The sequence below is a fragment of the Triticum urartu genome, chromosome 5A (assembly GCF_056163025.1).
Source record: "Triticum urartu cultivar PI428250 chromosome 5A, HENAU_Tu73, whole genome shotgun sequence".
In the NCBI taxonomy this organism is placed as follows: domain Eukaryota; kingdom Viridiplantae; phylum Streptophyta; class Magnoliopsida; order Poales; family Poaceae; genus Triticum; species Triticum urartu.
In genome coordinates this window covers 93,351,624-93,423,352 of record NC_141877.1, presented here as the reverse complement: position 1 = coordinate 93,423,352, position 71,729 = coordinate 93,351,624, and the positions used below count along the sequence as shown (strand labels likewise).

The 71,729-nt window shown below is 47.8% G+C and overlaps 3 protein-coding genes across 4 annotated transcripts; 2 read left to right on the top strand and 1 right to left on the bottom strand.

Annotated features, from left to right (window-relative positions):
- Positions 1-28,322: 28,322 nt before the first annotated feature.
- LOC125508019 (dirigent protein 1) lies at positions 28,323-29,191 on the top strand. Its single transcript, XM_048672564.2, has one exon. It carries the CDS (start codon positions 28,341-28,343, stop codon positions 28,941-28,943), a length of 603 nt encoding a protein of 200 aa, XP_048528521.2. The 5' UTR covers positions 28,323-28,340; the 3' UTR covers positions 28,944-29,191.
- A 28,166-nt stretch (positions 29,192-57,357) lies between these two features.
- On the top strand, positions 57,358-60,290 carry LOC125529809 (uncharacterized). Of its 2 annotated transcripts, none has more exons than XM_048694226.2 (5): positions 57,358-57,639; positions 57,854-57,928; positions 58,019-58,108; positions 58,227-58,298; positions 58,993-60,290. In XM_048694226.2, the coding sequence occupies exon 5, from the start codon at positions 58,995-58,997 to the stop codon at positions 59,928-59,930; it is 936 nt and encodes a 311-aa protein (XP_048550183.1). In that variant the 5' UTR covers positions 57,358-57,639; positions 57,854-57,928; positions 58,019-58,108; positions 58,227-58,298; positions 58,993-58,994; the 3' UTR covers positions 59,931-60,290. The 2 variants fall into 2 exon arrangements, with proteins under 2 accessions (XP_048550183.1, XP_048550182.1); XM_048694225.2 differs by having other exon boundaries at positions 57,358-57,692.
- Positions 60,291-62,005: 1,715 nt separating this feature from the next.
- Positions 62,006-64,832, bottom strand: LOC125508020 (polyubiquitin). Its single transcript, XM_048672565.2, has 2 exons — positions 64,660-64,832; positions 62,006-63,828 (listed from the first exon to the last, which is right to left on the bottom strand). The coding sequence occupies exon 2, from the start codon at positions 63,826-63,828 to the stop codon at positions 62,227-62,229; it is 1,602 nt and encodes a 533-aa protein (XP_048528522.2). The 5' UTR covers positions 64,660-64,832; the 3' UTR covers positions 62,006-62,226.
- Positions 64,833-71,729: the final 6,897 nt, after the last annotated feature.

Genomic DNA, 71,729 nt, shown 5'->3' with positions numbered 1-71,729 from the left:
GCAGAAGCGCCGGGCCGCTCCAAGCCTCTTCGGCAGTCGGCCGAAGAAGCCCAAGCCCTCCACCGCGGCGACAAAACGAGACGAGGCGGCCGCGAAGGCGGCCGCAAAGGCGGCCCGCTTCCGCAAGGCGGTGAAGCAGCCTCAGGCGGTTTCAGCGTAAGTCGCCGATTGCCTGGTCGCATGCCCTTCATCATTCTCTTCGAATATTCTTCTTAACCTTTTCTCGCTTGCTGGACAGGGCGCCGCTTTCCCTTGAGCGGGGTCCGGGCGGCTCCGTCGTGGGGACGGCTGGAGGGTCTTCGAGCTCCCGCCGCGTGGACCCCCGCGCCGATCTCAGGGAGGCCACAGAACGGAACGCCCGCGAAGCGCGGGAGGAGCGCGAGGCGGTGGGGAAGGCGGCCGCCTAGGCGGCGAGGGAGCAGGCTGATGCGGTAGCCAAGGCCCAGACGGAGGCGGCTACCGCGGAGACGGAGGCAGAAAGCTCGCGCAACCAGCCTCCGCTGCTCGCCATTCCTCTCCGAGCCGTAGCCCCCAACACCCTATTGCCCTTGGTGGAAGAGATCGTCCAAGACCCGCCGCTGATGGAGAGGGGGGAGGACCCCGTGGCCTTCGCGAGGAGAGCGCCGCCAGCAGCGCCAACCGGAGCGGGCCAAGGCGGCCAATCGTCAGTGGCGCCAGAGGGGCCGACCGGAGATGAGCCGGAGAACAGAGCCGGCCTCGAGGTGCAGCCGGCGACGAGCCGGCGCGCAGGGGGAGGCGCCGCTCCGCCGGAGCTGCGCCGAGCCGCGGGCGCAGGCCAGTCGGCAGAAGATCTGGAGGCGGCCAGCACTGCCACATCCGAGTGGACTCCTAGCGGGGGGACTGGCGAGCTGAATGTGGCGGCTCAAGGGGTCCGGAGCCGGCTGCAAGCTCAGGCCGCCCTGCTGCAACAGTTCGCCCAGGAGTTCTTGTCGACGCGAGCCTCCATCCGGGTGAGTCATTCGTTCTTGGCTGCTTTGCTTTCTTAATTTCTTCCGTGGGGGCGCGTCAGCGCACCCACTGGGTGTAGTCCCCGAGATTCGGGCCGACTGCTGCGCAGTCGGGTCGGATCTTTCCCGACGGCTACCTTACTTTGCTTTTTTCTGAACTTTCAGGAATATCACAACCTCCATGCTGCCGCCTTCAACTCCCAGGCTCGGGAGTTGAGCCGGAGGACCGACGACCTGGCCGACAGCCGAAGTAAGTACTCGATCTTGTCTGTCTCCTGTGGGGGCGCGTCAGCGCACCCACTGGGTGTAGTCCCCGAGATTCGGGCCGACTGCTGCGCAGTCGGGTTGGATCTTTCTTGACGACTCTTTCTTTATTGATTTTTCTTTTTCTTTGTCTTCAGGGGCCAATGCCGACTTGAGGAAGGAGCTCGGCGAAGCGAAGGCCTCCCTTCATACCAAGGACGCCGAGTGCGCTGCCTTGGTCCAGGAGCGTGATCGCCTGGCCAAGAAGCTGGCCGACTAGGAGAAGAGCCACAGGGCGGCCCTGCAGGCGGCGCAGGATAGCGAAGCCGCCCTGAAGGCAGAGTATGAGACCGAGGCGGCGAGCTGGGCTGAGACCCGGCGGGCCCTGGACGAAGGCTTCGGCCGGATCGAGGATTTGATTGACGGTAAGCTGCCTTCCTCGCCCCTCTCCTGCCTCTTTCTGCCTGGGTCTTTGACTTAACTTGAGCTGCTGCTTGTTTTTGGTACAGACTACTTCCCCGGCTATTCCGCCTTCGCCGCCCAAAGCATTGAGGCCCATCGCGAGGCGCGCCGTCAGGCGGGGGCCAACATCGCGCCGGATGCGAACCGGACGCTTGAGGAGCAGCTCTTGGCTGTCCAGGCGCGGTTGCAGCCGGCTCATCGGATGCTTCGCCGGCTCCAACGCGTCGGGGCGCAAGTGTTGGCCGCCCTCTGGCCCGGTGAGACGATCCCCCGCACTCCAAGCCGAACTGCCGACTGGCTAGAGGTCGCAGTCGGTCGCTTTGAGGCTTGGAAGGCGTCGGCGGCCCGCCTCGGAGCCGGGCGGGCGTTGGAGTTCGTTCGGGCTTGGTACCCAGGGCTGAGCCTGGACCAACTACGCACTTGGCGGATGGAGGCCGATGCAGAGCTGGAGGAGGTGAGGCCGGCTATCGCCCAGCGAACTTCGACGATCGCCGAGTGCACCGACATCAGCGTTTTTGCACCCGAAATCGATGATGACGGCATTGCTCAGCCGGAGGAGTGTTCGGGCTGAACCCGGCGGTGGGCGAGGACTCGGCGGAGGAGATTGCCTCCAGTGACGAGGGCGAGGATGACGAAGAGGAGGACGGCGAAGACGTCGAGCCAGCTGGTGGAACAACCGGCCGACCTCAGGCCGACCGTGCCTCCAGCAACGAGGCGCGTGGAAGCGCGCCCTCTGCGGGAGGCGGCGACCAAACCGAAGTTCACCAGCCGGCCGCTCCTTCAGCCGGCACGACCGTCTCCGCCAACCAGTCCGGCTCGTCGGCCGCTCCGCCAGCTTGACCTGCCGTCTTTATCTTTCCTGCTTGTTGTCTTTTGAACAATCTTTGTTAAGTTTTCGCGGATCCACCCACTGGGGGTGTATCCATACTATGTTGAATGCTGGCCTCTCGGAGGTCTTTTTATGTAAATATTATTATGTGCATGTTTGGTTTCCATTCGCGTATGCTTTTTATCCTTAGGCTTTTTCCTTTGCCGCCTTCTCTCTTTGGGGAGGCAAGTACTTGAGCTTTCTTGGATTGAAGTGAAGTGAATGGAAACCGGCCGGCCGGCTACTCTGGTAGCCATTCGGCAGTAGGAGAAAAACCGGCTTTTGTTATATTAGTCCGTTAGTCCCTAGCCGTTTTTTGTGTGGGCGCCCGTTCCTGCCTTTAACTCTTGCCAGCCGGACAGCCGGTTCTTCGGACTGCGACTTTTGGCAAGAGAAGGCTTGGGAGCCGGCACACTACTTGTCTGACTGCAGGTAGGACTTCTAACATAACTCCAGTCGGCCAGTCCCCGAGCCGACTAGTCGAACTCGGTGCCGGACGGAATAAGTAAATGACACGACAAGGTCATAAGCATGATACTTTTCATTCATAAATAAGGGATGGCAGTCCCCGAGCCCTCCTCCGGGGGCCTATTGTCTTGTACTTAATACAAAAGTTAGCGTGATACATACTGCATTTCATCAACTGTAAAATCTTCGAAGGAGATTGGCGTTCCATGGTCGTTCCGACTCCTTGCCGGAGTCGTCTCTCTTGCGTGCCTTCGGCTTCTGTGCATCGATCAGGTAGTAGGAGTCGTTGCCTAGGGCTCGGCTGATGACGAAGGGGCCTTCCCAAGGGGCTGAGAGCTTGTGCTGGCCGGTTGTTCGCTGGATCAGCCGGAGCACAAGATCGCCCTCTTGGAAAGATCTTGGCCTGACCTTCCGGCTGTGGTAGCGGCGCAAACCCTGCTGGTAGATGGCAGACCGGCTGAGGGCTAACAGCCGGCTTTCTTCCAGCAGGTCGACGCCGTCTTATCGTGCTTCCTTGGCCTCCGCTTCCGTGTACATGGTTACTCGAGGCGAGTCGAACTCGATGTCAGTTGGAATGACCGCCTCGGCACCATATACAAGGAAGAAAGGGGTGAAGTCGGTTGACTTGTTTGGTGTAGTGCGCAGGCTCCAGAGGACAGCCGGCAGCTCATCGAGCCAATAGCCGGCTGAGCGCTCCAGAGGTACGACTAGTCGAGGCTTGATGCCGGAGAGGATGAGGCCGTTGGCTTGCTCGACCTGGCCGTTTAACTGCGGGTGGGCGACGGATGCTAAGTCCAGTCGGATACCTTGGGCTGCGCAGAAACGTGCCAAGGCTCCTTTGGAAAAATTCGTGCCATTGTCGGTGATGATGCTGTGCGGCACGCCGTACCGAGTTGTTATGTCTGCGATGAACGTCACGGCAGTCGGCCCATTCAGCTTCTTGATCGGCTTTGCCTCAATCCACTTGGTGAATTTGTCCACGGCGACGAGCAAATGCGTCATGCCGCCACGCGCCGTCTTGAATGGGCCCACCATGTCCAGTCCCCAAACGGCGAAGGGCCGAGTGAGGGGAATGGTTTTGAGTGCCGAAGCCGGCATGTGTTGCTTGGAGCTGAAGAGTTGGCATCCCTTGCAATGTTTGACTAATTCTTTGGCGTCATCCAAAGCAGTCGGCCAGAAGAAACCATGGCGGAAGGCTTTGGCGACAAGTGATCTTGAGGCCGCATGGTGGCCCCATTCTCCTTGGTGAATGTCTCTGAGGATTGCAATGCCTTTCTCTTGCTCGATGCACCATTGGAGGACTCCAGTGACACTGCGCTTGACGAGCTCTCTGTTGACGATTGTGTATGCTCCGGCTCGACGTTGGACTTGTCTTGCTTCTATTTCGTCAGCCGGCAGGTCTTGGTTTACTAGGAAGTTGAGGATGGACTGAGCCCATGATGGGGCCGCGACTTCTTCTACTGCCAATGTGGCTACTGCCATCAGGGTGGGCGGGCTGGGTGGTGAAATGCTGGAGTCGGCCGTCGGCTGCTGTGCTGGTGCAGTCCCCGGGCCGGCTACCGCAGTCCCCGAGCCGGGTGTGGCAGTCCCCGAGCCGGGTGTGGCAGTCCCGGAACCGGTTGCCGAAGTCCCCGAGCTGGCTGCGGGAGTCTTGGGGTCGCCTGCTTGGTTCTTCGAGCCGGACCCGGCCGCATCGGGGTCAGGCGGCACAAAGATGGAGTCGGACTCTGGAGACGGCTTGATGGACGGCTTGAGGAGGCGTTGTAGAGCGACGCCGGTTGGAATTGCTTGCCGAGTAGAGCCTATTCGAGCCAGGGCATCGGCTGGCTCGTTGTCGGCTCGCGGTACGTGGAGGAACTCGCATCCTTCAAAGTATCCGCTGAGTTGTTGGACCAGGAAGCGGTAGCTCGCCATATTTGCGTCCTTGGCATCCCAGTCACCGGATGATTGCTGGACCACTAGGTCCAAGTCGCCATAACATAGGATCCGGCGAATGCCCAGTTCTTTGGCAAGCCGGAGCCCATGTATGAGCGCCTCGTACTCGGCCACGTTGTTGGAGGCGGCAAAGTGGATCTGTAGCGTGTATCTGAGCTTGTCGCCTTTGGGAGAGGTAAGGACGACGCCAGCTCCCAAGCCAGTGCGCATCTTGGACCCGTCGAAGTGCATGCGCCAATGGGTGGAGTCGGGAGCCGGCGGCAGGTACTGGGTCTCGGCCCAGTCGACGAGGAAGTCGGCCAGTGCTTGGGACTTGATGGCGGTGTGGGGCTGGTAGAAGATCATGTAAGGGGCCAGCTCGATGGCCCATTTCGCCACCCGGCCGGATGCGTCCCAGCTGCCTATGATCTCGGCCAGCGGGGCGGTGCATACGACCGTGACGGGATGCTCTTGAAAGTAGGGCTTCAACTTCTTGGCGGTGAAGTACACGCCGTAACACATCTTCTGGTAGTGCGGGTAGTTCTGCTTTGAGGCGGACATCACCTCGCTCAAATAATACACCGGCCTCTGGACCATCTGGGCTCGGCCTTCTTCTGGGCGTTGGACTACGATGACGGTGCTGACCACCCGGCTGGTTGCGGCGATGTAGAGGAGCATGGGCTCTTTCTCAGTCGGCGCCGCCAGAACGGGCGGCGTGGCCAGCATCTTCTTCAGCTCGTGAAAAGCTTGGTCGGCTTGGTTGTTCCACTCGAAGTGAGTGCTCTTCTTCATGAGGCGGTAGAGGGGGAGAGCTTTCTCTCCGAGCCGGCTGATGAAGCGGTTCAAGGAGGCCAAGCACCCGGTGAATTTCTGAATGTCTCAAAGCTTGGTGGGGATCGCCATTCTCTCGATGGCCTTGATCTTCATCGGGTTGCATTCGATGCCGCGTTCGGAAACCAGGAAGCCTAGGAGCTGGCCGGCTGGCACTCCGAACACGCATTTCTCGGGGTTGAGCTTGATTTGGAATCGGCGCAAGTTCTCAAACGTTTCCTTGAGGTCTCCCAGCAAGGTGCCGCGCTTCTCCGTCTTCACCACGATGTCGTCCACGTAAACATGAGCGTTTCTGCCGAGTTGCTTGAGGAGGCATTTCTGCATGCAAGGCTGAAAAGTGGCACCGGCATTTCTCAAGCCGAATGTCATAGTCAGGTAGCAGAAGGCTCCAAATGGCGTGATGAAGGCGGTCTTCAGGCGGTCGTCCGGATCCAGCTTTATCTGGTGATATCCGGAGTAAGCATCCAAGAAACTCAACAGCTCGCATCCGGCTGTGGAGTCTATCACTTGGTCTATCCTTGGCAGGGCAAAGGGATCTTTGGGGCAGGCCTTGTTGAGGCTTGTGTAGTCTATGCACATGCGCCACTTGTTGTTCTTCTTTAGCACGAGGACCGGGTTGGCGAGCCACTTTGGAAAGAAAACTTCCATAATGAAGCCGGCTGCCAAAAGCCGGGCTATCTCCTCCCCTACAATCCTGCGTTTCTCCTCCGACAGTCGGCGAAGGGGTTGTCTGACTGGCTTTGTGTCTTCTTGAACGTGTAGTTTGTGCTCGGTGAATTTCCTCGGAACACCCGGCATGTCCTTGGGAGACCATGCAAAGATGTCCCGATTCTCACAGAGGAAATCAGCGAGCTCGCCTTCCTATTTGCTGTTCAGGTTTGCCCCGATGACGGCAAACCTCTCTGGGTGCTCGGGGTCAAGAGGTATCTTCTTCGTCTCCTTGGCCGGCTGGAAAGATCCTTGAGCATCATGCTCCTTGGGGTCGGGGGGCACGGCCGACTGCTTGCCGGCTATGGCCACGACTCGGTCCAGCATCTTCTTTTCTTCGGCAATCACAAGGGACTCGGCCAGCCGGCTGCTGGCTGCTGCGCACTCGGAGGACTTTTTGTAATCGCCGGCTATGGTGATGACGCCTTTGGTGCTTGGTATCTTCATCTTGAGGTATGCATAGTGGGGAACTGCCATGAATTTGGCCAAGGCGGGTCGGCCAAGCAATGCATGGTAAGGGCTCTCCAGGTCCACCACTTCAAACCAGATCGCTTCCCGGCGGAAGTGCTCCTTGTCCCCAAAAAGTACATCGATCTTGATCTTGCCAATGGGGGCGCAGGACAGGCCAGGTACGATGCCATGAAACACTGTCCGAGTAGGCACGAGCTGCTTCGTCTTGACGTTTAGCTTCTCCAGGGTGTCACGGTACAGGATGTTGATGCTGCTCCCGCCGTCTATCAACACACGGGAGAAGCGGGCGGCGCGTCTGTCCGTTGCAAGGGTGGCTTCCAGGACCAAAGCATAAGAGCCGGGAGACGGCATCACCTCTGGATGGTCGGCCCGGCTCCAGCTGATGGGCTTTTCTGACCAATGCATGTGTCCGGCGGGGTTGGCAGCGACCACGCTGACTTCCTGGTGCTCTCGGTGCTTGCTGCGCCAGTCTTCGGGCTGGCTTGTAAAGACGATGTAGGTTGCTCGTCAGGGAATTCGTCGTGCACGGCACCGACCGCGGGCCGAGCGGCCGGAGGCGGCGGGGCCGGAGGCAGCGGGCTAGCAGGCGGAGGCGGCACGAGCCCCTCGCCTTTAGAGATTCGGGTCAGCCAATGGCACTTCCGGGTTGTGTGGTTGGACGGCTTTGCGCCGCTGTGGAACTTGCACGGGGCGTCGAGAGTTTGCTCATAGGAGAAAGCCGGCTGCCAAGCCGGCCTGCCGCCCTTGGGTTTCTTGGGCGCCGGTCGCTCTTCAGGCGGCGCGTCTTTGACTGTGGCCACCTGCCGACTGGCGGGAGGCGGCGCAGGGCCCTTGCGCTTGTGGTCGTTTGAGTTGTGGTGTCGGCCGGAATCCCCAGCCGGCGTCTTGGGCGTCGGGTTGAGCACCTTTCCGGACGCGTCTACCCGAAGCTCTGTCTTCATCGAGGAGTCGGCGGTGGCGTACTTGTCCGCTATGTCCAGAAGCTCGTCGAGGGTAGCCGGCTCGTCGCAGAGGAGCTTGTGCTTGAGGAGGGTGCCTTCTCGGCATCCGGCTGTGAAGTATTCTATGGCTTGTACCTCATGCACCCCTTCGCAAGAGTTGCGGAGCTCGGCCCAACGCGTGAGGTAATCGCGAGTGGACTCGGCGGGGCCTTGTACGCACAAGGAGAGCTGTCTGGGCTTGGGAGCCCGCTTGTAGGTGCTGGTGAAGTTGCGGATGAAGGCTTCGGTGAAGTCTAGCCAGCTATTGATGCTGAGAGGCTTGAGGCTGTTGAGCTAGGTTCGCACCGTGCCTTGCAGCATGAGGGGCACGTACTTCACGGCAACGCGCCGGTTGCCGTTGGCTATGCTGACCGCCGTGGAGTAGTCGATCAGCCAATCTTCCGGCTTCACGGAGCCGTTGTACTTGGGCGTGTCTCTTGGGAGCGAGAACCCTTTGGGAAAGGGCTCGTCGCGGATGCGGGGGCCGAAACAAGGCGGGCCGACATCGTCTTCTTCTTCCAACGCCAGGGATCGCGCCAGGCGGTCGATCCGATGGCGGGCGTCGTTCTCGCCGATTTCTTCGCGGCGGCCTAGCCGGCCGCTGAGAGTCAGGTGCGCCACTGGCGGCGGGGCGGGATATCTCTCTCCACGGGGCGGAGGCGGAGGCAGGTCGCCCCGCCATTCCATGGCTCGGGGATGACCGTCCGCGTCTCGCTCGATGGAGATCCGGGTCCGGCTGCGGCTGGCAGCCGGCTCCTTCTCGCGTCGCGCGTAGGTGTTGCTCGTAGTCGGCGTCCGGGACGTCGCGCCGTGTTCTCGGCGTGGGGGAGGGCTTTCCGCGCGGGCGTTGGCTTCGTGTCGTTGCGCGGCTGCGTCAATCAATTGCTGGATGCGCCGGGTCATGTGGGGGATGTCTTCGGCCTCCAAGCCGTCCAACTCGTCTACGGCCGCCTGGGCGGCACGAAAGTTCTCGAGCGGAGTGGCATAGACCGGGCGGTCGACTCCCAGCGTGTCGGCAATGACGGCGCCGCATTGCTTGACAAGGCCGGCCCGGCTTGGCCCGCCCAGGGCCGGCGTGCCGAAGGCGGCGCGGTCAGCTTCGTGCTGATAGGCCTCAGTGAGGCGTCTTACGGAAGCCAGCCTCCGGCCCTCTGCGAGGAGGGCGAGGCGGCGTGCCTCTAGTGCTTCGTCGTCGGCATTAGCCGGGAGGGGAGCGGACAAGTCGTGGGCCGCCGTGGGCGCTCTCGTCGGCCGAGCCGCCGTGGCCGACAACCATCACTTCGGTGGTGGCAGCGTCGCTGCCGTCGGCTCAAGGAAGCGGGTCGTTGTAGATCGTGACGTTGGTGGGGAAGGTGTCGAACGAGGCCGTGTCGGAGTCGACAGGCATCGGGTCGATGGAGCCAACCGACTCCAGGTCCACAGCGGGCTCGCTGGAGACATGGAGCTGGCCGAGGAGGTTGGCGAGGTGGTCGGTGCCCGCATCGGAGGCGAGCTCGTCGGAGATGAGGGTTTCGTCGAGGAGATCGGCGAGGCTGCTCGCCGCGCAGATGCTGGTGACGCCTTGCAGCGCGTCGTGGCAAGCGCCATCGGGCGTGCCGGGCTGGCTACGCTCGCGGGGGAGGAAGAGGGTTCCCGTCCAGAACAGGTCTCCGGACGACGGTGCACCTGGCCCCACGGTGGGCGCCAAATGTCGGGTGGTAGGTGCGACATATGCCAACGGGTGGCTTATCATTGTGGGAGCCAGTAAGACATCGCCAGTGCCTGGAAACGGGATAAGGCAAAGACATGCACGCCGGCGGATCTTACCCAGCTTCGGGGCTCTCCGTGGAGATAACACCCCTACTGCTGCTCTGCGGGGTCTCCTCATGTTCACTAGATGAATCAAGTAGCTACACAACGCTCCTTGAGCCGTTTGGTGGGAGGAGGAAGAAGGGCACGGCTAGCCTGCTTCTTCTCCTTGTGTGGTGTCTAGAACTAGCAAGGGGTCCCACCCTTTGCATGGGTGCTCCGGGGGGTTTATATAGGCCCACCCCCCGGGGTACAATGGTAATCCGACTGGGCGCGGGGCCCAGCCGTCTTTGACTGCGCTCGCCGGCTTCTGCGCCGGCTGGTGGGGCCCGCCGACTGGTGGGTCCCGCCGGCTGCCGGCCCCTCGGTCGACAGGCAGGCCCCACTGTCCAGGGCCTGGGTGGCGGCTGGTTACTGTGGCTCCATCTTGTTGACGTGGGCTTCGTCGTGGTAAGCGCGGCTACAGTACCGCCGCCTGTCAAGCGATCGCTGTAGCCTCACCGCGTCTTGTCTCCTTAATGGGGCGTCTTCTTCGAGGGAGGCGGCAAGCCGGCTGCGGGGAGCCGGCTCTGTCTTGGGCCGACTGGTTGGAGGCGTGGCCGCCTTCGGGCGTCTCTCTGCTCAAAGGGGGCCCACCGTCTGTGGGCCACGCTGGCGGCCCGTCGTGGGTGATGCCAGGGTCAACATGGCAACAGTGCCGCGCCGGACGGGTCATGCCTACCCCGTACGGCGCACTGTGCCAGGCGTGCTCCGAGATTCGGGGGTGGCAGGCTTCACTGTAGCCACGCCCCGTCGCTCCGCCGTTAGGTGGGTGCAAACTTTGAGGGTACGGTCTCGACCGCTTTATGGGGCCGGCTTCTTGGAGTCGGCCTTCTCATGGCTGGCTTCTTGGAGTCAGCCTTCTCATGGCCGGCTTCTTGGAGTCGGTCTTCTCATGAGGGCTAAAGTCGGACCGCCTTCCGAAAGCCGGCCTGGGTGGCAGCCAGCAAAGGGAAGGCGGCCCCATATCTTGGATTCTTGAGAGCCGGGCGGGCTCGTAATTTTTTCAGAAGGGCCAGGGGAAGCCGGCTAAGCTACCCATGGCTATTCACTCCGACAATTTGTGACACTTATAGGAATAGCCCAACGAATTGATTGGAAAGAATAACTTTGAGGTGGTTTCGTACCCTACCATAATCTCTTCGTTTGCTCTCCGCTATTAGTGACTTTGGAGTGACTCTTTATTGCATGTTGAGGGATAGTTATATGATCCAATTATGTTATTATTGTTGAGAGGACTTGCACTAGTTAAAGTATGAACCCTAGGCCTTGTTTCCTAGCATTGCAATACCGTTTGTGCTCACTTTTATCATTAGTTACCTTTCTGTTTTTATATTTTCAGATTACAAATACCTTTATCTACCATCCATATACCATTTGTATCACCATCTCTTCGCCGAACTAGTGCACCTATACAATTTACCATTGTATTGGGTGTGTTGGGGACACAAGAGACTCTTTGTTATTTGGTTGCAGGGTTGCTTGAGAGAGACCATCTTCATCATACGCCTCCTACGGATTGATAAACCTTAGGTCATCCACTTGAGGGAAATTTGCTACTGTCCTACAAACCTCTGCACTTGGAGGCCCAACAACATCTACAAGAAGAAGGTTGTGTAGTAGACATCATGTGGTACTACGATCTTCAATAAGAAAATTTGAATCACAATGCTATATTTTCTTTATGAATTACCAAACATTGTTGTATGGGTAATGTCATGAAGTTTCTCTCCCCTTACCTAAATGGTTTTCTACTTTATATCCTGTCATGGATATCATGCCCTACTTTTCCGTGGGAAGGATATACCCCTGGAATATGTGTTTTAACACATTTTCCTTTCCATTGTTCTATTTAATCTGATAATCATATTTTCCTTTCCATTGGTTGGTTTAACGTTTCTTGTGATCTATATGATCTAAGATGTAATATTCTCCTACTTATGTAAACACCTCGCTATACAATTCTGTCAGCAAGACCCTGTTACTATTTTTGATGACATTCTGGTAGCCACCGATGGACGAGAACTTTGCCTATTGGTCTGCTTCGTTCAACAAGCAGGAAAATGGTTCTCTTCGTCCCTCGCCCTTGGTACCGATGTTGTTGCCGACATAACTGACAGGCTATCCTATGACATGCCTTTCTTACATGATCATGCAAGACGCCACCGTCCTTCCTACTCTTAACCCACATGCATGGTGGGCCCATAACCCACAGCTCCGCAGGATCGAAACCTGACCCTCCTGTACACCCCCCATTTCCAAAGTTATTCATCACACGTGGCCTCGTATGTAATTCACGGGCCACCTTCCTAGTGATCTACTCTGGTAACAAATGCAATACTTAATCTTGTTGCTCTGGACCCCTTTTTGCACCTTATTTCAGACATCCAGCGATTGCCTATCCGCTTGGAACTTCTTATTGTACCTTCTTACTTGCTCTCATTGTGTTTCATTTATTCAACTCAAGAGATACTTGTGTTCATTCATGGGATAACCCTAGATGATTACCCCTTATAACATTCTAGCGTTGTCGAGCTGCCCCTTACCTATTTGTAAGTATGATGGAATTCCGAAGAAAGGATGATGACTTCACCATGATGACCTGAAGCAGTGAAATGAAGACATCAATGTAATGGATCGACCTCTTCGAGAAGACCAACCAAGAACGAGAAGATTTGTTAGAATTTCGTAACCAGACCTTTCCCCCTTATTTCACCTCTTAAATCTCGGGACAAGATTTCTTGTAGTGGAGGAGAACTGTGATGCCCAGGTAATTAAGCTACAGTAATCCCCTCCTAATGTTGCCATGACATCGCAGTTAATTTACTAAACCTCACTTTGATCCAAACCCGATTCAAATTCAAAGTTAAAATGAAGTCAAATTATTATTTCTTCAATCGGTAAAACAAAAATGTTCGGTCGGTTGCAAATATTCACTAGATAATTAACATGTAGGAACCAACATTAAATGGATTTTTAAATCTCCCTTGGAAATAATTAAATTGGTCATGCAACACCTACTATGCCTTTTAAAATATGAACTTATTTTCAAACAGTTCCAAATAACCCCCCCAAACTTTTTGGACAACATCCAAAATATCAGTAGGTAATTATGTGAGGAGTTTCAACTTTAACTAAAGTTGTTTAGTACCTAAACTAAGTACATAACAGTAGCTAAATAAATAAATAAATAGGAAATAGAAAGAATAAAAAGAAAATGAAGACGACACTATGCACTTGCGGCCTGGTCGCTACAGGCGCAGGCCCAGCCCACCAGCGCCTTTGTCTCCCTCTCCTGTTCATCCATGGCGCTGGCAGTGCACGCACGCCGTCCACGCCACTGATCGTCGCCGTGTTAAGCATCCACTCCCTCCCCGTGATGGATAAGTACCCCCGCGATGCCTAGGATGAACCCTAGCGCCATTCATTCCCTCCCCCGTGCCGCTTCTCTTATCTCCCACGCAAATCCGAGCATAGCCATCGCCATGGATTTGTTGGCGGCGTAGCCACCGTGCTCCCCTCGCCACTCCACCTTGTCCAGAAGACGTAGCCAATCGTCCTCGACCTCAACATGGACTGCCTCGAGCCAGAACACCAAGACGACGCCGCATCTATCGATCCCCTTCGTTGGCAAACGCCACTGCATGTCTTCGATTCACCCATCTCTGAGAAGCTCTGGCGTCCTCGAGCCCTCCACGAGGTTCTACGTGAGCTCCAATTCCTCCCCTACATCTTCTTAAGCACGAGCCCGAGCTCTAACATGCCCCTGCCGCCTCCAGTAGCTTGCTTTCGTCGGCAACGGTACAGCCGCAGCCACAACACCCGCTGCTCGCATCCGAACTCGTGGTCGTGGTCAACGCAACCGCAGGGACCCAACGCCCAAACTCTTTGCCTTGCCGTGCCCTGCATCACCATTTGCCATCACACCAGGCTCCGGTCGTCGCCTTTGCTCAACGCTATCATCGTTGCAGACCACCTCCGACCATGCCCGTGGACGTCCACGGCGGTGACCACCTACTGCTGCACGCGCGCACACCCTCCTTCTCGGGCCGCGCCCGCTGCCGCCAGCTTGAAGCCACTATCGCCTGCCCGCCCCCTCCTGCAACGCCTCGCCTCGCCCCTGATACGTCTCCAACGTATCTATAATTTTTTATTGTTCCATGCTATTATATTATCTATTTTGGATGATAACGGGCTTTATTTTACACTTTTATATTATTTTTGGGACTAACCTATTAACCGGAGGCCCAGCCCAAATTGCTATTTTTTTGCCTATTTCGGTGTTTCGTAGAAAAGGAATATCAAACGGAGTCCAAACGGAATCAAACCTTCGGAAGCGTGATTTTTGGAACAAACGTGATCCAGAGGACTTGGAGTGGACGTCAAGAAACAATCGAGGAGGCCACAGGGCAGGGGGCGCGCCTACCCCCTGGGCGCGCCCTCCACCCTCGTGGGACCCTCGTTGCTCCACCGACCTACTTCTTCCTCCTATATATATCCATATACGCCGCAAACATCCAGGAGCACCACGAAACCCTATTTCCACCACCGCAACCTTCTGTACCCAAGAGATCCCATCTTGGGGCCTTTTCCGGAGCTCCGCCGGAGGGGGCATTGATCACGGAGGGCCTCTACATCAACTCCATGGGCCCTCCGATGATGTGTGAGTAGTTTACCTCAGACCTTCGGGTCCATAGCTAGTAGCTAGATGGCTTCTTCTCTCTCTTTGGATCTCAATACAAAGTTCTCCTCGATTATCTTGGAGATCTATTCGATTTAATCTTCTTTTGCGGTGTGTTTGTCGAGATCCGATGAATTGTGGGTTTATGATCAAGTCTATCTATGAACAATATTTGAATCTTCTCTGAATTCTTTTATGTATGATTGGTTTATCTTTGCAAGTCTCTTCGAATTATCAGTCTGGTTTGGCCTGCTAGATTAATCTTTCTTGCAATGGGAGAAGTGCTTAGCCTTGGGTTCAATCTTGCGGTGCTCGATCCCAGTGACAGAAAGGGAAACGACACATATTGTATTTTTGCCATCGAGGATAAAAGGCTGGGATTTATATCATATTGCATGAGTTTATCCCTCTACATCATGTCATCTTGCTTAAGGCGTTACTCTGTTCTTATGAACTTAATACTCTAGATGCATGTTGGATAGCGGTCGATCTGTGGAGTAATAGTAGTAGATGCAGGAAGGAGTCGGTCTACTTGTCACGGACGTGACGCCTATATACATGATCATACCTAGATATTCTCATAATTATTCACTTTTCTACCAATTGCTCGACAATAATTTGTTCACCCACCGTAATACTTATGCTATCTTGAGAGAAGCCACTAGTGAAACCTATGGCCCCCGGGTCTATTCTCCATCATACAAGTTTCCAATCTATTTTATTTTGCAATCTTTGCTTTCAATCTATATCATAAAAATAGCAAAAATATTTATCTTATTATTATTATGTCTATCAAATCTTACACTTGCAAGTGGCCGTGAAGGGATTGACAACCCCTTTATCGCGTTGCTTGCGAGGTTCTTATTTGTTTGTGTAGGTACGAGGTGACTCGCGCATGGTCTCCTACTGGATTGATACCTTGGTTCTCAAAAACTGAGGGAAATACTTACGCTGCTTTGCTGCATCACCCTTTCCTCTTCAAGGGAAAACCAACGCAGTGCTCAAGAGGTAGCAAGAAGGATTTCTGACGCCGTTGCTGGGGAGATCTACGCCAAGTCAAGACATACCAAGTACCCATCACAACTATTATCCTTCGCATTACATTATTTGCCATTTGCCTCTCGTTTTACTCTCCCCCACTTCACCCTTGCCGTTTTATTCGCCCTCTTTTCCTTTCGCCCCTCTTTCCGTTCGCTTTTTCTTCGCTTGTTTGCTTGTGTGTTGGATTGCTTGCTTGTCACGAAGGCTCAAGATAATACTAAATTATGTGACTTTGCCAATACCAACAATAATGATTTTATTAGCACTCTGATTACTCCTCTTACCGATGCTGAATCTTGTGAAATTAATACTGCTTTGCTGAATCTTGTAATGAAAGATCCGTTTTCTGGCCTTCCTAGTGAAGATGCCGCTACCCATCTAAACAACTTTGTTGATTTGTGTGATATTCAAAAGAAGAAAGATGTGGATATTTTTAAACTTAAGCTATTTCCGTTTTTGCTTAGAGATCGTGCTAAAGCTTGGTTTTCATCTTTGCCTTAAAATAGTATTGATTCATGGAATAAGTGCAAAGATGCTTTTATCTCTAAGTATTTTCCTCCCGCTAAGATCATCTCTCTTAGAAACGATATTATGAATTTTAAGCAACTTGATCATGAGCATGTTGCACAATCTTGGGAGAGGATGAAATTGATGATACGTAATTGCCCTACACATGGATTGAATTTATGGATGATTATACAAAAAAATTATGTCGGATTGAATTTTGCTTCTAGAAATCTTTTAGATTCAGCCGCGGGAGGCACTTTTATGGATATCAATTTAGGATAAGCTACCAAACTCCTAGATAATATTATGGTTAATTATTCTCAATGGCACACGGAAATATCTACTAGTAAAAAGGTGCATGCAATTGAAGAAATTAATGTTTTGAGTGGAAAGATGGATGAACTTATGAAATTGTTTGCTAATAAGAGTGCTGCTACTGATTCCAATGATATGCCTTTGTCTACTTTGATTGATAATAATAATGAATCTATGGATGTGAATTTTGTTGGTAGGAACAATTTTGGTAATAACACGTATAGAGGTAATTTTAATCCTAGGCCATTTCCTAGTAATTCCTCTAATAATTATGGTAATTGCTACAACAATTTTTATGGAAATTATAATAAGATTCCCTCTGATTTTGAATCTAGTATTAAAGAATTTATTGGTTCGCAAAAGAGTTTCAATGCTTTGATTGAAGAAAAATTGCTTAAGATTGATGAGTTGGCTAGGAACGTGGATAGAATTTCTCTTGATGTTGATTCTTTGAAACTTAGATCTATTCCACCTAAGCATGATATCAATGAGTCTCTCAAAGCCATGATAATTTCCATTGATGAGTGCAAAGAAACAACCGCTAGGATGCGTGCTAAAAAAGATTGCTTCATAAAAGCGTGTTCTTCTAGTTTTCATGATAATAAAGATGAAGATCTAAAAGTGATTGATGTGTCCCCTATTAAATCCTTGTTTTGCAATATGAATCTTGATAATGATGGGACTGGAGATGAGTCAACTTTAGTTAGAAGGCGTCCCAAAAATTCGGAGTTTTTAGATCTTGATGCAAAAATTGTTAAAAGTGGGATTGAAGAGGTTAAAACTTTAAATAGAAATGAACCCACTATCTTGGATTTCAAGGAATTTAATTATGATAATTGCTCTTTGATAGATTGTATTTCCTTGTTGCAATCCGTGCTAAATTCTCCTCATGCTTATAGTCAAAATAAAGCTTTTACTGAACATATCGTTGATGCTTTGATGCAATCTTATGAAGAAAAACTTGAGTTGGAAGTTTCTGTCCCTAGAAAACTTTATGATGAGTGGGAACCTACAATTAAAACTAAAATTAAAGATCATGAATGCTATGCATTGTGTGATTTGGGTGCTAGTGTTTCCACGATCCCAAAAACTTTATGTGATTTGCTAGGTTTCCGTGAATTTGATGATTGTTCTTTAAACTTGCACCTAGCGGATTCCACTATTAAGAAACCTATGGGAAAGATTAATGATGTTCTTATTGTTGCAAATAGGAATTATGTGCCCGTAGATTTCATTGTTCTTGATATAGATTGCAATCCTTCATGTCCTATTATTCTTGGTAGACCTTTCCTTAGAACGATTGGTGCAATTATTGATATGATGGAAGGAAATATTAGATTCCAATTTCCATTAAGGAAAGGCATGGAACACTTCCCTATAAATAAAATAAAATTACCATATGAATCTATTATGAGATCCACTTATGGATTGCCTACCAAAGATGGCAATACCTAGATCTATCTTCGCTTTTATGCCTAGCTAGGGGCGTTAAACGATAGCGCTTGTTGGGAGGCAACCCAATTTTATTTTTATTCCTTGCTTTTTGCTCCTGTTTAGTAAGAAATAATTTATCTAGCCTCTGTTTTGGTTGTGTTTTTTGTGTTTAATTAGTGTTTGTGCCAAGTAGAACCGTTGGGAAGACTTGGGGAAAGTCTTTTTGATCTTGCTGTAAAAAACAGAAACTTTAGCGCTCACGAGAATTGCTGCCAGTTTTTATTGCAGAGTGCTATTTAGTTAATTCTTTTTGCAGATGATTAATAGATAAATTCCTCACGTCCAGAAATTTATTTTAGAATTTTGGTGGTTCCAGAAGTTTGCGTTAGTTACAGATTACTACAGACTGTTCTGTTTTTGACAGATTCTATTTTTTTCGTGTGTTGTTTGCTTATTTTGATGAATCTATGGCTAGTAATAGAGTTTATAAACCATAAAGAAGTTGTAATGCAGTAGGTTTAACACCAATATAAATAAATAATGAGTTCATTACAGTACCTTGAAGTGGTGTTTTATTTTCTTTCACTAACGGAGCTCACGAGATTTTCTTGTTAAGTTTTGTGTTGTGAACTTTTCAAGTTTTGGGTAAAGATTTGATGGATTATGGAACAAGGAGTGGCAAGAGCCTAAAATTGGGGATGCCCAAGGCACCCCAAGGTAAATCCAAGGACACCAAAAAGCCTGAGCTTGGGGATGCCCCGGAAGGCATCCCCTCTTTTGTCTTCGTTCATCGGTAACTTTACTTGGAGATATATTTTTATTCGCCACATGATATGTGTTTTGCTTGGAGCGTCTTGTATGATTTGAGTCTTTGATTTTTATTTTACCACAATCATCCTTGCTGTACACACCTTTTGAGATTGACACACATGAATTGGAATTTATTAGAATACTCTATGTGCTTCACTTATATCTTTTGAGCTATATAGTTTTTGCTCTAGTGCTTCACTTATATCTTTTAGAGCACGGTGGTGGTTTTATTTTATAGAAATAATTGATCTCTCATGCTTCACTTATATTATTTTGAGAGTCCTTTAGAACAACATGGGAATTTTCTTTTAGGCATAATAAAAACTTTGATATAAGTGCATTGAATACTAAGAGAAGTTTGATACTTGATGATTGTTTTGAGATATGGAGATAGTGATATTAAAGTTGTGCTAGTTGAGTAGTTATGAATATGAGAAATACTTGTGTTGAAGTTTCAAGTCCCGTAGCATGCACGCATGGTAAACGTTGTGTAACAAATTTGAAACATGAGATGTTATTTGATTGTCTTCCTTATGAGTGGCGGTCGGGGACGAGCGATGGTCTTTTCCTACCAATCTATCCCCCTAGGAGCATGCGCGTAATAGGTTTTTGATGACTTGTAGATTTTTGCAATAAGTATGTGAGTTCTTTATGACTAATGTTGAGTCCATGGATTATACGCACTCTCACCCTTCATGATTGCTAGCCTCTTCGGTACCGTGCATTGCCCTTTCTCACCTTGAGAGTTGGTGCAAACTTCGCCGGTGCATCCAAACACCGTGATACGATACACTCTATCACACATAAACCTCCTTATATCTTCCTCAAAACAGCCACCATACCTACCTATTATGGCATTTTCATAGCCATTCCGAGATATATTGCCATGCAACTTTCCACCGTCCCGTTTATTATGACACACATCATCATTGTCATATTGCCTTGCATGATCATGTAGTTGACATCGTATTTGTGCCAAAGCCACCCTTCATAATTCTTTCATACATGTCACTCATGAGTCATTGCACATCTCGGTACACCGCCAGAGGCATTCATATAGAGTCATATCTTGTTCTAGTATCGAGTTGTAACCATTGAGCTGTAAATAAATAGAAGTGTGATGATCATCATTAATAGAGCATTGTCCCAAAAAAATAGAAAGACCAAATAAAAAAAGAAGGCCAAAAAAAGGGGCAATGCTACTATCCTTTTTCCACACTTGTGCTTCAAAGTAGCACCATGATCTTTATAATAGAGAGTCTCTTGTTTTGTCATTTTAATATACTAGTGGGAATTTTTCATTATAGAACTTGGCTTGTATATTCAAACAATGGGCCTCCTCAAGTGCCCTAGGTCTTCGTGAGCAAGCAAGTTGGATGCACACCCACTTAGTTTCTTTTGTTGAGCTTTCATACGTTTATAGCTCTAGTGCATCCGTTGCATGGCAATCCCTACTCCTTGCATTGACATCAATTTATGGGCATCTCCCTAGCCCATTGATTAGCCGCGTCGATGTGAGACTTTCTCCTTTTTGTATTCTCCACATAACCCCCTTCATTATATTCTATTCCACCCATAGTGCTATATCCATGGCTGACGCTCATGTATTGCGTGAAAGTTGAAAAAAAGTTTGAGATTACTAAAGTATGAAACAATTGCTTGGCTTGTCATCGGGGTTGTGCATGATGAGAGCATTCTTGTGTGACAAAAATGGAGCATGACCAAACTATATGATTTTGTAGGGATGAACTTTCTTTGGCCATGTTATTTTGAGAAGACCTGATTGTTTAGTTAGTATGCTTGAAGTATTATTATTTTTATGTCAATATTAAACTTTTATCTTGAATCTTTCAGATCTGAACATTCATGCCACAATAAAGAAAATTACATGGAGAAATATGTTAGGAAGCATTCCACATCAAAAATTCTGTTTTTATCATTTACCTACTCGAGGACGAGCAGGAATTAAGCTTGGGGATGCTTGATACGTCTCCAACGTATCTATAATTTTTTATTGTTCCATGCTATTATATTATCTGTTTTGGATGGTAACGGGCTTTATTTTACACTTTTATATTATTTTTGGGACTAACCTATTAACCGGAGGCCCAGCCCAAATTGCTATTTTTTGCCTATTTCAGTGTTTCGCAGAAAAGGAATATCAAATGGAGTCCAAACGGAATGAAACCTTCGGAAGCGTGATTTTTGAAACAAATGTGATCCAGGGGACTTGGAGTGGACGTCAAGAAACAATCATGGAGGCCACGAGGCAGGGGGCGCGCCTACCCCCCTGGGCACGCCCTCCACCCTCGTGGGCCCCTCGTTGCTCCACCGACCTACTTCTTCCTCCAAATATATCCATATACCCCACAAACATCCAGGAGCACCACGAAACCCTATTTCCATGGCCGCAACCTTCTGTACCCAAGAGATCCCATCTTGGGGCCTTTTCCGGAGCTCCGCCGGAGGGGGCATTGATCACGGAGGACCTCTACATCAACTCCATGGCCCCTCCGATGATGTGTGAGTAGTTTACCTCAAACCTTCGGGTCCATAGCTAGTAGCTAGATGGCTTCTTCTCTCTCTTTGGATCTCAATACAAAGTTCTCCTCGATTCTCTTGGAGATCTATTCGATGTAATCTTCTTTTGCGGTGTGTTTGTCGAGATCCGATGAATTGTGGGTTTATGATCAAGTCTATCTATGAACAATATTTGAATCTTCTCTGAATTCTTTTATGTATGATTGGTTTATCTTTGCAAGTCTCTTCGAATTATCAGTTTGGTTTGGCCTACTAGATTGATCTTTCTTGCAATGGGAGAAGTGTAGCTTTGGGTGCAATCTTGCGGTGCTCGACAGAAAGGGAAACGACACGTATTGTATTGTTGCCATCGAGGATAAAAAGATGGGGTTTATATCATATCGCATGAGTTTATCCCTCTACATCATGTCATCTTGCTTAAGGCTTTACTCTGTTCTTATGAACTTAATACTCTAGATGCATGCTGGATAGCGGTCGATGTGTGGAGTAATAGTAGTATATGCAGGAAGGAGTCGGTCTACTTGTCACGGACGTGATGCCTATATACATGATCATACCTAGATATTCTCATAATTATTCGCTTTTCTATCAATTGCTCAACAGTAATTTGTTCACCCACCGTAATACTTATGCTATCTTGAGAGAAGCCACTAGTGAAACCTATGGCCCCCGGGTCTATTCTCCATCATACAAGTTTCCAATCTATTTTATTTTGCAACCTTTGCTTTCTATCTATATCATAAAAATACCAAAAATATTTATATTATTATTATTATCTCTATCAGATCTCACTCTTGCAAGTGGCCGTGAAGGGATTGCCGACCGCTTTATCGCGTTGGTTGCGAGGTTCTTATTTGTTTGTGTAGGTATGAGGTGACTCGCGCGTGGTCTCCTGCTGGATTGATACCTTGGTTCTCAAAAACTGAGGGAAATACTTACGCTGCTTTGCTGCATCACCCTTTCCTCTTCAAGGGAAAACCAACGCCGTGCTCAAGAGGTAGCAGCCCCGCTGTAGCTTCTGCCTCCGCCGCCGTCCGCAGCTTTCCCCGTCGTACGCTCCGCCTGCGCCCCTGATACGTCTCCAACGTATCTATAATTTTTGATTGTTGCATGCTATTACATTATCTATCTAGGATGTTTTATATGCATTTATATGCTATTTTATATGATTCTTGGGACTAACCTATTAACCTAGAGCCCAGTGCCAGTTTCTGTTTTTTCCTTGTTTTTGAGTATTGCAGAAAAGGAAAGCCAAACGGAGTCCAATTGACCTGAAAAACCGCGGAGATAATTTTTGGACCAGAAGAAGCCCACGGAGTACCGGAGATCGGCCAGAAGAGTTTCGAGGCATCCAGGAGGGTGGGGGCGCGCCCCCTACCTCGTGGTCGCCTCAGGGACCCCCTTGACTTGTTCCTGACTCCAACACCTCTTATATATACCCAAACTTCCAGAAAGAAATCTAGATCAGGAGTTCCGCCGCCGCAAGCCTCCGTAGCCACCAAAAACCAATCTAGACCCCGTTCCGGCACCCTGCCGGAGGGGGAAATCCCTCTCCAGTGGCCATCTTCATCATCCCGGCGCTCTCCATGACAAGGAGGGAGTAGTTCACCCTCGGGGCTGTGGGTAAGCTATGTGTTTGATCTCTCTCTCTCTCTCTCGTGTTCTTGATTCGGCATGATCTTGATGTATCGCGAGCTTTGCTATTATAGTTGGATCTTATGATGTTTCTCCCCCTTTATCTCCTTGTGATGAATTGAGTTTTTTTCCTTTGAAGTTATCTTATCGGATTGAGTCTTTAAGGATTTTAGAACACTTGATGTATGTCTTGCATGTGCTTATCTGTGGTGACAATGGGATATTCATGTGATCCACTTAATGTATGTTTTGGTGATCAACTTGCAAGTTCCGTGACCTCGTGAACTTATGCATAGGGGTTGGCACACGTTTTTGTCTTGACTCTCCGGTAGAAACTTTGGGGCACTCTTTGAAATTCTTTGTGTTGGCTGAATAGATGAATCCGAGATTGTGTGATGCATATCGTATAATCATACCCACGGATACTTAAGGTGACATTGGAGTATCTAGGTGACATTAGGGTTTTGGTTGATTTGTGTCTTAAGGTGTTATTCTAGTAAGAAATCTAGGATAGATCGAACGGAAAGAATAGCTTCGTGTTATTTTACTACGGACTCCTGAATAGATCGATCAGAAAGGATAACTTTGAGGTGGTTTTGTACCCTACAATAATCTCTTCATTTGTTCTCCGCTATTAGTGACTTTGGAGTGACTCTTTGTTGCATGTTGAGGGATAGTTATATGATCCAATTATGTTATTATTGTTGAGAGAACTTGCAGTAGTGAAAGTATGAACCCTAGGCCTTGTTTCAACGCATTGCAATACCGTTTTCGCTCACTTTTATCCTTAGTTACCTTGCTGTTTTTATATTTTCAGATTACAAAAACCTATATCTACCATCCATATTGCACTTCTATCACCATCTCTTCGCCGAACTAGTGCACCTATACAATTTACCATTGTATTGGGTGTGTTGGGGACACAAGAGACTCTATGTTATTTGGTTGCAGGGTTGTTTGAGAGAGACCATCTTCATCCTACGCCTTCCACGAATTGATAAACCTTAGGTCATCCACTTGAGGAAAATTTGCTACTGTCCTACAAACCTCTGCACTTGGAGGCCCAACAACGTCTACAAGAAGAAGGTTGTGTAGTAGACATCAGCCCCCTGTTCGCCCCGCTCGCCGCAGCCCACAACCGCCGCGCCCGGCGCCCGCTGTCCGGCACGCTGACCCGCGCCGGCTCCGCCCAACCACGCCCGCCGTCCGTCCCGCCCCGTCTCTGCCCGCTGGCCGCGCCCCATCCCTGCGCCTCGCCCAGCCTCCCCGCGGCCGCCGCCCTGCGTCCGCCTTTGCCTGCTGCGGCCAGCCAGCGAGCCCCGCTGAGGCCATGGCCTCGCCCCGGCGACCTCCACCTGGGCCCCGGGTTCACCCACTCGGGCGCTCGCACCCAGCGCCCGGTGCCCGCTAACCGCCCCTGTGGCTTGGCCTTTGGGCCACTGCCCAATGGGGCCCCCAGCCCCCTTTTTCAAAAAAAGAAAAGGATTTAAAAAATAATAATTAATTAATTGGGTAATTGATTAACTTAATTAACCTTGCTTAATTAGCCCAATAAACTAGATTAGTCTAATTAAACCAGCTTAATTAGTTCAATCCATGACAAATGGGCCCCACTGCCCTCTTTGACTGGTCAGCGGTCAGAGTTGACCACTGATGTCATGACGGCGCCATGCCGTCGCAATAAGTCCATTTTTGAATTAAAGATAATTGCAGAAATCATTTAAAACTTTGGAAAACCATAGAAAAATATCTGTAACTCGGATGAAAATACTTCATACATGAAAGTTGCTCAGAACGACGAGACAAATCCGGATACGTAGCCCATTCGTCCTCCACACATCCCTAGCATAGTGAACACGCAACTTTTCCCCTCCGGTTCATCTGCCCGAAAACGCGAAACTCCGGGGATACTTTCCCGGATGTCCCCCCCCCCTTCGCCGGTATCACCTCCTACTGCGTTAGGACACACCTGGCACCGTTACTTGTTATGTCATGCATCGATATGCATCTGTTTGTATTGTTTTCATTGTTTCTTCCCCCTCTTCTCTCTGGTAGACTACGAGACTGACGCCGCTGCCGGTGCCCCGATCGACTACTGTGTTGACGACCCCTCCTTCTTGCCAGAGCAACCAGGCAAGCCCCCCCCCCTTGATCACCAGATATCACCTATTCTTCTCTCTACTGCTTGCATTTGAGTAGTGTAGCATGTTACTACTTTCCGTTAATCCTATCCTGATGCATAGCCTGTCTTTGCTACTACTGTTGTTACCTTTACCTGCAATCCTAAATGCTTAGTATAGGATGCTAGTATTCCATAAGTGGCCCTACATTCTTGTCCGTCTGCCATGCTATACTTCGGGCTGTGATCACTTAGGAGGTGATCACGGGTATATACTTATTACATAATAGATGATATATGTGGTGACTAAAGTTGGGTCGGCTCGTAGAGTACCCGCGAGTGATTCACGGATTGGGACCGAAAGGACGTTTGTCCCGATAGCCCTCTGAGTGGATCTTTGTGGCGGAGCGACAGGGCAGGTTGAGACCACCTAGGAGAGAGGTGGGCCTGGCCCTAGTCGGTGTATGTGGTTACTTCAATTAACACGCTTAACGAGATCTTGGTATTTGATCTGAGTCTGGTCAATGGATATACGCACTAACCAACTACGCGGGAACAGTTATGGGCACTCGACTTCGTGGTATCAGCCGAAGCCTTCTTGACGTCAGTGACTAAGCGGCGCCCGCCGGATTGAACTGGAATGTCTGCTCTTGTATTAGGGAGGCTAGGTCTGCTTCCGGTCGCCCACGCAACATGCAGGTGTGCAATGGGTGATGGGCCCAGACCCCTGCGCCATAGGATTTAGACCGACGTGCTGACCTCTCTGTTGTGCCTAGGTGGGGCTGCGATGTGTTGATCTTTCGAGGCCGGGCATGACCCAGGAAACTGTGTCCGGCCAAAGGGGATCGAGCGTGTTGGGAAATGTGGTGCACCCCTGCAGGGAAATTTATCTATTCAAATAGCCGTGTCCCTCGGTAAAAGGACGAACCGGAGTTGTACCTTGACCTTATGACAACTAGAACCGGATACTTAATAAAATACACCCTTCCAAGTGCCAGATACAACCCGGTGATCGCTCTATCACAGGCGGGCGAGGGGAGGATCGCCGGGTAGGATTATGTTATGCGATGATACTTGGTTAACTTACCATCTACTCTCTTCTACTACTTCAAGATGGAGGCTGCCAGAAGCGTAGTCCTCGATAGGACTAGCTATCCCCCTCTTATTCTGGCATTCTGCAGTTCAGTCCACAGATACTACCCATTTCATTGATACAAATGCATATGTAGTGTAGATCATTACTTGCGAGTACTTTGGATGAGTACTCGCGGTTGCTTTGCTACTTCTTTTTCCCCCTTTCCCGGTTATTGCGGTCATATGATGGAGTCCAGGAGCTAGAGGATCTCGAGGATGATTCTACATGGAGTTCGGCTTCAAGGAGTAGTTAGGAGGTCCCAGGCAGGAGGCCTTGCCTTTTCGATCGTTGATATTTTTGTGCTAGCCTTCTTAAGGCAGACTTGTTTAACTTGTGTTTGTACTCAGATATTGTTGTTTCCACTGACTCTTGTGTATTCAAGCTTATGTATTCGAGCCCACGAGGCCCCTGGCTTGTAATATAAAGCTTGTATTATTTTAATTTGTGTCTAGAGTTGTGTTGTGATATCTTCCCGTGGGTCCTTGATCTTGACCGTACACATTTGCGTGTATGATTAGTGTACGATTGAATCGGGGGCGTCACACACCTCCTGCCATGTTAAACAACATTTAAAATTGTTGAGTACCTAAACGAGATTGAACTAAATGATCAATGTGGAGTTTCGTCAATATGCAACTCGTTGCATATTGAGCTTCACTTAATGTGTAGTATTTGGTTGTTGCATCTTGCCATGACTCATTAAACCAGGCATGCCTCATACTTGGTTGTGCATCATGCCATGATTATGCTATGTTTGTTTACCATGTCATTTGCTTCTTTCCGTTTGTGCTTCTTCTCGATAGTTCCCGGTAACATTGCGAGTGTGCAGATTCGTTCGACCACGCTTGTTTGACTGCTTCATTGATTCGATCTTCTTCCAAGCGGGATTTCAAGCAAGATGATCATTATCTTGGATATCACTACTATCTTTGCTTGCTAGTTGTCTCATTGCTATCGTTTGGTCTTGATACCCACCACTTGTTTGTCAACCTTCAAACTGCATGATAAGCCTCTAACTTTCACCATCCTAGCAAATCATTGTTTGGCTATGTTACCGTTTTGCTCAGCCTTTCTTATAGCGTTGCTAGTTGCAGGTGCAGTGCAGGTTGTTCCATATTGGGACATGGATATCATGAGATATCACAATATCTCTTATTTAATTAATGCATCAATATATTTGGTAAAGGGTGGAAGGCTCGATGTTTTGCTTGGTGCTTTGTTCTACCCTTGCTGTCCTAATTTCCGTAATACAAGTGTTATGTTCCTTAGTGAGCACTCCTAACACATTTGGGGTTTTCTAGGGACCCCCTTGATAATTTGTCTTTGAATAAAACTCTTCCAGCAAGGCCCAATTTTGATTTTAAAATTTACCAACATTATAATCCTAATAATTAATTAAAGCATGCATAGGGCGTCATGAACACGCGGATTCCTAATTCCACATAAGCAGGTGGGCCAGTGCTGGTCCAAACTAGAGCAGCTTGCGGCGCCGCCTGGGGCAAGTCGTGGACTTGGTCGCTGCAACCATAGCTCATCAGACCTGTCCTGAGGATGAGATGCGCGGCTCCTATCGGGATCGTCGACACCTCGGGAGGTCTTGTTGGATTTTTTTTACCTGTGTGACGGGCAGTCCACAATGCCCGCCATTGCAAACTTTTGGAATTTTGAACGTTTTTGGCGCGAGTTGTCGAAGGACCACCGGTTACTGATAAAGCAATGGCAGGCGTTCCATACCGACCGCCACTACTGTTTTTCACCCTGTGGGGATCTTGAGAAGAGTTTACTTGTGGCAGGTCCTAAATATTGCCCGCCGCTACTATGCTTAAAGCACTGTTGGGTACTATTTTGTACCCGCCAGTGCTACTTTTCTAAAATAGTAGTGGTGAGTAATATGTAGCGCTCGCCACTCATCTGAGGTCATTTATACTCCTTTTTTCAGTAGTGCATGTCTCCCTGATTAGAAAATACATAATTTTAAATTGATAGAATAATAGACCGATTCCAATACTCGATTTATTATAGTAATTATAGCCATGTTCATCACAAAAAGGTGATGTCTTTCAAATTTAGGTCATGTAATCGATTTTTCCTCTTTACAGAAATTAACCCTAACCCTATCGTGTCAAAAGGCGGACAATGTGGGACTGCTGCAGACCTATCATGGTTGGTGTCCACCATTTTTGGTGCCAAAAGGAGGACAATGCGGCACTATTACTCCACCAGCTACAACTCACCTACTTTTGCTGTTTGGTGTTCACGGATGCCACTGCAACTACCGTACCACGTGCGGCAGCATCCCTATTATCATCAGCTGGCGATACCTAAACCAGCAACAACCGCCAAAACAAAACTTGCCTCTTTTGTGTGTGTGTGTATATATATATGCGGAGCATATGCAAGGCTCACATAGACAAAACCATTCTAAATCCAAATCTCACATCACTAGTTATCACCATGACGGCGACCACATTCTGCCTTCTTGCCGCCGTTCTCGCTGCCACCACCGGGACGCTGGTTGCCGGCGCCGGGGACGACGGCACAACGCACATCCGCCTCTACATCCACGAGACATTCTCTGGCGCCAACGCCACTGCGGTCCATGTCACGGACTCCCCGCTCGGGGGCAACTCCACGTACGGCACGCTCAGCGTCTTCGACGACGAGCTCCGTCAAGGGTCCGACGCGGCGTCGCAGCTCGTCGGCCGCGCCCAGGGGATCACCATGCAGGCCGACCTGCAGGACTCCGGGGTGTTCTCCACGCTCCTCACCGTGGTGTTCACGAACGGGGGCTATAAGGGCAGCACCCTGGTGCTGGGCGGCCGCGTCGACTTCGGCCCGGACGGGAAGGCGGCGGCGGAGCGGGCCGTGGTCGGTGGCACGGGCAGGTTCCGGCTGGCGAGGGGGTACAGCCTGATGAGCAAGTTCGGCGCCACGTCGAGCACCGCCGTCTTAAAGTTGGACCTCTATGTCAAGACGGACGTTTGATCGTGTGAAGCTGTGGTGTGTTCTGCTGTTCGTCCTACAACGAGGTTGTGCTTGCGCTTCTTTTTTTTTTTTTGCATGGTTGTGCTTGTGCTTGAGAGGGCTGTGCTGTTGTGTGTTTAAATTTTACGAAACCGGGCGTGTTTATACTGTATTTTTTCGTTAAACAAACTTGTACTATGTTGCAAGTTGTGTTGGTCATTGTTGCAGACTCGAACTTCTATGTTCACAAATAAATGACGCTTTCGATATTGGCACCATCTTAGAAATGTCATTTAACCACTAGTTTTTGTTGCAACATATGAACAAAACCTAACACAATTATGATATTTTAAAGATCCCCTCCAAAAATAATATTCTGGAAATGTACTTATGAAGGCAAATTCATGCCTAAGATTTTCTTTTAATATTTCAACCAAAATATACAAATAGATATGGAAAACACTTATCATCACCCGACAGATCGCAGCGGTCGCGTCCGCCACCTTCCCTGCATGACAGCATGACAGACGTCCAAGTGAGGGCCCGCATACCATCCTTCGTTGAATGCGCTTCTGCAACAAGGGCTATGCTTCCGAAATATATGCGATACTGCAATGGTCTATGATGGGTCAATGTTCTGCAATAAAATTACTCTTGCAGAAAATTTCTACAACAACGACCTTAGTTGCAAAAAAATTTACAAAAAAACCTCAGTTGCAAAAAAAATTGCAAAAAAACAACGGTTGCAAAAAAAAATCTGCAACAAGACTTGTGTTGCAGAAATAATTCTGCAACAAGACATGTGTTTTAATGATGGAGACGCGCTCGGCTGCTCGATGCGGCAGATCTGACGGCTCACGACCCGGCTAATCTTGCGCGTACCACGCCCCAATAGATATAGACTTTAGCGAACACACTAGGGTGCATCAAGAGAACCATGTCGAAGCAGCTTACAAAAAGACCCATAACTTCCGAAGAAGGGGTGCTCACTTATCTTTTGATTAGGAAACTGACACGGAGCAGGGTTAGTGACTGTTTATTAAAAACACAGATCTATGTGATCCTAAAAAATAATCTATGCTAAATGGTAACATGGTACTGCTGATTTTTTTCATATAGAAAGAAGCAAAGTGTATCAACATTCAATATTTCTTGCCCTACTATAGGCCTAACTACCTGACATTGGGTCTAGTGTGAGTAGGATCACTTATAGCCGTGGTCACAAGTTTTAAGAGAAATGGTCTCTTTTGATGGGCATTTTGTAGATGATGGTTCATACCGCAAACAATGCCTTCTTGATAACCCTAACATCATCGGTTATCTATTAAGCATGGACCCATGTTCATCCAAATATTTTTTTGGAAATGGACGAGGACCCCGGCCTCTGCATCTGGATAATGCATACAATCACTTTATTAATTATTCACACAAGACCTTACAAAGTCATATAACTGTAAGACTAAAGCCACCGTTTAGGCAACATCTGTCGCTACTCCTATCTAGTTGATGTAGGGTTGCTGATAGTCTGGGTCTAATACCAAACAGACCTCACAGTCAAACCTAACATCTAAAACCTGAGGTCCCAATCAGGACGCCTACCGGGTATGGGGCACCAACCAGTCCGGCGCATTCCTCAACCAGGACGCCTGCTAGTTATGAGGCCGTCGCAGCCACCTGCCACCAATCCATCTTTAGTGTTGTACTGCTGCATCTACCTTGCTCGATCTAGCTGCCGTCGACGCCACCACGACGCCAGACAACGCCACCATCCTGCGCTCGTCTATCATCACATGCCCACCGGCGAGACCCCGCTGCTCCATGCCACTAAGACTCGTCGTTGTCGACGTGCCAGATGCCACGCCGCTCCTCCGACGCGAAACACCACCTGCTGCCACTAGTCCCATCCCCTCCGCCTGCAGTTTCTCAAACCGAGCACCCAAACGCCCTAGGCGGTGCCTCCAAGAAGGGCACGACACACGTAGTGCCGCCGCCGCCCAATCTAAGGAGATTTAGGATTTTCACCCGGGCATGGGGTCGGGGTGGAGGGCAGGGACCTCGACGGCGCCTGCAAGTAGGAGAACAGTGACCCTGGTCGTCGCCATCGTCGGGATGAACGAGTCATCCAGAGTTTCCTCTAGTTCGATCTAAGCTCTACCAGCCCCCGCAATGAAGGAAATATGCCCTAGAGGCAATAATAAAGTTATTATTTATTTCCTTATAATCATGATAAATGTTTATTATTCATGCTAGAATTGTATTAACCGAAAACATAATACATGTGTGAATACATAGACAAACAAAGTGTCGCTAGTATGCCTCTACTTGACTAGCTCGTTAATCAAAGATGGTTATGTTTCCTAACCATGAACAATGAGTTGTTATTTGATTAACGAGGTCACATCATTAGTTGAATGATCTGATTGACATGACCCATTCCATTAGCTTAGCACCCGATCGTTTAGTATGTTGCTATTGCTTTCTTCATGACTTATACATGTTCCTATGACTATGAGATTATGCAACTCCCGTTTACCGGAGGAACACTTTGGGTGCTACCAAACGTCACAACGTAACTGGGTGATTATAAAGGAGCATTACAGGTGTCTCCAAAGGTAGATGTTGGGTTGGCGTATTTCGAGATTAGGATTTGTCACTCCGATTGTCGGAGAGGTATCTCTGGGCCCTCTCGGTAATACACATCACATAAGCCTTGCAAGCATTACAACTAATATGTTAGTTGTAAGATGATGTATTACGGAACGAGTAAAGAGACTTGCCGGTAACGAGATTGAACTAGGTATTGGATACCGACAATCGAATCTCGGGCAAGTAACATACCGATGACAAAGGGAACAACGTATGTTGTTATGCGGTCTGACCGATAAAGATCTTCGTAGAATATGTAGGAGCCAATATGGGCATCCAGGTCCCGCTATTGGTTATTGACCGGAGACGTGTCTCGGTCATGTCTACATTGTTCTCGAACCCGTAGGGTCCGCACGCTTAAGGTTACGATGACAGTTTCATTATGAGTTTATGCATTTTGATGTACCGAAGGTTGTTCGGAGTCCCGGATGTGATCACGGACATGACGAGGAGTCTCGAAATGGTCGAGACGTAAAGATTGATATATTGGAAGCCTATATTTGGATATTGGAAGTGTTCCGGGTGAAATCGGGATTTTACCGGGTTACCGGGAGGTTACCGGAACCCCCCGGGAGCCATATGGGCCTTCATGGGCCTTAGTGGAAAGGTGAAAGGGCTGCCCACAAGGGCTGCGCGCCTCCCCCCTTCCCCTAGTCCTATTAGGACTAGGAGAGGTGGCCGGCCACCCTTCTCCCTCTTTCCCCCTTTGGGGACTCCTAGTTGGAATAGGATTGGAGGGGAGTCCTACTCCCGGAAGGAGTAGGACTCCTCCTGCGCCCTCTCCTCCTGGCCGGCGCCCCCTCCCCCCTTGGCTCCTTTATATACTGAGGTAGAGGCACCCCAAAGACACACAAGTTGATCCTTGAGATCTATTCCTTAGCCGTGTGCGGTGCCACCTGCCACCATATACCTCGATAATACTGTAGCGGAGTTTAGGCGAAGCCCTGCTGCTGTAGTACATCAAGATCGTCACCACACCGTCGTGCTGACGGAACTCTTCCCCGACACTTTGCTGGATCGGAGTCCGGGGATCGTCATCGAGCTGAACGTGTGCTCGAACTCGGAGGTGTCGTAGTTTCGGTGCTTGATCGGTTGGATCGTGAAGACGTACGACTACTTCCTCTACGTCGTGTCATCGCTTCCGCAGTCGGTCTGCGTTGGGTACGTAGACAACACTCTCCCCCTCGTTGCTATGCATCACATGATCTTGCGTGTGCGTAGGAAAATTTTTGAAATTACTACGAAACCCAACAGTGGTATCAGAGCCTAGGTTATTTATGTTGATGTTATATGCACGAGTAGAACACAAGTGAGTTGTGGACGATACAAGTCATACTGCCTACTAGCATGTCATACTTTGGTTCGGCGGTATTGTTGGACGAGACGACCCGGACCAACCTTACGCGTACGCTTACGCGAGACCGGTTCCCTCGACGTGCTTTGCACAGAGATGGCTTGCGGGCGACTGTCTCTCCAACTTTAGTTGAACCAAGTATGGCTACGCCCGGTCCTTGCGAAGGTTAAAACGGAGTCTATTTGACAAACTATCGTTGTGGTTTTGATGCGTAGGTGAGATTGGTTCTTACTTAAGCCCGTAGCAGCCACGTAAAACTTGCAACAACAAAGTAGAGGACGTCTAACTTGTTTTTGCAGGGCATGTTGTGATGTGATATGGTCAAGGCATGATGCTGAATTTTATTGTATGAGATGATCATGTTTTGTAACCGAGTTATCGGCAACTGGCAGGAGCCATATGGTTGTCGCTTTATTGTATGCAATGCAATCGCGATGTAATGCTTCACTGTATTACTAAACGGTAGTGATAGTCGTGGAAGCATAAAATTGGCGAGACGACAACGATGCTACGATGGAGATCAAGGTGTCGCGCCGGTGACGATGGTGATCATGACGGTGCTTCGGAGATGGAGATCACAAGCAAAAGATGATGATGGCCATATCATATCACTTATATTGATTGCATGTGATGTTTATCTTTTTATGCATCTTATCTTGCTTTGATTGACGGTAGCATTATAAGATGATCTCTCACTAAATTATCAAGAAGTGTTCTCCCTGAGTATGCACCGTTGCCAAAGTTCGTCGTGCCCAGACACCACGTGATGATCGGGTGTGATAAGCTCTACGTCCATCTACAACGGGTGCAAGCCAGTTTTGCACACGCAGAATACTCAGGTTAAACTTGACGAGCCTAGCATATGCAGATATGGCCTCGGAACACGGAGACCGAAAGGTCGAGCGTGAATCATATAGTAGATATGATCAACATAAACGATGTTCACCATTGAAAACTACTCCATCTCACGTGATGATCGGTCATGGTTTAGTTGATTTGGATCACGTAATCACTTAGAAGATTAGAGGGATGTCTATCTAAGTGGGAGTTCTTAAGTAATATGATTAATTGAACTTAAATTTATCATGAACTTAGTACCTGATAGTATCTTGCTTGTTTATGTTGATTGTAGATAGATGGCTCGTGCTGTTGTTCCATTGAATTTTAATGCGTTCCTTGAGAAAGCAAAGTTGAAAGATGATGGTAGCAATTACACGGACTGGGTCCGTAACTTGAGGATTATCCTCATTGCTGCACAGAAGAATTACGTCCTGGAAGCACCGCTGGGTGCCAGGCCTGCTGCTGGAGCAACACCAGATGTTATGAACGTCTGGCAGAGCAAAGCTGATGACTACTCGATAGTTCAGTGTGCCATGCTTTACGGCTTAGAATCGGGACTTCAACGACGTTTTGAACGTCATGGAGCATATGAGATGTTCCAGGAGTTGAAGTTAATATTTCAAGCAAATGCCGGATTGAGAGATATGAAGTCTCCAATAAGTTCTATAGCTGCAAGATGGAGGAGAACAGTTCTGTCAGTGAGCATATACTCAAAATGTCTGGGTATAATAATCACTTGATTCAATTGGGAGTTAATCTTCCAGATGATTGCGTCATTAACAGAATTCTCCAATCACTGCCACCAAGCTACAAGAGCTTCATGATGAACTATAATATGCAAGGGATGAACAAGACTATTCCCGAGCTCTTCGCAATGCTGAAATCTGCGGAGGTAGAAATCAAGAAGGAGCATCAAGTGTTGATGGTCAACAAGACCACTAGTTTCAAGAAAAAGGGTAAAGGGAAGAAGAAGGGGAACTTCAAGAAGAACAGCAAACAAGTTGCTGCTCAGGAGAAGAAACCCAAGTCTGGACCTAAGCCTGAAACTGAGTGCTTCTACTGCAAGCAGACTGGTCACTGGAAGCGGAACTGCCCCAAGTATTTGGCGGATAAGAAGGATGGCAAGGTGAACAAAGGTATATGTGATATACATGTTATTGATGTGTACCTTACTAGAGCTCGCAGTAGCACCTGGGTATTTGATACTGGTTCTGTTGCTAATATTTGCAACTCGAAACAGGGACTACGGAATAAGCGGGCACTGGCAAAGGACGAGGTGACGATGCGCGTGGGAAACGGTTCCAAAGTTGATGTGATCGCGGTCGGCACGCTACCTCTACATCTACCTTCGGGATTAATATTAGACCTAAATAATTGTTATTTGGTGCCAGCGTTGAGCATGAACATTATATCTGGATCTTGTTTAATGCGAGACGGTTATTCATTTAAATCAGAGAATAATGGTTGTTCTATTTATATGAGTAATATCTTTTATGGTCATGCACCCTTGAAGAGTGGTCTATTCTTATTGAATCTCGATAGTAGTCATACACATATTCATAATGTTGAAGCCAAAAGATGCAGAGTTGATAATGAAAGTGCAACTTATTTGTGGCACTGTCGTTTAGGTCATATCGGTATAAACCGCATGAAGAAACTCCATACTGATGGACTTTTGGAACCACTTGACTATGAATCACTTGGTACTTGCGAACCGTGCCTCATGGGCAAGATGACTAAAACACCGTTCTCCGGTACTATGGAGAGAGCAACGGATTTGTTGGAAATCATACATACCGATGTATGTGGTCCGATGAATATTGAGGCTCGTGGCGGATATCGTTATTTTCTCACCTTCACAGATGATTTAAGCAGATATGGGTATATCTACTTAATGAAACATAAGTCTGAAACATCTGAAAAGTTCAAAGAATTTCAGAGTGAAGTTGAAAATCATCGTAACAAGAAAATAAAGTTTCTACGATCTGATCGTGGAGGAGAATATTTGAGTTACGAGTTTGGTGTACATTTGAAAAACTGTGGAATAGTTTCGCAACTCACGCCACCCGGAACACCACAGCGTAATGGTGTGTCCGAACGTCGTAATCGTACTTTACTAGATATGGTGCGATCTATGATGTCTCTTACTGATATACCGCTATCGTTTTGGGGTTATGCTCTAGAGACGGCCGCATTCACGTTAAATAGGGCACCATCAAAATCCGTTGAGACGACGCCTTATGAACTATGGTTTGGCAAGAAACCAAAGTTGTTGTTTCTTAAAGTTTGGGGCTGCGATGCTTATGTGAAAAAGCTTCAACTTGATAAGCTCGAACCCAAATCGGAGAAATGTGTCTTCATAGGATACCCAAAGGAAACTGTTGGGTACACCTTCTATCACAGATCCGAAGGCAAAACATTCGTTGCCAAGAATGGATCCTTTCTAGAGAAGGAGTTTCTCTCGAAAGAAGTGAGTGGGAGGAAAGTAGAACTTGACGAGGTAACTGTACCTGCTCCCTTACTGGAAAGTAGTTTATCACAGAAAACTGTTTCAGTGACACCTACACCAGTTAGTGAGGAAGCCAATGATAATGATCATGAAACTTCAGATCAAGATACTACTGAACCTCGTAGATCAACCAGAGTAAGATCCGCACCAGAGTGATACGGTAATCCTGTTCTGGAAGTCATGCAACTAGATCATGATGAACCTACGAACTATGAAGAAGCGATGGTGAGCCCAGATTCCGAAAAGTGGCTTGAAGCCATGAAATCTGAGATGGGATCCATGTATGAGAACAAAGTATGGACTTTGGTTGACTTGCCCGATGATCGGCAAGCAATTGAGAATAAATGGATCTTTAAGAAGAAGACTGACGCTGATGGTAATGTTACTGTCTACAAAGCTCGACTTGTCGCAAAAGGTTTTCGGCAAGTTCAAGGGATTGACTACGATGAGACCTTCTCACCCGTAGCGATGCTTAAGTCCGTCCGAATCATGTTAGCAATTGCCGCATTTTATGATTATGAAATTTGGCAGATGGATGTCAAAACTGCATTTCTGAATGGATTTCTGGAAGAAGAGTTGTATATAATGAAACCGGAAGGTTTTGTCGATCCAAAGGGAGCTAACAAAGTGTGCAAGATCCAGCGATCCATTTATGGACTGGTGCAAGCCTCTCGGAGTTGGAATAAATGTTTTGATAGTGTGATCAAAGCATTTGGTTTTATACAGACTTTCGGAGAAGCCTGTATTTACAAGAAAGTGAGTGGGAGCTCTGTAGCATTTCTGATATTATATGTGGATGACATATTGCTAATTGGAAATGATATAGAATTTCTGGATAGCATAAAGGGATACTTGAATAAAAGTTTTTCAATGAAAGACCTCGGTGAAGCTGCTTACATATTAGGCATTAAGATCTATAGAGATAGATCAAGACGCTTAATTGGACTTTCACAAAGCACATACCTTGACAAAATTTTGAAGAAGTTCAAAATGGATCAAGCAAAGAAAGGGTTCTTGCCTGTGTTACAAGGTGTGAAGTTGAGTAAGACTCAATGCCCGACCACTGCAGAAGGTAGAGAGAATATGAAAGATGTTCCCTATGCATCAGCCATAGGATCTATCATGTATGCAATGCTGTGTACCAGACCTGATGTGTGCCTTGCTATAAGTTTAGCAGGGAGGTACCAAAGTAATCCAGGAGTGGATCACTGGACAGCGGTCAAGAACATCCTGAAATACCTGAAAAGGACTAAGGATATGTTTCTCGTATATGGAGGTGACAAAGAGCTCACCGTAAAAGGTTACGTTGATGCAAGCTTTGACACTGATCCGGACGATTCTAAATCGCAAACCGGATACGTGTTTACATTAAACGATGGAGCTGTCAGTTGGTGCAGTTCTAAACAAAGCATCGTAGCGGGATCTACATGTGAAGAGGAGTACATAGCTGCTTCGGAAGCAGCAAACGAAGGAGTCTGGATGAAGGAGTTCATATCCGATCTAGGTGTCATACCTAATGCATCGGGTCCAATGAAAATCTTTTGTGACAATACTGGTGCAATTGCCTTGGCAAAGGAATCCAGATTTCACAAAAGGACCAAACACATCAAGAGACGCTTCAACTCCATCCGGGATCTGGTCCAGGTGGGAGACATAGAGATTTGCAAGATACATACGGGTTTGAATGTTGCAGACCCGTTGACTAAGCCTCTTCCACGAGCAAAACATGATCAGCACCAAAGCTCCATGGGTGTTAGAATCATTACAGTGTAATCTAGATTATTGACTCTAGTGCAAGTGGGAGACTGAAGGAAATATGCCCTAGATGCAATAATAAAGTTATTATTTATTTCCTTATAATCATGATAAATGTTTCTTATTCATGCTAGAATTGTATTACCCGGAAACATAATACATGTGTGAATACATAGACAAACAAAGTGTCGCTAGTATGCCTCTACTTGACTAGCTCGTTAATCAAAGATGGTTATGTTTCCTAACCATGAACAATGAGTTGTTATTTGATTAACGAGGTCACATCATTAGTTGAATGATCTGATTGACATGACCCATTCCATTAGCTTAGCACCCGATCGTTTAGTATGTTGCTATTGCTTTCTTCATGACTTATACATGTTCCTATGACTATGAGATTATGCAACTCCCGTTTACCGGAGGAACACTTTGGGTGCTACCAAACGTCACAACGTAACTGGGTGATTATAAAGGAGCATTACAGGTGTCTCCAAAGGTAGATGTTGGGTTGGCGTATTTCGAGATTAGGATTTGTCACTCCGATTGTCGGAGAGGTATCTCTGGGCCCTCTCGGTAATACACATCACATAAGCCTTGCAAGCATTACAACTAATATGTTAGTTGTAAGATGATGTATTACGGAACGAGTAAAGAGACTTGCCGGTAACGAGATTGAACTAGGTATTGGATACCGACGATCGAATCTCGGGCAAGTAACATACCGATGACAAAGGGAACAACGTATGTTGTTATGCGGTCTGACCGATAAAGATCTTCGTAGAATATGTAGGAGCCAATATGGGCATCCAGGTCCCGCTATTGGTTATTGACCGGAGACGTGTCTCGGTCATGTCTACATTGTTCTCGAACCCGTAGGGTCCGCACGCTTAAGGTTACGATGACAGTTTCATTATGAGTTTATGCATTTTGATGTACCGAAGGTTGTTCGGAGTCCCGGATGTGATCACGGACATGACAAGGAGTCTCGAAATGGTCGAGACGTAAAGATTGATATATTGGAAGCCTATATTTGGATATCGGAAGTGTTCCGGGTGAAATCGGAATTTTACCGGGTTACCGGGAGGTTACCGGAACCCCCCGGGAGCCATATGGGCCTTCATGGGCCTTAGTGGAAAGGTGAAAGTGCTGCCCACAAGGGCTGCGCACCTCCCCCCTTCCCCTAGTCCTATTAGGACTAGGAGAGGTGGCCGGCCACCCTTCTCCCTCTTTCCCCCTTTGGGGAATCCTAGTTGGAATAGGATTGGAGGGGAGTCCTACTCCCGGAAGGAGTATGACTCCTCCTGCGCCCTCTCCTCCTGGCCGGCGCCCCCTCCCCCCTTGGCTCCCTTATATACTGAGGTAGAGGCACCCCAAAGACACACAAGTTGATCCTTGAGATCTATTCCTTAGCCGTGTGCGGTGCCCCCTGCCACCATATACCTCGATAATACTGTAGCGGAGTTTAGGCGAAGCCCTGCTGCTGTAGTACATCAAGATCGTCACCACGCCGTCGTGCTGACGGAACTCTTCCCCGACACTTTGCTGGATCGGAGTCCGGGGATCATCATCGAGCTGAACGTGTGCTCGAACTCGGAGGTGCCGTAGTTTCGGTGCTTGATCGGTTGGATCGTGAAGACGTACGACTACTTCCTCTACGTCGTGTCATCGCTTCCGCAGTCGGTCTGCGTTGGGTACGTAGACAACACTCTCCCCCTCGTTGCTATGCATCAATGATCTTGCGTGTGCGTAGGAAATTTTTTGAAATTACTACGAAACCCAACACGCAAATGCACCGAGGCCGACGACCACGATCGTAAGCCACCAAGTGCAGCGGGAGAGAGCCTGCAGCGTAGAGGAGATCCATCGGTGACTCACCGCCCATGCGGTAAAGCCGCCGTCCATCCACCCCCGCCCCCACCCCCGCGAACGTCCAGCCGAGGGCGCCGTCGCCATGCCTAACGGGGCCGCCGCCCCTGGTCCAGGTTCCTCCACGAAGGCCGGAGTGGCGAGATCCGTCGCGAGCGACGAGATCCTGCACCACGTGGCCGACGCCATTGCCCAAGCCCGCCGTCGACCGATCCCGCTGCCGTAGGGAGTCCCATACCCATGGATCTGGGCACCCATGCACCACCGCAAGTCCGCCGCCTCCGGGACCCATGCTCATCCAATTGGACAACATTAATACTCAAACCCGTGATGAGCGAGTGTTCATGTCAGCCAACATAAAGACCCTCGCGTCGTCCGAGCCTGCACACATGGGGGCAACCCTAGCCCGTCGCCTCCTTCACTGCCACTCCCTTCCACCATCTCGACGCCATTGAAGGCCTCCGTCAGCGAAGATCACGCATAATAAATGCCAAGGATGGTAGTGGTTGGGCGCTCCCTCTTCTCTGGTGGCAACAAAGGTTGCCCCCATGCGCGGCGTCATGGCCGTTTCCCCAGTGTTTCTAGGAGGTCCATGCAAAAGAGTGTGCGGCTGCCACCACAGATCTAGCCAACGATGGTTGGCGTGGGATCAGTGCCTCCCCTGATATATCTTGTGGTGGTCTAACAGTTGCTCAGGAATTGGTTGACGACTTGGTTGGCAATGGCTTCGACGATGCGGCAAAAATGGTGCCGGTGGTGGCGCAAAGTGGTGATGTGGTGGCACGAGGATGGTGCGGCTATGGCTTGTCATGTATGGGCATTGTCAGGCCCTACCGCAATGTAACACCCCGTATGTAACTTGCCATATTTGTATTCCAACTCTTGCCATTTTCGGCACTAAGTTATGATATTTCCTCGTTGTCGGGTTTTTGTCTTCGTGTTGCTTTTGTCTTTGTCATGCATATCATATCATGTCATCATGTGCATAGCATTTGCATACGTGTTCGTCTCATGCATCCGAGCATTTTCCCCGTTGTCCGTTTTGCATTCCGGTGCTCCTATGTCCTCCAGTGTCCCCTTTTACCTCTTTTCATGTGCGGGTGTTAAACGTTCTCGGATTGGACCAAGACTTGCCAAGCGGACTTGGTTTACTACCGTAGACCGCCTGTCAAGTTTCGTGCCATTTGGACTTCGTTTGATACTTCAACGGTTAACCGAGGAACCGAAAAGGCCTTGTGTGTGTTGCAGCCCAACACCTCTCCAAAGTGGCCCAAAACCCACCTAAACCCCCTCCATCATCTAGGTCGTTCGATCACGATCGCGTGGCCGTAAACCATGCTCAATTTGGAGCCTCCTAGCTCCCTCTACCTATAAATATAGACCCCCCCTCCGAATTTTCCGGATCCCTAACCCTAGCCCCGCTCCCTCTCCGCCGCCGGACAAAATTCAGTCAGCAGGACGTGTCCGCCCGCGCCGCCGCCACCATGTGGCGACACGCCATTCGCCTGGCCGCCGTCCTCTCAGCCGCCGGCCCGGAGAGCCCGGATCGGGCCCGCGTGCCGCCGCCGCCCGGTTCCCTCGTCCGCGCCGCCAGCCGCCTGGCGCTGGCCGCCGCCTTCGCCCACCGCCGCCTCGTCGCTCCGGCGAGCCCGCGCCGTCACCGCCCGGCGCCGGCGAGCGCCTCCTCACCGACCGGCGCCGACCTCGTCCAAGTCTGACTCCCGTCCATCTCCGGCGACCTCGTGTACTGCTCCAGCGACGAACCTCGGGAAGCGTGCACAAACCCTAGATCTGAATCTCGAGGGTTGACTTTTTCTCCCAAGTCCCAGTATTTTTAGCATATTTCATCATGCCATATCTCTGCATCCGTGGCTCCGTTTCGGGCGTGTAGCATATCAAATTGTTCGTCTTGGCGAGTACTTCATTTCATCCCATTGCACCATGGTCATTTGAGTTCATCTTGATTCCCTAAATGTTGTTGCAAGAGTGCTATCTAATGTTAGTTTCAGATTCTTATCAGAGATTGGGCATTTGTCATTTTTGCCATGTTTAATGTGTGCCTCCTATGAACTTGAGCCCTACATGTGTTTTGAAGTATGCCATGCCATCTTTACAAGGGTGTATGCCATGTATTTTTGTGATCTTTGTGGTGACTAGCACAAGCATGCAAAGTAGCTCTCGTAATGTTGCTGATTTCAGGGACTTAGAAATCTTCTAACTTGTTTCCCTGATAATATTTTTATGCCATGTATTCATATTGCTACAGAGTGATCCATGCCTCTTTTGAGCATGATCAGTAAGGATGTTTTGTAGATATTGTTGTGCTCTATCCATCCATGTCTTTGTTTGCAATTATGGAGCATCCTAGTTTGACTCAATCGAGCTCTACTTTTGCTATAAAATGTTCCTGGCAGAATGTTTACGTGTTAAGCATTTTTGCCGAAGTTGTTATAGTTGATCCATGCATGCTATGAGTGTGTTCTTGCCATGTTTAGCTTCTATGCCATGTATACTTGTTAGGTGTATGCTTAGTTTGTCATGCAATGCTTTGTGGTGAGTGCATAGAGCTCGTAAACATGCCTATGTGAATCTGTTTTGCCATGTTCCAGTTTTCTGCTGTCTGAATCTGTTAACGTAAGTTGCTATGTTCACATGGTTGCTATTGTATTTTCTTATCCCTTTTGGCTTATGGTCAGTAAGGGACTTTTGTTGTATGCTTTGAGTAGCTTCATGCCATGTATTGCTTTGCCATGATATGTTCCTGTAGCATGTTGTTATCTTGCTCTAAACTTTGCTTCCTGATGTTAAATTCCTGACATGTTGTTATTTTCACTAAGTCTGTAACCTGATATCTTTTGCACTTTTGCCATGCTTGTTTGAACCTGCTATTGAGTGAATTAGCCGTAGCTCAGTGTTCATCTTTTGTCAAGCATCTTGAGTGGATCCCTGCCATGTGCTTTGTTGTTATGTAGAGTCCAGTAGCTTGTTGTTCTTGATGCATTTAGATGGCCTCGTGCTGTTAATCGCAGATCGGTGCCATATTTGTTTTGCTTGTCATTTGCAAACCGTGCATCCGTTTCCGGTGATCTTTATATCGATTTCGACCGAAATCAACTCCTCTTTCCAGTGGCACTCTTGGTTTTCTAAGTTGAGGCCAGGTTCAATCTTTCCTTTTCGAAACATGCATATGCATCGCATATCACATCTCGCATATCATGCCATGTTTTGCATCATGTTGGTTGTGCATTGCATCGTGGTTGATTGTGTCTCCCTTTGCTTGTGTTCTTGCTTTGGGTAGAGCCGGGAGACGAGTACGTGATCGAGGAGCCCGTTGAGTACGCTTACGAGGATCAAGCTAGCGTCAACTCGGAGAACTTTGCAGGCAAGATGACCACACCCTCGAAATCACTTCTATCTTTGCTTGCTAGATGCTCGCTCTATTGCTATGCCTATGCTACGATACCTACCACTTGCTTATCATGCCTCCCATATTGCCATGTCAAACCTCTAACCCACCTTGTCCTAGCAAACCGTTGTTTGGCTATGTTACCGCTTTGCTCAGCCCCTCTTATAGCGTTGGTAGTTGCAGGTGAAGATTAGAGTTTGTTCCTTGTTGGAACATGTTTATTGTTGGGATATCATTATATTATCTTGTTTACTTTAATGCACCTATATACTTGGTAAAGGGTGGAAGGCTCGGCCTTATGCCTGGTGTTTTGTTCCACTCTTGCCGCCCTAGTTTCCATCGTACCGGTGTTATGTCCCTTGATTTTGCGTCCCTTACACACTTGGGTTATAATGGGAACCCCTTGACAGTTCGCCTTGAATAAAACTCCTCCAGCAAGGCCCAACCTTGGTTTTACCATTCGCCACCTAGCCTCTTTTTCCTTGGGTTTCGCGGACTCAAGGGTCATCTTTATTTTAGACCCCCCCCCGGGCCAGTGCTCCTCTGAGTGTTGGTCCGAAATGGGCAGCCTGCGGGGCCACCTCGGGGCAACTCCAGGGTTGGTTTTACTCGTAGCTTGACCTATCCGGTGTGCCCTGAGAACGAGATACGTGCTACTCCTATCGAGATTTGTCGGCACATCAGCCGGTTTTGCTGGTTTAGTTTTACCATTGTCGAGATGTCTTGTAACTGGGATTCTAAGTCTAATCGGGTTGTCTTGGGAGAAGGAATATCCTTCGTTGACCGTGAGAGCTTGTGATGGGCTACACCCCTGCAGGGATTTGAACTTTCGAAAGCCGTGCCCGCGGTTATGGGCATTTGGGAATTTGTTAATGTCCGGTTGTAGAAAACTTGAACTTAACTTAATTAAAATGAATCAACTGAGTGTGTAGCCGTGATGGTCTCTTTTCGGCGGAGTCCGGGAAGAGAACACGGTCTCGAGTTATGCTTAAACGTAGGTTGTTCTAGGATCACTTCTTGATCATAGTTTATCTATCGTGCCTTTGCCTTCTCTTCTCGCTCTCATTTGCGTATGTTAGCCACTATATATGTTAGTGCTTGCTGCAGCTCCACCTCATACCTTTTTCCCTACCTATAAGCTTAAATAGTCTTGATCGCGAGGGTGTGAGATTGCTGAGTCCCCATGACTCACAGATTCCTTCAAAACCAGATGCAGGGACCGATGATACCGCTCCAGGAGATTCGACTAAGCTCAAGTGGGAGTTTGATGAGGACTCAGGACGATACTACGTTTCCTTTCCAAACGATCAGTAGTGGAGCCCAGTTGGGTCGATCGGGGACATTATGCATTTGGGGTTGTCTTTATTTTGGTTCTGTAGTCGGACCTTGATTGTATCTGGATGAATGTAATGATATTTATGCTATTGTGTGACATGGCGAGTGTAAGCCAACTATGTATCTCTTTCCTTATTCAGTACATGGGTTGTGTGAAGATTACCCCGCTTGCGACATTGCTTACAATGCGGTTATGCCTCTAAGTCGTGCTTCGACACGTGGGAGATATAGCCGCATCGTGGGCGTTACACACAATTGCTTCAGAGCATGTGTGTGCAAGGTGTTGAAACTCTCATAATGATGCTTGACTCTCTGTATGGTGCAACAGTTCATGTTCATGGGCATGGCTTTGGTCGCATGGTGATCCCATGCCAAGGTTATGCACGTGAAAGGTTGTCACCGTGTATGTATTTTCATGGAACAATTTGGATTTTGATTTCCAGTGATCATGATCTGCAACATTTTCTTCTTCGGCAAGTGATGGCGGCAACACATGTCGACTTCGGTTTGGTGGTGCACTTAGAGTACTAGGTCTCGAGCTCGAGAGTGAAAACTCTAGGTTTGGCCTTCATTGGTTGCACCTGACAATGAAGGTGTTTACGATCCATGTTCTTGTTGAAGGCATTGCTTTGGAGATTCCTCGGACTTCCTCACATGGGTGAAAACTCAAGATCTAACCTTCAACAGTGGGATTCGACAGTGACGGCTCTTGGATATCATTCCCTTCCTGGAGGCGTTGTTTTCAGAGAACCATGCTCGTGGTTCGGGTGTTGTCCACGACAGTGGTTGTGTTCTAGATTTTGTTCTGTGTAATTAGTCATGTTAGCTCTCTTTGTTTACTTCTTTTTATCATTTATGGTTGTGGAGATCCTCAATGTATTGAGCAGTGCTTCATATTGTATCATTGTGGAGGCTTTGTGTAATTGGTATCATCTTGATATTAATATATTACCCTTTGTCAAACAAAATGACGAGCAAATGTTGTTGAGTAGAAATATAAGATGGATTTGACAAAATATTGATGTGCTAGCCTCTCGCGGCCTCGATCATATGGCCAACACAATGTGAGCTTTTAAGCTATATGCCCTGGTCATCCTGCATGAAGACATTGCTTGATAAAAGTGACCAACACTAAATTATTCCCCTTTAGGAAAAGCAATCACTGGAGAGGAATGTTGTTCTTCCCATTAGATGACAATGTGAGATAAATTGTGACCGAAGCAATTGTGTATCTCAAATAGAACCGGTTGTTTTATTAATGCACTTAAGTCGTCAATGGAGTTACAATGTTCTCTAGCTCGGTTCCATACTATTACAGACCACCTACCTAGATTATATCAGTGTCGACATAACATAAGTAAATTTTGCCACAATGTTGTACCTACCTTTAATATTCTGTTCTTTTTGTCATATATAACCCACATTTGGTTGGTATTTTGCCCTAGTTTATAGAAGAAACTATTTATAGCTAAAATATCAAATATATAAAATATGAAACACTTCTTATAATGATATATGCTTGGAGTTGTAGATGTAAATATTTTTATCCAAAAACTAGGTCAAAGTTTATGAGAATTGACTTTTAAAAAAAATCTACATGCGCTATTATGAAACGGATGAAGTATAATTTATGGTCAAAGTTTAATTTTGAAATGCATGCGAGACCTATTCATTGAAATAGAGGAAGTAATAGAGGGTCGGCCTATCATCTCAGCTATAGATGCGTGCAAGACCTATTCATCTCAGAAAACATGAATGGCCATGCACGTATCTCGACCAGACTTGGCTATATGAGCCAGCCTGGCACAGACCAACTATAAAAGGGTCGTCTCGTGCTGGCCTGAAGGCCTAGCTTTGAGGGTCGGCCTAACATGCGAGTTAAAAAGCGTTGGCCCGATGCGACTATGGGCCACGCTAAAAAGGCCAAAAACACCTCTAAACAACTCTAAAAAGGCTAAAACAACCCAAAATAACATTAAAACTGTCACAACAGCCCTTAAAAGGCCCTGCAAATTTTTAAGATAAAAAAGGCCCTGCAATTAAAAGGGTCGTGTTGTGTTTGGCCTTAAAGCCTTCGAAGACTGTCCCTGTTTTCTGTTGGACCGATGGCCGGCCCGACCCTTTTAATCATCCATCATGCCAAGCCCGTACATGGCCAAACATTTGTTCCCATGGACCGGCCTTCAAAGCAGGACCCAAAATTTGAAGGCATATTCTATTGAAAACGCGTCAAAAAAATAAAATTCGAAGAAAGCGCTCAGAGCGGGACACATGACGGCGGTCGAGAGTGCGTCAAATGACGTTGATCGTTGTGAGGCTTTCAAAAAAACGCTCACTAATTGAATTCTACATGACCATGCACGACACGACCTAATCAATAAAAGGCCTTGCACGACATGACCCTGTAGGCCCTCATATAAAAGGGTCGTGTCGTGCCAGCCCAAATGCTTCGCCTCGTGGATTGGGCAGGCACACGAGCTAAAAGGGTCGACCGCACGGTTGCGGGCCGGCCCTGGTTGATTTTCGGCCTTGTGGGCCGTTTCGGCATTGTCATTCCGTATTGTTCTCCTCTCTGCCCACTGCTCCGTCCGCCACTCCGACCCCAAAACCCCCAACCCGCTTCTATCCTCCGCTCCTTGCACACAGGCAGCGGCGCGCCGCGCCGGGGCGTCGCCGCGCGCGTGCAAGATGAACCTAGGACGCACCACGGTCCAGATTCACAGGATGCAGCAGCCTATAAGAACACCCGGCGCCCCCGCCGTCGCTCGGTTAGTTGCGAGCGCCCACCGAAAGCACTGCGAGGAAGCAAGAAGTAGCGGCGGGCCTCCTCGCCGCATTCCACCAAATTTCCCTGTAGGTAGGTCTCCATTGGAGTCGATTAGAGCCTTGAATCGGAACGGTTTTCTTGAGGTAGGTTCCGGTTCTTGCCCGTTCTTCCTTCGTTGTTCGCTGTCCGGTTCGTGATTTGGCCTTTCGCCAAGAAATCGAGGCGTGCTTGTCTCTAGTTCTTCGATTCTATTGCCGGAGTCTATGAAGTTCTTGCTAATCCATTCTCCGCGTTCTCGTTTCAGCCTGCGAGTTCTTGCCTTTCCTCACCAATTTGGTCGCTTCCCAGCTCCTGGAAGAGGCCCAAGCGAAGCCTGAAGGTACGAATCCCGTGTCCATCTCGATTCGGTTACTCCGATTGTTTGTGCAGAATCTGTTTTTACTCTGTATGTTCAATCTCCATTGCGCAGTTTCCACCGTGATTAGCAGCTAATCAGCGTCTTTCGCTAGTTATCTGAATTCTGAAGAAGCGGATTGAGCAAACAAGAACTGCTTTCGAGGTGTGCTCTGAGTCTTGCATTCCTGTTCCTTTCCCAAGAGTTCAATAAGGGCTTGACTCTGGTTTTCCTGATTCGATGAGTTTCTTGCTGATACATTTATTTTCTCTTCTTGTTCCAGTCCTCAGGTTCTTGCTTTTCCTGACCAATTCGATCGCCTGCCATTTTCCACAAGAAGCCTCGAAGCCGTCAGGTACAACTCTTTTACCATGTCTCGCTAGCCACTGCCTAGTGATTGGTAGATGAAGTTCATTTCTTCGCTGTGACCCCTTGTATGCAAGAATGCTTGAAATACAGAAAGAAATAGAGAGGGGGGTCATCCCAGAACCAAGTTTCAGTTCATGTATGTTCGTGATGCAATGATCGTGTGTCTGTTCTTGGTATGTTCTCTGGAGGGAAAAGTTGTTCTCTTGGAAGAAAAGTTTGATGAGATTGAATTAATGTGTCTGATGCAGTACTTGACGCAGTCGATTGGATGAATTTTTGCGTGTCCATTAGTTATGTTGGTGTTTTGGCCAGCAAGTTTCTCACTTTTGCCGAGGATTTTTGTTGAGCCTTATCTTTTAGTTTACTGGTTAGATGGTTGTTGTTTGTTTCAAAGAATGCCTTGCTTATACGATGCGTTCTTAATTACTGAATGATTGCTGTGATTCAGAAATGGCCCTCAACAGAAGATATGCAGCATACGTGGAAAGAATATGCCACTTCCATGAATTTCCCCAAATTTATTATGATTGTTGTTATTGCTAGTAGGGTGCTATCCGTAGGCTATCATTTAGGATATTTCCACAGTTGCTGCTTCCATGGATTTGCTTTTTTGAAAGAAAATCCTAAATCCACTGAATTTCCTATGACGTGCCCTTAACTGTAAGTGTGCTGTGTTTCAGAAATGGGAAAGAAGTGCAGCACCTGCGGCAAGACCTACAAAAATAAACGTGCTTTTAATGGCCACAAGATGAAATGCAAGTCCCCCAAGAATCCTGAGCAAAATGCTGCAGGACAGGAAGAGGCTTCAAGCAGTGTCGGCGATAGGAAAGATCTGCTTAATTTTCATATAGAAAGGCGGCCACGGAGCAGCCGGGGTGCAGTGAAGGAGATGGATGGTGGAAATGAAGTCTTTCCGTCAGAAGCGGAGATAGATGCTGCAGAGGGGCTTAGTCTTCTCCAGTACCGATGTGGCAAGGATACATCTTCTGATAATGAACCGGGAATTGATTATTCAGGGGTTGAATCAGCTGCTGATAATTCTGATGCAGTGCAAGAGGACAACCCGTGTCTTCCGTTGATTTTGGGTTACCGGGAGGTTACCGGAACCCCCCGGGAGCCATATGGGCCTTCATGGGCCTTAGTGGAAAGGTGAAAGTGCTGCCCACAAGGGCTGCGCACCTCCCCCCTTCCCCTAGTCCTATTAGGACTAGGAGAGGTGGCCGGCCACCCTTCTCCCTCTTTCCCCCTTTGGGGAATCCTAGTTGGAATAGGATTGGAGGGGAGTCCTACTCCCGGAAGGAGTATGACTCCTCCTGCGCCCTCTCCTCCTGGCCGGCGCCCCCTCCCCCCTTGGCTCCCTTATATACTGAGGTAGAGGCACCCCAAAGACACACAAGTTGATCCTTGAGATCTATTCCTTAGCCGTGTGCGGTGCCCCCTGCCACCATATACCTCGATAATACTGTAGCGGAGTTTAGGCGAAGCCCTGCTGCTGTAGTACATCAAGATCGTCACCACGCCGTCGTGCTGACGGAACTCTTCCCCGACACTTTGCTGGATCGGAGTCCGGGGATCATCATCGAGCTGAACGTGTGCTCGAACTCGGAGGTGCCGTAGTTTCGGTGCTTGATCGGTTGGATCGTGAAGACGTACGACTACTTCCTCTACGTCGTGTCATCGCTTCCGCAGTCGGTCTGCGTTGGGTACGTAGACAACACTCTCCCCCTCGTTGCTATGCATCAATGATCTTGCGTGTGCGTAGGAAATTTTTTGAAATTACTACGAAACCCAACACGCAAATGCACCGAGGCCGACGACCACGATCGTAAGCCACCAAGTGCAGCGGGAGAGAGCCTGCAGCGTAGAGGAGATCCATCGGTGACTCACCGCCCATGCGGTAAAGCCGCCGTCCATCCACCCCCGCCCCCACCCCCGCGAACGTCCAGCCGAGGGCGCCGTCGCCATGCCTAACGGGGCCGCCGCCCCTGGTCCAGGTTCCTCCACGAAGGCCGGAGTGGCGAGATCCGTCGCGAGCGACGAGATCCTGCACCACGTGGCCGACGCCATTGCCCAAGCCCGCCGTCGACCGATCCCGCTGCCGTAGGGAGTCCCATACCCATGGATCTGGGCACCCATGCACCACCGCAAGTCCGCCGCCTCCGGGACCCATGCTCATCCAATTGGACAACATTAATACTCAAACCCGTGATGAGCGAGTGTTCATGTCAGCCAACATAAAGACCCTCGCGTCGTCCGAGCCTGCACACATGGGGGCAACCCTAGCCCGTCGCCTCCTTCACTGCCACTCCCTTCCACCATCTCGACGCCATTGAAGGCCTCCGTCAGCGAAGATCACGCATAATAAATGCCAAGGATGGTAGTGGTTGGGCGCTCCCTCTTCTCTGGTGGCAACAAAGGTTGCCCCCATGCGCGGCGTCATGGCCGTTTCCCCAGTGTTTCTAGGAGGTCCATGCAAAAGAGTGTGCGGCTGCCACCACAGATCTAGCCAACGATGGTTGGCGTGGGATCAGTGCCTCCCCTGATATATCTTGTGGTGGTCTAACAGTTGCTCAGGAATTGGTTGACGACTTGGTTGGCAATGGCTTCGACGATGCGGCAAAAATGGTGCCGGTGGTGGCGCAAAGTGGTGATGTGGTGGCACGAGGATGGTGCGGCTATGGCTTGTCATGTATGGGCATTGTCAGGCCCTACCGCAATGTAACACCCCGTATGTAACTTGCCATATTTGTATTCCAACTCTTGCCATTTTCGGCACTAAGTTATGATATTTCCTCGTTGTCGGGTTTTTGTCTTCGTGTTGCTTTTGTCTTTGTCATGCATATCATATCATGTCATCATGTGCATAGCATTTGCATACGTGTTCGTCTCATGCATCCGAGCATTTTCCCCGTTGTCCGTTTTGCATTCCGGTGCTCCTATGTCCTCCAGTGTCCCCTTTTACCTCTTTTCATGTGCGGGTGTTAAACGTTCTCGGATTGGACCAAGACTTGCCAAGCGGACTTGGTTTACTACCGTAGACCGCCTGTCAAGTTTCGTGCCATTTGGACTTCGTTTGATACTTCAACGGTTAACCGAGGAACCGAAAAGGCCTTGTGTGTGTTGCAGCCCAACACCTCTCCAAAGTGGCCCAAAACCCACCTAAACCCCCTCCATCATCTAGGTCGTTCGATCACGATCGCGTGGCCGTAAACCATGCTCAATTTGGAGCCTCCTAGCTCCCTCTACCTATAAATATAGACCCCCCCTCCGAATTTTCCGGATCCCTAACCCTAGCCCCGCTCCCTCTCCGCCGCCGGACAAAATTCAGTCAGCAGGACGTGTCCGCCCGCGCCGCCGCCACCATGTGGCGACACGCCATTCGCCTGGCCGCCGTCCTCTCAGCCGCCGGCCCGGAGAGCCCGGATCGGGCCCGCGTGCCGCCGCCGCCCGGTTCCCTCGTCCGCGCCGCCAGCCGCCTGGCGCTGGCCGCCGCCTTCGCCCACCGCCGCCTCGTCGCTCCGGCGAGCCCGCGCCGTCACCGCCCGGCGCCGGCGAGCGCCTCCTCACCGACCGGCGCCGACCTCGTCCAAGTCTGACTCCCGTCCATCTCCGGCGACCTCGTGTACTGCTCCAGCGACGAACCTCGGGAAGCGTGCACAAACCCTAGATCTGAATCTCGAGGGTTGACTTTTTCTCCCAAGTCCCAGTATTTTTAGCATATTTCATCATGCCATATCTCTGCATCCGTGGCTCCGTTTCGGGCGTGTAGCATATCAAATTGTTCGTCTTGGCGAGTACTTCATTTCATCCCATTGCACCATGGTCATTTGAGTTCATCTTGATTCCCTAAATGTTGTTGCAAGAGTGCTATCTAATGTTAGTTTCAGATTCTTATCAGAGATTGGGCATTTGTCATTTTTGCCATGTTTAATGTGTGCCTCCTATGAACTTGAGCCCTACATGTGTTTTGAAGTATGCCATGCCATCTTTACAAGGGTGTATGCCATGTATTTTTGTGATCTTTGTGGTGACTAGCACAAGCATGCAAAGTAGCTCTCGTAATGTTGCTGATTTCAGGGACTTAGAAATCTTCTAACTTGTTTCCCTGATAATATTTTTATGCCATGTATTCATATTGCTACAGAGTGATCCATGCCTCTTTTGAGCATGATCAGTAAGGATGTTTTGTAGATATTGTTGTGCTCTATCCATCCATGTCTTTGTTTGCAATTATGGAGCATCCTAGTTTGACTCAATCGAGCTCTACTTTTGCTATAAAATGTTCCTGGCAGAATGTTTACGTGTTAAGCATTTTTGCCGAAGTTGTTATAGTTGATCCATGCATGCTATGAGTGTGTTCTTGCCATGTTTAGCTTCTATGCCATGTATACTTGTTAGGTGTATGCTTAGTTTGTCATGCAATGCTTTGTGGTGAGTGCATAGAGCTCGTAAACATGCCTATGTGAATCTGTTTTGCCATGTTCCAGTTTTCTGCTGTCTGAATCTGTTAACGTAAGTTGCTATGTTCACATGGTTGCTATTGTATTTTCTTATCCCTTTTGGCTTATGGTCAGTAAGGGACTTTTGTTGTATGCTTTGAGTAGCTTCATGCCATGTATTGCTTTGCCATGATATGTTCCTGTAGCATGTTGTTATCTTGCTCTAAACTTTGCTTCCTGATGTTAAATTCCTGACATGTTGTTATTTTCACTAAGTCTGTAACCTGATATCTTTTGCACTTTTGCCATGCTTGTTTGAACCTGCTATTGAGTGAATTAGCCGTAGCTCAGTGTTCATCTTTTGTCAAGCATCTTGAGTGGATCCCTGCCATGTGCTTTGTTGTTATGTAGAGTCCAGTAGCTTGTTGTTCTTGATGCATTTAGATGGCCTCGTGCTGTTAATCGCAGATCGGTGCCATATTTGTTTTGCTTGTCATTTGCAAACCGTGCATCCGTTTCCGGTGATCTTTATATCGATTTCGACCGAAATCAACTCCTCTTTCCAGTGGCACTCTTGGTTTTCTAAGTTGAGGCCAGGTTCAATCTTTCCTTTTCGAAACATGCATATGCATCGCATATCACATCTCGCATATCATGCCATGTTTTGCATCATGTTGGTTGTGCATTGCATCGTGGTTGATTGTGTCTCCCTTTGCTTGTGTTCTTGCTTTGGGTAGAGCCGGGAGACGAGTACGTGATCGAGGAGCCCGTTGAGTACGCTTACGAGGATCAAGCTAGCGTCAACTCGGAGAACTTTGCAGGCAAGATGACCACACCCTCGAAATCACTTCTATCTTTGCTTGCTAGATGCTCGCTCTATTGCTATGCCTATGCTACGATACCTACCACTTGCTTATCATGCCTCCCATATTGCCATGTCAAACCTCTAACCCACCTTGTCCTAGCAAACCGTTGTTTGGCTATGTTACCGCTTTGCTCAGCCCCTCTTATAGCGTTGGTAGTTGCAGGTGAAGATTAGAGTTTGTTCCTTGTTGGAACATGTTTATTGTTGGGATATCATTATATTATCTTGTTTACTTTAATGCACCTATATACTTGGTAAAGGGTGGAAGGCTCGGCCTTATGCCTGGTGTTTTGTTCCACTCTTGCCGCCCTAGTTTCCATCGTACCGGTGTTATGTCCCTTGATTTTGCGTCCCTTACACACTTGGGTTATAATGGGAACCCCTTGACAGTTCGCCTTGAATAAAACTCCTCCAGCAAGGCCCAACCTTGGTTTTACCATTCGCCACCTAGCCTCTTTTTCCTTGGGTTTCGCGGACTCAAGGGTCATCTTTATTTTAGACCCCCCCCCGGGCCAGTGCTCCTCTGAGTGTTGGTCCGAAATGGGCAGCCTGCGGGGCCACCTCGGGGCAACTCCAGGGTTGGTTTTACTCGTAGCTTGACCTATCCGGTGTGCCCTGAGAACGAGATACGTGCTACTCCTATCGAGATTTGTCGGCACATCAGCCGGTTTTGCTGGTTTAGTTTTACCATTGTCGAGATGTCTTGTAACTGGGATTCTAAGTCTAATCGGGTTGTCTTGGGAGAAGGAATATCCTTCGTTGACCGTGAGAGCTTGTGATGGGCTACACCCCTGCAGGGATTTGAACTTTCGAAAGCCGTGCCCGCGGTTATGGGCATTTGGGAATTTGTTAATGTCCGGTTGTAGAAAACTTGAACTTAACTTAATTAAAATGAATCAACTGAGTGTGTAGCCGTGATGGTCTCTTTTCGGCGGAGTCCGGGAAGAGAACACGGTCTCGAGTTATGCTTAAACGTAGGTTGTTCTAGGATCACTTCTTGATCATAGTTTATCTATCGTGCCTTTGCCTTCTCTTCTCGCTCTCATTTGCGTATGTTAGCCACTATATATGTTAGTGCTTGCTGCAGCTCCACCTCATACCTTTTTCCCTACCTATAAGCTTAAATAGTCTTGATCGCGAGGGTGTGAGATTGCTGAGTCCCCATGACTCACAGATTCCTTCAAAACCAGATGCAGGGACCGATGATACCGCTCCAGGAGATTCGACTAAGCTCAAGTGGGAGTTTGATGAGGACTCAGGACGATACTACGTTTCCTTTCCAAACGATCAGTAGTGGAGCCCAGTTGGGTCGATCGGGGACATTATGCATTTGGGGTTGTCTTTATTTTGGTTCTGTAGTCGGACCTTGATTGTATCTGGATGAATGTAATGATATTTATGCTATTGTGTGACATGGCGAGTGTAAGCCAACTATGTATCTCTTTCCTTATTCAGTACATGGGTTGTGTGAAGATTACCCCGCTTGCGACATTGCTTACAATGCGGTTATGCCTCTAAGTCGTGCTTCGACACGTGGGAGATATAGCCGCATCGTGGGCGTTACACACAATTGCTTCAGAGCATGTGTGTGCAAGGTGTTGAAACTCTCATAATGATGCTTGACTCTCTGTATGGTGCAACAGTTCATGTTCATGGGCATGGCTTTGGTCGCATGGTGATCCCATGCCAAGGTTATGCACGTGAAAGGTTGTCACCGTGTATGTATTTTCATGGAACAATTTGGATTTTGATTTCCAGTGATCATGATCTGCAACATTTTCTTCTTCGGCAAGTGATGGCGGCAACACATGTCGACTTCGGTTTGGTGGTGCACTTAGAGTACTAGGTCTCGAGCTCGAGAGTGAAAACTCTAGGTTTGGCCTTCATTGGTTGCACCTGACAATGAAGGTGTTTACGATCCATGTTCTTGTTGAAGGCATTGCTTTGGAGATTCCTCGGACTTCCTCACATGGGTGAAAACTCAAGATCTAACCTTCAACAGTGGGATTCGACAGTGACGGCTCTTGGATATCATTCCCTTCCTGGAGGCGTTGTTTTCAGAGAACCATGCTCGTGGTTCGGGTGTTGTCCACGACAGTGGTTGTGTTCTAGATTTTGTTCTGTGTAATTAGTCATGTTAGCTCTCTTTGTTTACTTCTTTTTATCATTTATGGTTGTGGAGATCCTCAATGTATTGAGCAGTGCTTCATATTGTATCATTGTGGAGGCTTTGTGTAATTGGTATCATCTTGATATTAATATATTACCCTTTGTCAAACAAAATGACGAGCAAATGTTGTTGAGTAGAAATATAAGATGGATTTGACAAAATATTGATGTGCTAGCCTCTCGCGGCCTCGATCATATGGCCAACACAATGTGAGCTTTTAAGCTATATGCCCTGGTCATCCTGCATGAAGACATTGCTTGATAAAAGTGACCAACACTAAATTATTCCCCTTTAGGAAAAGCAATCACTGGAGAGGAATGTTGTTCTTCCCATTAGATGACAATGTGAGATAAATTGTGACCGAAGCAATTGTGTATCTCAAATAGAACCGGTTGTTTTATTAATGCACTTAAGTCGTCAATGGAGTTACAATGTTCTCTAGCTCGGTTCCATACTATTACAGACCACCTACCTAGATTATATCAGTGTCGACATAACATAAGTAAATTTTGCCACAATGTTGTACCTACCTTTAATATTCTGTTCTTTTTGTCATATATAACCCACATTTGGTTGGTATTTTGCCCTAGTTTATAGAAGAAACTATTTATAGCTAAAATATCAAATATATAAAATATGAAACACTTCTTATAATGATATATGCTTGGAGTTGTAGATGTAAATATTTTTATCCAAAAACTAGGTCAAAGTTTATGAGAATTGACTTTTAAAAAAAATCTACATGCGCTATTATGAAACGGATGAAGTATAATTTATGGTCAAAGTTTAATTTTGAAATGCATGCGAGACCTATTCATTGAAATAGAGGAAGTAATAGAGGGTCGGCCTATCATCTCAGCTATAGATGCGTGCAAGACCTATTCATCTCAGAAAACATGAATGGCCATGCACGTATCTCGACCAGACTTGGCTATATGAGCCAGCCTGGCACAGACCAACTATAAAAGGGTCGTCTCGTGCTGGCCTGAAGGCCTAGCTTTGAGGGTCGGCCTAACATGCGAGTTAAAAAGCGTTGGCCCGATGCGACTATGGGCCACGCTAAAAAGGCCAAAAACACCTCTAAACAACTCTAAAAAGGCTAAAACAACCCAAAATAACATTAAAACTGTCACAACAGCCCTTAAAAGGCCCTGCAAATTTTTAAGATAAAAAAGGCCCTGCAATTAAAAGGGTCGTGTTGTGTTTGGCCTTAAAGCCTTCGAAGACTGTCCCTGTTTTCTGTTGGACCGATGGCCGGCCCGACCCTTTTAATCATCCATCATGCCAAGCCCGTACATGGCCAAACATTTGTTCCCATGGACCGGCCTTCAAAGCAGGACCCAAAATTTGAAGGCATATTCTATTGAAAACGCGTCAAAAAAATAAAATTCGAAGAAAGCGCTCAGAGCGGGACACATGACGGCGGTCGAGAGTGCGTCAAATGACGTTGATCGTTGTGAGGCTTTCAAAAAAACGCTCACTAATTGAATTCTACATGACCATGCACGACACGACCTAATCAATAAAAGGCCTTGCACGACATGACCCTGTAGGCCCTCATATAAAAGGGTCGTGTCGTGCCAGCCCAAATGCTTCGCCTCGTGGATTGGGCAGGCACACGAGCTAAAAGGGTCGACCGCACGGTTGCGGGCCGGCCCTGGTTGATTTTCGGCCTTGTGGGCCGTTTCGGCATTGTCATTCCGTATTGTTCTCCTCTCTGCCCACTGCTCCGTCCGCCACTCCGACCCCAAAACCCCCAACCCGCTTCTATCCTCCGCTCCTTGCACACAGGCAGCGGCGCGCCGCGCCGGGGCGTCGCCGCGCGCGTGCAAGATGAACCTAGGACGCACCACGGTCCAGATTCACAGGATGCAGCAGCCTATAAGAACACCCGGCGCCCCCGCCGTCGCTCGGTTAGTTGCGAGCGCCCACCGAAAGCACTGCGAGGAAGCAAGAAGTAGCGGCGGGCCTCCTCGCCGCATTCCACCAAATTTCCCTGTAGGTAGGTCTCCATTGGAGTCGATTAGAGCCTTGAATCGGAACGGTTTTCTTGAGGTAGGTTCCGGTTCTTGCCCGTTCTTCCTTCGTTGTTCGCTGTCCGGTTCGTGATTTGGCCTTTCGCCAAGAAATCGAGGCGTGCTTGTCTCTAGTTCTTCGATTCTATTGCCGGAGTCTATGAAGTTCTTGCTAATCCATTCTCCGCGTTCTCGTTTCAGCCTGCGAGTTCTTGCCTTTCCTCACCAATTTGGTCGCTTCCCAGCTCCTGGAAGAGGCCCAAGCGAAGCCTGAAGGTACGAATCCCGTGTCCATCTCGATTCGGTTACTCCGATTGTTTGTGCAGAATCTGTTTTTACTCTGTATGTTCAATCTCCATTGCGCAGTTTCCACCGTGATTAGCAGCTAATCAGCGTCTTTCGCTAGTTATCTGAATTCTGAAGAAGCGGATTGAGCAAACAAGAACTGCTTTCGAGGTGTGCTCTGAGTCTTGCATTCCTGTTCCTTTCCCAAGAGTTCAATAAGGGCTTGACTCTGGTTTTCCTGATTCGATGAGTTTCTTGCTGATACATTTATTTTCTCTTCTTGTTCCAGTCCTCAGGTTCTTGCTTTTCCTGACCAATTCGATCGCCTGCCATTTTCCACAAGAAGCCTCGAAGCCGTCAGGTACAACTCTTTTACCATGTCTCGCTAGCCACTGCCTAGTGATTGGTAGATGAAGTTCATTTCTTCGCTGTGACCCCTTGTATGCAAGAATGCTTGAAATACAGAAAGAAATAGAGAGGGGGGTCATCCCAGAACCAAGTTTCAGTTCATGTATGTTCGTGATGCAATGATCGTGTGTCTGTTCTTGGTATGTTCTCTGGAGGGAAAAGTTGTTCTCTTGGAAGAAAAGTTTGATGAGATTGAATTAATGTGTCTGATGCAGTACTTGACGCAGTCGATTGGATGAATTTTTGCGTGTCCATTAGTTATGTTGGTGTTTTGGCCAGCAAGTTTCTCACTTTTGCCGAGGATTTTTGTTGAGCCTTATCTTTTAGTTTACTGGTTAGATGGTTGTTGTTTGTTTCAAAGAATGCCTTGCTTATACGATGCGTTCTTAATTACTGAATGATTGCTGTGATTCAGAAATGGCCCTCAACAGAAGATATGCAGCATACGTGGAAAGAATATGCCACTTCCATGAATTTCCCCAAATTTATTATGATTGTTGTTATTGCTAGTAGGGTGCTATCCGTAGGCTATCATTTAGGATATTTCCACAGTTGCTGCTTCCATGGATTTGCTTTTTTGAAAGAAAATCCTAAATCCACTGAATTTCCTATGACGTGCCCTTAACTGTAAGTGTGCTGTGTTTCAGAAATGGGAAAGAAGTGCAGCACCTGCGGCAAGACCTACAAAAATAAACGTGCTTTTAATGGCCACAAGATGAAATGCAAGTCCCCCAAGAATCCTGAGCAAAATGCTGCAGGACAGGAAGAGGCTTCAAGCAGTGTCGGCGATAGGAAAGATCTGCTTAATTTTCATATAGAAAGGCGGCCACGGAGCAGCCGGGGTGCAGTGAAGGAGATGGATGGTGGAAATGAAGTCTTTCCGTCAGAAGCGGAGATAGATGCTGCAGAGGGGCTTAGTCTTCTCCAGTACCGATGTGGCAAGGATACATCTTCTGATAATGAACCGGGAATTGATTATTCAGGGGTTGAATCAGCTGCTGATAATTCTGATGCAGTGCAAGAGGACAACCCGTGTCTTCCGTTGATTTTGGGTAAACTCAATAAGATAATATCTGATAGAAACTCAGCTTCTGTGAATCTCTGTGGAGGCGCTGAAAAATGTGGAAATGAAGCCCTTTCTTTAGAAGAGACGGGATTGATTCACAATGATGATGTGATGAGGATCTATGTGGACAGTCAAAGGCTGGTTGATTGTCCTGAAAATTCTGTTGTGGTTGAGCCAAAACGGCCCAAGCTTGATCTCAAGGTTTCTGACAGCAGTGACAACCCAGCTTCTGATGGTGCTCAAGGTGGCAACAATGATGCGTCGAGGTCTGGCACGCCGAAGCTGAAACAGACATCTCTGACGGAGCCAATGGCCACAGAGGCGGATCGGGAACAAGAACAGAAGTCAGATGTCTTAGAGGCTCCCCTGCCTCTCGCTACAACCTCTGTTGACCAATCAGGAACTGACAGTCCAGGTGACGAATCAGCTGCTGATACTTCAGATGAGGTGCGGGATTCCATGGTGGTGCTGCAGGTCGCACAAGGTCTCCTGGATCTAAGAAACTGCACAGATCGATGAGGTCCCCGTTGCAGTGAAAGAGGATGTACAGCCGAGTGCTTCTGATCTAAAATCATTAGGTACCCGTTAACTGAAAGTGCACTGCCCTGACCCCTGAGGGTGAAGTCTGAATCGCAACCATGATAGACGGTTCAGTGTGAGCCTATACAGGATATCGTGTCGAGTCGATGAGATTTCTTGACTTGCTGGTTCCATCACCCTGAAACCAAAACTCAGTTTTTTTTTGCGTCTACTGGTAGATAGGTACAGGTTACTATACTGATGATACTTTCGCGTAATGGCGAAGTCATTGCGTGCTTGCTTCGATGGTGAAGCAGTTTTGTCCAGTTACATGCAATGGATCATTTCTAGTTCTGCTTTATACTTTGTTTCTGTACATGCTGATATCTTGATAATATTGCTTGCCTCTGGTTCATGAGTGAATATTCCTCGACATACACTCATGTGGAGTATTGGGTGGCAAATATGGCGTGGCCTTTTTTTTGTTTGCTAGTTGCTCTGTTTATATATATATTCATATGTTTGCTCATGAATCGCCTCTTAAAAATACAGGAATTTGGATGATCATGAGTTCATTATGGCTGGATGCTTTGCATGCTTGGATGATCATGAGTTTATTATGGCTGTGATTGCGCTGTTTTCCTGTTCAGTCGTTTCGCGTCTCAACAACTTAACAAATTCACTAAACTTGGTGATGTTTGAACTTTTGTGTAATGGACTTTATGAGTGTGGAGTCTCGGCTTTCTGAACATCAACTCAGGGACGATGAACTGGATTTGGAAGCTCTTTTCAAGAGGACCAGGGTTTGTGGAAGAAGTTGATCTTGGCAAAGTATGCGGGCACCAAGGACATCTTTTCTTGCTCGAGGCAGGGAGGATCCCACTGCCTTCACCAAACCCCAGCTTTAGGATAGCGAAGGTTCTGATTGAACTGGTGGTGGCAAGGCACCGGTCTGCTCAAAGACAGGGGCGGAGTCAGGATTTGAGCACGAGGGCAAAGAAGCCACATATATAGCCATTCCATACTCTCTTTGTTCCTAAATATAAGCTTTTTTTAGATATTCCAATATAAACTATATACGAAACAAAAAAAAATGAATCTGCGCTCTAAAATATATCTATATACATCCATATGTAGTCCATATTAAACTCTCTAAATTGGCTTATATTCAGGAGCAGAGGGAGTATAATGTATATATAAAAGACGACTATAGAAATTTGTATAATTTAAAAGAAAATAACACTTCTGCTAGCTCAAATATAATGTAACTCTAGACCACTAAAACCTATCAAACAAGTCAACAGTAGTCATTCTCAAAACATTGTACTAATAACATTTCCTAGTAATTTGTATAGTCTACGTTGGATATCCTTTGAGATTTCAATCTAGCCGTGAGACAATGATGTTATGTATTATAAGATACTAACGTTTGTTTGAGATTCAGGGATTATGTTCAGCTTTACCAGTTAAACTGAATCTCTGAAATCTAAAATAAAAAAAATATTCGAATCAGTTTTTGTAAAACAGAAACACTGGTGAGCCGCCTGGTGCATAAAAGCTATGGGGTCGCTTAGGGGTGTTAAATCCATGAACATTTAAAGTTCACAAAGGAAATAATTAAGTTTGTGAGCATAATTTACCTTTTTCAAATTTGCAAAAAAAAATTGAAATCAATTAAAAAAACCATGGACTTTATTAATAACAAAACTAATGGGGTAGATTCCTCGGTTCACAAGCTCTGAGCTCCGATTTGTTGGCTTTAGTTGCAAATGATATCGGACATGGTTGTCAACCATGGACTTTATTAATAACAAAACTAATGGGGTAGATTCCTCGGTTCACAAGCTCTGAGCTCCGATTTGTTGGCTTTAGTTGCAAATGATATCGGACATGGTTGTCTCCTTTTAGCACCCGTTGAAGCTGAGCATTCCTTCAGATTTTTTTGGTTTCAGTTCAGTATAAAATGTTCTCACATCAGCTCATCCTGAGCTGAAAAAATAATTTAAAATAAAGCATCGAAAGCAGATCAAATGCAATTGCGAAGGTTTAGGAACTGCAGAAGTACAAACAGCAAAAAAACAGGCACACGTTCAGGGCTCATTTATTCATTCAAGTTCATCCAAATCTGCTGCAGCACAGCATAAAGTTCAGACACAGCCAGATATAACGCTAGACCACAGCACGGTAGCAACAAAGAACAAGACCAGACGAGGACACGCTGACAATCACAACGGAGTACACAGAAAGACAACCGACTCGTGAGCCCAGAGACATAAGCAGCTCCATGGCCAGGCACTTACTGGCCACCACGGAGGCGGAGCACCAAGTGAAGGGTGGACTCCTTCTGGATGTTGTAGTCCGCCAGAGTGCGGCCATCCTCAAGCTGCTTACCAGCAAAGATGAGGCGCTGCTGGTCTGGTGGGATACCCTCCTTGTCCTGGATCTTCGCCTTCACATTGTCGATGGTGTCTGAAGACTCGACCTCGAGCGTGATGGTCTTGCCAGTGAGGGTCTTCACGAAGATCTGCATACCACCCCTGAGACGGAGCACCAGGTGGAGGGTGGACTCCTTCTGGATGTTGTAGTCCGCCAGAGTGCGGCCATCCTCAAGCTGCTTACCAGCAAAGATCAGACGCTGCTGGTCCGGTGGGATACCCTCCTTGTCCTGGATCTTCGCCTTCACATTGTCAATGGTGTCTGAAGACTCGACCTCGAGCGTGATGGTCTTGCCGGTGAGGGTCTTGACGAAGATCTGCATGCCACCACGCAGGCGGAGCACCAGGTGGAGGGTGGACTCCTTCTGGATGTTGTAGTCAGCGAGGGTGCGGCCGTCCTCAAGCTGCTTGCCGGCAAAGATGAGGCGCTGCTGGTCCGGGGGGATGCCCTCCTTGTCCTGGATCTTCGCCTTGACGTTGTCAATGGTGTCCGAAGACTCGACCTCCAAGGTGATGGTCTTGCCGGTGAGGGTCTTGACAAAGATCTGCATACCACCCCTGAGGCGGAGCACCAGGTGGAGGGTGGACTCCTTCTGGATGTTGTAGTCAGCGAGGGTGCGGCCGTCCTCAAGCTGCTTACCAGCAAAGATGAGGCGCTGCTGGTCTGGTGGGATGCCCTCCTTGTCCTGGATCTTCGCCTTCACGTTGTCAATGGTGTCGGATGACTCGACCTCAAGCGTGATGGTCTTGCCGGTGAGGGTCTTAACAAATATCTGCATGCCACCCCTGAGGCGGAGCACCAGGTGGAGGGTGGACTCCTTCTGGATGTTGTAGTCAGCAAGGGTGCGGCCGTCCTCAAGCTGCTTGCCGGCGAAGATGAGGCGCTGCTGGTCCGGGGGGATGCCCTCCTTGTCCTGGATCTTCGCCTTGACGTTGTCGATGGTGTCTGAAGACTCGACCTCCAAGGTGATGGTCTTGCCGGTGAGGGTCTTGACGAAGATCTGCATGCCACCCCTGAGGCGGAGCACCAGGTGGAGGGTGGACTCCTTCTGGATGTTGTAGTCAGCGAGGGTGCGGCCGTCCTCAAGCTGCTTGCCAGCAAAGATGAGGCGCTGCTGGTCCGGAGGGATGCCCTCCTTGTCCTGGATCTTCGCCTTGACGTTGTCGATGGTGTCTGAAGACTCGACCTCGAGCGTGATGGTCTTGCCGGTGAGGGTCTTGACGAAGATCTGCATGCCACCACGCAAGCGGAGCACCAGGTGGAGGGTGGACTCCTTCTGGATGTTGTAGTCAGCAAGGGTGCGACCGTCCTCAAGCTGCTTGCCAGCGAAGATGAGGCGCTGCTGGTCCGGAGGGATGCCCTCCTTGTCCTGGATCTTCGCCTTGACGTTGTCGATCGTGTCAGAGGACTCGACCTCAAGGGTGATGGTCTTGCCGGTGAGGGTCTTCACAAAGATCTGCATCTGCAAACATAAAGTGTACCAAAACCATAATAAGGCACTCGTAATCATGAAACTGCAGAACATAAAGCATATATGAACCAGAAGGCCATGATCCAAGAGAGACGAAATTGTAACTATGTCTTGAACTATTAGATAGCAGATTGATGTTCAAGTTTGACCACAAGCTAAAAAGATCAGTTAATATATATGATTTTCAGACAAGAACTGATGCACAAGTACAGATACCTTCAAGTTTTGACACAACAAGATACAATATCAGTTAAATCAACAGTACTACTGTAAGCAAACACAATTGACTCTTAAGAGCAGAACCGGTGCACAAGAACGGATCCTCCAAACAACTACTAGGCCCAACAACTAACATAGGAACCAGTTTTGCTAAAGCACATCTAGGTGTGCCCAAGTATGCAACTCAGGTATATCCGTTCACAGATCAAGCATAGGTGCAACATAAAAAGGCTCATGAGCGCCACAAAGTCTGAGCGACTCAGCAGGAACCTAGCGGAATCAATCAACCACACACGCCTAGATGAACATAATTAACATCAACATCAGTTGCGTCTCAAATCGGCAGATCTACCCGATAATCCAGGCATAACCGTGAGGGATTTCACGACAACGGAGCCAAATCAACAGCAATCGATCAACAAACCTATCGTCTCGAACTAGTACTGCTAACACGGAACGAGCGGATCAACTAGAACACCTCTAATCGGCAGATCTACCGGATAATCCAAATCGAGAGGGATTTCGCGACAACCGACTACGGGGCAGATCAACAGCAACATAATCAACGATAATAGCGAGGGGCGCGGTCTGAAATTCACGTACCTTGGAGGTGGGCGAGAAGGCCTTGGCTTCGATTCGATCGGAAACTTTCTTGGGGTCGCTTGGCAGGGAGGATTGGATGAGTGGAGGAGGAGACGGGAGGGGAGGGGGATTTAAAGGGGGAAGAGTCCCGTGAGGCTACGGCACGGGTGACGACGGGTGGGGAGCGATGCGAGGTCTCTACCACGCAATTTCGGGGAAAGGCAGAGGAGAGGAGAGCGACCCGCCGCGGAGATACCAAGGTGCCGTTTTGCGTTTGGCCAGCTATAAAAAAAAAAGGTTGGTGACCGGCTCACGTCGGCAGTCCGTCAATGAATCTTTTCTCTACCCCTAAAAAAGGAGAGTCTTTTCTCTTCGGGAAAAAACCTTTTGGAAAATCCTTTTATCTCAACCGACTGATCTCGGGCTCTCGCAAACCTCCTCGCCAGCCGTCCGATCGCGAGAGATCGTGCGTCTCTTATCTGTCGCACGCGCCTCGGCCAGGCACTGTTGCTGCAAGCGGCCATGGGTCTTTTCGGCTGGCCGTCCATTCCACGACCTGGTGTTGGTCCTTGCAGCATTCCACTCCTCCCTCGAGACCTCAACCAACTACCTGATATGACGCGTGTATTCTTCCACAACGGCGAAGCCAACGCGAGGATGGGGAATGGAGCTTCGTGTATCGACGTCTCAGGAGGCCATGGACAACGGCGCTCCGTATCTCACATACTAAGACCCTTCCTGGCGGTGTCCTGGAATATGGGGTGCTAGCCACGTCGGCCTGTCAGTCATGGGCCCGCCGAGGACCCCTAGACAACCAAAGAATGGGTCATGTTTACCATGACTCCCAGTGTACTCAAGATAAAATCCTTCGAAGAGTAGGCGCACACTTCACGACATGTTCAAATCATCGGCGTACCCCGGTCCCTACATAAGTCGAGGGGTTTAGCTCGTAGGGTTAAGTTAGATACATTCACATACAATCTCGAGGTAGATCTTCATGTACTTTGTACTCCATCACAACCAATACAACAAAAGCGGGATGTAGGGTTTTACCTCTTCGAGTCGTGACCCCGGGCCTCCGCATATAAATATAGGAGCAGGGGCAGCCCCTAGAACACAAGTTTTGGAGCCTTCTCTAGTTCGCTCTTGTTCTAGTTCTCATCTAGTTTGATCTAAACTAGATCTAGTTATGTTATCTCTAAATCCTCATAATAGAGAAGCCATGTGTGGTTCTCTTCTTCTCCATTTAATTCTCTGACGATAATTAGCTCTGAACAACAAAGCGTTGTCGGATCATGAAGACCATACGCTTGCAAACTGTAGAGGTCATGCTTTCGGTCTTCGGTTCGAGTGGTCGTTCGTGAATGGTTCGAGAGACCAGTATAATGAGCGTGAGAATAACTCAAGAAGATAGCAATATATCTCACCTCGGGTTTTGTAATGTATCGTGAAGCAAAGAGAATAACATATAATAACCAAAGGTTCACTCAATATCACTCGTGTAAAAATAGGGATCAATATGGATGTCGACGGTTCCGCTACTAATCATTGAACGGAAGGTGTTTTCATTCATGTCTATATTTTACCAAACATACAGGGTCACACACTCAGGGGAACTACGATCTATTGAGTTCTAGTGGAGTGAGGAATATGAGAAAATATTCTTGGAATAGTTTCAGGAATAAAAGAAATAGTTTCGATAGAAACCGGAAGCGTCATAGGGTTACCCGAAGTGTTTCGGAAAGTACTGGGTAATACCGGAAAATAATATATATGCGGAAATTGTTTTCGGGGACCTAATCTAAATAATAAAGGGCTCCAATAATGATTGGGAGGCCCCTAGGATTTATTTAGGGGCGATGGGCTAATTAAATTAGCTAAAGGCCTTTTGGTGGAGAGATAATGGGCCTTAGGGCCCATAGCCGGCGGCATCCCCCCTTTGGGCTTGTAGGACAAGCTAAGGGGGTGCAAGGGAGTTGGAGGAGGACTCCTCCTCCTAGGCACAGGTCTCCAAGGGAGGAGTGCTCCTCCTCCAAGTCGCCCAACCCCCTATCCACCTATATATACACGAGGGGGCGCACCCTTTGAGACACAAGTTTCTCCCGTTGTCTCAGACGCACCTTCCCTGGTTCTTTCTCTCTTGTTCTAGTTTTTGATCTAAACTTGAACTAGTTTTAGTTTTCTCTACTCCACATAATAGAGCAGCCCCCGTGGGGTTCTCTTCTCCCTCCTCTAGTTCTTCGGTGACACTAAGCTTTCGATGGCGAAGCGCTGTCGAATCCCGTATGCGTGCAATCCATAGGAAGATCGTGCTTTCGGTCTTTGGATCGAAGGATCATCGTGGATGGTTCGAGGGACTTCAAGTTTGATCTATGACAACTCCTCTTCCACTGAAACTTGAAGTTGGTAACGATCCGATCTATACTTGTATGCATCTTCATAGTCATCCGGGACCTTGACTGTAGGGTAAATTTTTCGTTTTCTACTACGTTCCCAACATGGACTCCACCGTCGCGTATTCCCCAACTCCAGGTTGTTCCCGTCCGAGTCCTCGCTATCGGTCATTTCCTGGTGCTCTTGACGTGGCATTGTCAACATGGTCAACAAACGACAGTCATCGGAAGATGACTATACACGGAGGATGACAGTAGGGACCCCCAGGCCCATGGCCGCATGCAACAAAGCGCCTCCTGGTACATCTCTGATACGTCTCCGTCATATCTATATTTTTTATCGTTTCATGCCAATATTCTAAAACTTTCATATACTTTTGGCAACATTTATACTATTTTTGGGACTAACATATTGATCCAGTGCCAAGTGCCAGTTCCTGTCTGTTGCATGTTTTTTGTTTCGCAGAATATCCACATCAAGCAAAGTCCAAATGCGATAAAAATTTACGAATATTTATTTTGGGATGTTGTGATTTTGGGGAAGAAGAATCAACGCAAGACGGTGTCCAAGAGGGGCACGAGGCACGAGGGTGTGCCCAGGGGGTATGGGCGCGCTCAGGTGGCTTGTGGGGTCATCATAGGTCGGTTGCTACCCTTCTTTCACCGCAAGAAAGATAATATCCAGAAGAAAATCATGTTAAAATTTCAGCCCAATCAAAGTTGCAGATCTCCGGGAATTTAAGAAACAGTGAAGGGCCAGAAAACAGGAACGCGAAACACAAGAGAAGAGAGAGAGAGATCCAATCTCGGAGGGGCTCCTACCCTCCAGAAGCCATGGAGGTCATGGGCCAGAGGGGAAACCCTCCTCCCATCTAGGGGGAGGCCAAGGAAGAAGAAGGGGAAAGGGGGCTCTCTTCGCCTCTCTCTCGGTGGCCCCAGAACGCCATCGGGGCAACCATCGTGATGACGATCTACACTAACAACTTCGTCGCCGTCATCACCAACTCTCTCTTCCCCTCTATGCAGCGGTGTAACACCTCTTCCCCCCTGTAATCTCTACTTAAACATGGTGCTTAATGCTATATATTATTATCTAATGATGTATGGCCATCTTATGATGTTTGAGTAGATTCATTTTGTGCTGGGTTGCTTGATGATCGTGATTGGTTTGAATAAAAATTATCGGTATGTTTCGGTTTTTGTTTTGTTCACATGATATGCGTAAATTCTTGGAGCGTCGTGTGCTTTTTTATTTTTATTTTAGTGATGCACCATGCTAGTATGAGATAATCCTAGTTCATTTATAGAATGCTCTTTGCACTTCACTTATATCTTTTGAGTATGGCTTTATAGAATGCTTCATGTGTTTAACTTGTATCATTTGAAGTTTGGATGCATGTTTCTCTACATACATAAAAAACGTTATTTGTAGAATGCTCTTTTTTTCACTTATATTTGTTAGAGCATGATCTTTTGTAGAAAGAATTAAACTCTCTTTCTTCACTTATATCTATTTAGAGAGTTAACAGGAGTTGGTCATTCACATGGTTAGTCACAAATCCTAAATAAAACTTCTATATCATAGAATATGATATGTTTCATTCCTTGCAATAGTTTTGTGATATAGAGATGGTAATATGTGGGAGGTACTAGTGAATGATTATGGTTTAGTAAGAATATTGGTGTTAAGGTTTGTGATTCCCGAAGCATGCACGTATAGTCTGTCATTGTGCTAAGAAGTTGGATCATGATTTATTATTGATTGTCTTCCTTTGCGTGGAGGTCGGGGGCGCGCGATGGTTAACTCCTACCAACCTCCCCCCTACGGGCATGTATAGTAGTACTTTGCTTAGAGGGCTGATAAACTTCCGCAATAAGTATGTGAGTTCTTTATGACTAATATGAGTCCATAGATGATACGCACTCTCACCTTTCCGCAATTTGCTAGCCTCTTCGGTACCATGCATTGCCCTTTCTCACCTCGAGAGTTGGTGCAAACTTCGTCAGTGCATCCAAACCCCGTGATATGATACACTCTATCACACATAAACCTCCTTATATCTCCCTCAAAACAGCCACTATGCCTACCTATCATGGCATTTCCATAGCCATTCTGAGATATTGCCATGCAACTTCCATCGTGACAACAATCTACACCAACAACTTCGCTGTCCTCATCACCAACTCTCTCCCCCTCTATGCAGCGGTGTAACACCTCTTCTCCCTGTTGTAATCTCTACTTAAACATGGTGCTTAATGCTATATATTATTATCTAATGATGTATGGCCATCCTATGATGTTTGAGTAGACTTGTTTTGTCCTATGGGTTGATTGATGATCATGATTGATTTGAGTTGTATGTTTTATTTTGGTGTTGTCCTATGGTGCCCTCCGTGTCGCGCAAGCGTGTGGGATTACCGCTGTAGGGTGTTGCATCAGTGGTTGATAGAACTTGAAGAGAATAGAAATTCTACATTTAGCTCCTCGTTGGGTTCGACACTCTTATTTATCGAAAAAGCTACAATTGATCCCCGGTACTTGTGGGTTATCAGTCTCCAACGTATCTACTTTTCCATGAACTTTTGCTCTTGTTTTGGACTCTAATTTGCATGATTTGAAAGAAACTAACCTGGGCTCATGCTCTCAGCAAAACTACCATGGTGTTGTTTTTGGGCAAAAATAAAATTTCTCGGAATTGGACGAAACTTGGCGAGATTTTTTATTGAATAAATAAAAAATACTAGAGCGAAGATCTACCAGAGGGGCCACCTGTTGTCCATAAGACAACAGGGTGCGCCTACCCCCCCAGGGCGTGCCCTAATGTCTTATGGGGCCCATAGGTGGCCGTCTAACCTAATTCTACCTCCATAAGTATCGTCTTCCCGACAGAAAATGAGAGAATAATTTTCATCATGTTTTACAGTATGGAGCCATCGTCACCTCTTGTTCTTCATCGGAGCGGTGATCTGGAGTTCGTTCGGGGCTCTGGAGAGGGGGATTCGTCGCCACTGTCATCATCAACCCTTCTTCATCAACAATTCTATGATGCTCACCACCGGGAGTGAGTAATTCCCTTGTAGGCTTGCTGGACGGTGATGAAGATGGATGAGATTTGTCATGTAATCGAGTCAATTTGTTAGGGCTTAATCCCTAGTATCCACTATGTTCTAAGATTGATGTTACTATGACTTTGTTATGCTTAATGCTTGTCACTAGGGCCCGAGTGCCATGATTTCAGGTCTGAACTATTTATGTTATCATCAATATATTTGAGTTCTTGATCCTATCTGCTATTTGTATGCACTTGTTATTGTTTGGACGTGTAGACCCCAAGGTGACGATATTTGGGCTACTGAAAGTGCAACTAATCTTCGGGTGGTTTTGGTAATTCATAACAACATATAGCTCATTGAACTAATATCCATTCAAGTTAAATATTTCATAAAGTCCAATGTTTGGCATGGCATTGACTAGAGATATGGACCCCTCAAAATGCTAAAGACAAAGATTGGCAAAGGCTCAAGACTCTTCATTTTCATTTTAGTGATCCAAGATCACATTGAGTCCATAGGAAAGCCAATACTATTAAAAGGGGATGAGGTGTTGCTTAATGGTCTACTTGCTCAAAGTGCTTAGTGATATTGCTCCAAAACCCTCAGCCACTTTCTCATTTCCACATATGTCCAAAACCTAAAGTCAAACTCGGCCCCACAGATTTGATCTATTCGGCGCCACCGAGTTCATTTGACCTAGCCATTGCCAGAAACCCTAGACAATTTAGTCTCACTGATCGGGATCTCGGTCTCACCGAGATGGCCTTGCAAACTCTCTATTGCCTGTTGTAATTATTTCGGTCTCCCCAGAATGTGCAATCGGTCCCATCGAGTTTGCTTGACCAACTCTTTGTTTGCTCATTGCTGAAATCGGTCTCACCGAGTTTATGCAATCGGTCTCACCGAGATGAGGTTTTGCCCTAACCCTAGCACATCGGTCCCACCGAGTTGATCATGTCGGTCCCACCGAGATTCCTATCATTCACATTTTGAATTTAATCGGTCTCACCGAGTTCTTCTATTCGGTCTGACTGAGTTAGGTCAAATGTGTGTAACGATTGCATTTTGTGTGGAGGCTATTTATACCCCTCCACCCCTTCTCCATTTGTGAGATACCCATCAGAACGTGCTTACACTTCCATGATACGTCTCCAATGTATCTATAATTGTTTATTGTTCCATGCTATTATATTATCTGTTTTGGATGTTTTATATGCATTAATATGCTATTTTATATTATTTTTTGGACTAACCTATTAACCTAGAGCCCAGTGCCAGTTCCTGTTTTTCCCTGTTTTTGAGTTTCGCAGAAAAGGAATACCAAACGGAGTCCAAATGGAATGAAACTTTCGTGATGATTTTTCTTGGACCAGAAGACAACCAAGAGACTTGGAGATGAAGTCGGAGGAGCCATGTTAGGACCCCGATCCTATGTCACACTGATCTAGCATGTAACACATCATATCACTTTGCTGCCTCACGCATGGTATTCCCACTGGTGCCACCTTACCTGGCCCGGGACCGTTTGTGCCTTTTGGCTCACGTATATGATAGTGTCGCTAGCATCCATATGACAGAGAACCCGGGGCGACATGACTAGTCGTGAATCCAAAGTGGCACTAACTTACAGGGACAGGCATACAT

What these genes read in the sequence shown, in the direction of transcription:
- LOC125508019 (XM_048672564.2), top strand. Translation starts at nt 28,341, where the DNA reads ATGCGGAGCATATGCAAGGCTCACATAGACAAAACCATTCTAAATCCA.
- LOC125529809 (XM_048694226.2), top strand. Translation starts at nt 58,995, where the DNA reads ATGGGAAAGAAGTGCAGCACCTGCGGCAAGACCTACAAAAATAAACGT.
- LOC125508020 (XM_048672565.2), bottom strand. Translation starts at nt 63,828, where the DNA reads ATGCAGATCTTTGTGAAGACCCTCACCGGCAAGACCATCACCCTTGAG.